Below are 72,089 nucleotides of genomic sequence, written 5' to 3'. Positions count from 1 at the left end.
GAGCGTATTGGTTTGGGAGTTAGAAGTCTTAGGATCAAATCTATTTTTTTGTTGTTGTTTTTGTTTTTGTTTTTACGTATAACCTAGGGACAGCTACGTGGCACTGTTAATAGAGCACCAATCCTGAAGGTAGGAGGAACTGAGTTCAAATCCGGCATCAGACACTTAACTCTTAACTAGCTGTGTGACCTTTGGCAAGTCACTTAACCCCAATTGCCCTGCCCTCCCCCCTCCAAAAAGCAAAAAAAAATGTATAACCTTTACCAATTTCCTTAAATTTACCAATATCTGGTTTTGGTGCCATTTCTAAGGTTTATTGGCTTCATAAAATATAATAAGTAGACATAAATAAAATATGTATGATTAAAAAGGAACCACTTATATTAAAAAAGTTATTAATTTTTTTTTCAAAGGAACTAGTTCAAGCACTCCAGTTTAAGATTAGTCCCTTGGTCCTTGATGATCTCTAAACTATCTTCATAAATTCTAAGATCTTACATAGTATGTATCTTGAATAAGGGTATGTTTGTTGATCTTTGAAACGATGCTATTAAATGTATTTCCTTTTACAACATGGATACAGATTTATAAGATCTGGGGTTAATTTAGGGAGGTTAGGTGGCACAGTGAATAGAGCACTGGCCCTGGAATCAGGAGGATCTGATTTCAAATACAGCCTCAGACACTTAACACAAAACTAGATGTGTGACCTTGGGCAAGTCACTTAACCCCAATTGCCCTACCTTCTCCCCTCCAAAAAGAAAAAAAAAAGATCTGGGCTTATAGCAGCATGCACCCTAGCATACCCAGGATGGCTGTTAGTACAGGTTCTTTGATCTGCTTTTCTAAAGGAAAGCAACTCAAAAGGGGGGTTAACAATCTTCGTTTAATCAAACAAATATAATTTACCTAATTCAGGAGAAAAAAGTCAGCACCCTGAACTTCAGAGAATACAAACAGAATTTATAAGTAGACAAACAACACAGATGGAGAAAATAACATAATTCAGCAAACCAACAGACAGGCCTTCTAGCTGTCTGACCCTTACAAACATACAGTGCTAGTTAACAGAGAGGGAAGCACCAACATCTGGGTTTTCAAAGCCAGGGGGCTCAGTGGCTGCCCAGAATCTCATCTGTCCAAATCACACAACTCTTCCCATGAGTGAGCCCCAAAGCAAAACCTCACATCAGGGTATATATAGCCTTCTCCAGGGTCAGAGAAAATCACAACCCTGGTGACCCACTGCCCAATCACAAAGTAACAGGGTGTGGGCATTCCTGAAAAAGAAGCCTACCACCCCAGGATCCATGTGACCACATTCAGCCTATTAGGGGGCAGAGTATATTTTCAAATCAGGGAAGGACCTCAGATTCACTTAAGCCTATTAAGGGGCAGGGAAGATCTTCAAAATCCCATTATCATTACACCTCTTTGAAACTCAATTTTTTTCATCTATAAAATGAGAACATTAATAATAGCACTGCTTATCTCACATAGGTTTTGCAGGACCAAAGGAATAATGCATTCTAATCTATTTTCCAAATTTAGAATTCCAGACAAATCTAAGTTATTAACATTAACAGGAATCCACTTTGGAGATGGACTGATGAATTAGAATAAATGGTCATCGAGCCTAATGATTAGGTACCAATTAAAAACCAGGATCGAGAAATATGAGTCATGCTTATAATTCACATGTATTTAATAATATTAATATTTATTTTGGGGTTCCTTTACACAGAGAAATATTTAATCACATAATAAATTTTTGGAAGTATGATTAACAATTTAATTAAAAGCATAATTAATCTGCAGAGGCCTTTGCAAAATCTCTAAATTCCCCAGCACACACATTGTAATATAAAGTTTACTTCAATTTCTACATTTATTATAATGATATTGACAGAGAATTAATGATATGCTTAATAGAATGCTGATTAAAAACTTGTTATAAAGAATTCTAGGGCAATTCATAACTATGTGAATATCAGGCTCCTCCATGAGGAATGACTAAGAGCATATATATATTGCAATTTATCTCTTATTTTAAAAGCATCAAATTAGAATCATTGTTACTTGTTTAAAAATTGAGTCCATTGTTATAGATCAGTTTAATAAAAGTAATATTTGTAAAATAACAGTCTTAATAAAGCATATTTTCCAAGATAACAATAACTTTAGTGGATGTATATGCACACATAGAAAGCTTTAGAAATTTCTGTCACATTAAATTGCCTCAAAAGATCATTTAAAACAAATGTAATCAACAAGTGAATTGACCTCATTCCATCTCTCTGTCTCTCTCTCTGTCTCTGTCTGTCTGTCTGTCTGTCTCTCTCTCTGTCTCTCCATTTTTCTACTTTTTTCTTTTGTCTTTTTTTTTTTCTAGAGTACATCAGTTACGGTTTTTTAATACATTATTTACTCTAGGCAAGCAGTGAGTTTTGATGTTGTTATTGTTGTTGTTTTGAGTTTTTTTTCCCTACACAGAGATTTTATATTTGTAATCCAAGTAAGCCCAGGAAAAATTTTTAATTTCTTTTTTTTTTTAAAGCCATCGGGGTTAAGTAACTTGCTCAAGGTTACACAGCCAGTTATTTCTGGGTGTGGTGCTGAGTATCTGAGCCCGGACCTCATCCAGGTCATCCCGACACTGGAGCCAGTGCTCTTACTCGCTGAGCCACCTGGCCACCCCTAAGCAATTGGTGTTAAGTAACTTGCTCAAAGTTACAGGGCCAGGTGTTTCTGGGTGGGTGCTAAGTGCCTGAGCCTGAGATTCGATCTCCAGGTCTTCTCAACACTGGAGCCGGTGCTCTTACTCGCTGTGCTACCTGGCCGCCCCAAAATGTTTAATTTCTTGCAATTAAAAGCACACAATCATTGTAGATATTACCTTTTTTTTTTTACTATATGTATGTATGTATATATATATATATATATGTATATATATATTTATATTACATATCTAATTTTCCTGTAGAAATGCTTGAATTGGACATGATAAAAATCATCTAGTTCAATTTCCTCAGTCAGAGAGATTTGCACAATAGCTTAGCAGCAAAGCTCTAACCAGAACCCAGATCTACTGGCTCTGAAATCATAGGTATTTACATTATGCCATATTGATTCTCTCTTTTGCCAAACATAATGTTGGTACCATTTTCCTTAGACCCCTATGCTTCAGAAAGGCTACTTATCAGTGAAGGAATTAACTTCCAAATACGTTTATAAATACAAAATATGTTATTTTGTGGTCCCTTGAGTTACCTGTAATTTATTTTATTTCAAACACCCCTAATTTTAATTTAATTTAATTTGATTAAATTTTAATCATGATTAAAATTACAATATGTAACAGTATATTAAATGAAAAAAAAGACAACAGTGGAACCATTGAAGTGAATTGAAAAAAATAATAAATTCATTATTATGTATATTATGTAAGTTTTTAGATCGGGGAGATAATTGATCCTCCACACAAATATTCAGTCCAAGTAATATAATAACAGAAAGTAAGGGCATATAAGAGAGAAAATCAAGTGTCCACATGTTAACAAGGGGAATCTGGTATTCCTTTATGAAGTATAGAGTTCTTATTAATAGAATTAGAAGAGCAGTATCCATAGCTCTAGTAGTCTTTAAAAGGCTAAGCTTACCAGTTTTGCTTTTATTCTAGGTAGGGAGCACATTTTGTGGAATATTATTCTTTTGCCTTTACTAGAACAACAGAGAAGGTATGCCTAGTGGAGATAAGCATGAGAACTCCAAGAGAAGAGAAAGAACATCAGGTCCTCGTAGTACCCAAAGTGTAAGTTGCTTTTGCAGCATGGACTCGTTATATTGGCATCATATTACCAGCGTACTTGATTTGTGACCACTCTTCCCACTGATCTTGGCATATTTGTGGGAGGGTACACTTCAAGTTTTGTGATGGTTGAATATTTTTTGAGCTAAAGTTCTCCCTATGCTATCTTAGTAAATGTCTTTGCTTTGAGCTCATTGCTTTTACTGCTAACTAATAAATGTATGCTTGTTGTTGGGGTGAGTTAACTATAGTCACAGAACTGCAGATACACAGAGAACTTTGAACTTGAGGAACCAGCTTCCCTTTAGGAGATCCAAAGCATCAGCGCAAATAAGAGTTGAAGAAAAAGCTCTCAAATGGGCTGCTACCTACATGGATAACCAAAATGGTTGAAGGAAGATGGAAAATTGGGTATTCATATTTATAGTCTGAGGAGGGTTCTTTCTTGATAGGTCAAAGATAGATAAAGCAGCAGCCAAGACACTGATTCATATCAGGAGCCAGATTTCCCCCATCTCCCTTCCTTACTCTTCCTGGAAATCTAGTTTTGATCTAAAAAAAGAAATACATGGTTACCATATATCAATTAAGAGATCTAACTCAGATTCCAGAACTCTAAGACTCAGAGCGGATAAAGCTTAGAATAAAGATGAAATCTTACAAAATAGCATTTTGGGTTTAACACCAGATTAACACTCAAAAGACTATCCTTGCAGTGACTTTTACTATTTGTGTTATAGTGTGGAAATCATTTTATCTTTAAAAGCCTGTTTCTTCATCCATAAAATAATAGGGTTGTATATCCTAACAGTTTAAATGTCTTCCATCTGTTAACTCATATAATAGCAAAAAGTGCTTACAAATTTGGCTATATTCATTCATTCAGCAAGAAGATTAAGTACCTTTAGTTTACAGTCACTGTGCTTTATAAAGAGACCTAGAACCAATGTTTTCAATGATGATAATTATCTCTCCTAAAACTATGAGCAAAAGGGCTATTTTTATAGCATCATCTAGTGAATGTGAGTCACTGATGCAATAATTTCTTTGTGGTCAGAATAAAACAAATAATGAACTATATGATCTCATAGCTTCAGACAATCTGTGGCATTTTTTTAACTTTGGTTAAAATAGTTTAAAAAAATGTGGAAACTAAAAAAAAAGGTAGATCAAGTATATTGTAATTTTAATTGGTTCTCAGAAATTCTCTCAAATAGGCACTAAAATTAAACCAATGCTGTGGAAGTACACTAGTAAATTTTGAAAATTTCTATGTGAAATAACCTGGGTAGACACAGGTTGGTTAAAGAGAAAATACATTAATCTCAATGCTATAGCAACTCAAAGAATTAATTTTCAAGTCAATGCACACCAAAAACTGGAATTGCAGTCAGGGAGACCTAGGTTCAAATTCTACCTTAAGACTCTTGGTATTTATCTCTGGACAAATCATTTAACTTAAGCCTCTGTTTCCTCATCTGTAAGATGAGGAAATTTCTATAATCTCTAAGTTTCCTTCTAGCTCTAATTTTATGATTCAGTGATTTGGCCTTTAAAAATCAATATAAGCCATAACTACAAATAAATTTTTTTAGAATGAATTATATTAATGTTGCAAATGACTAAAAGTTACTTCTACCTTTACTGAAATATTTTATTTCCAGGTTATCTTTTTTGTCAATGGTATGGAAAGAATTAATGATAGGAAAGATATTTTATGTTGTGAATTTTTAAATAATTGATTTCTTGATTGTTGTTCTATGAAATGATAGACAAAGATAAAAAATAATACAGTTCTTTCCCTGATATTCATGCATGTAAGTGTGTGTCTGTATGTATATATAGATATATATGTACATAAATTCCTAGAAGCTAAAGTTATAATCTAGAAAGGAAAGTTATATTAAATTTAGTCAACTATCAGCTAAGTCAACACTTTAACAACTGTAATTAATAGTAAAAAATGGGAAATACTACTTTTTTTTGTTCTTTTTGGAGGGGAAAGGAGGGACAATTGGGATTAAGTGATTTGGCCAAGTTCATACAGCCAGTAAGTGTTAAGCGTCTGAGGTCGGACTTGAACTCAGGTCCTCCTAACTCCAGGGCAAGTGCTGTATTCACTGCACCACCTGGCTGCCCAATAGTATTATATTTAGATAAGATTTTTTCATTGTTATTCTTTTTTGAAACCCTTGCTTTGGCTTTCCTATTTGCTTTGTAGTTTAGGTCACAGTGTAGATGAAACTGGATGGTAAACAAGAAATAAATGCTAAATGGAACAGATTTACCAATATTTCTATAGCTATCTATGCTCATAATGAATGACAATGGAACTACAATATTGGGAGCACCTTAGTATTCAGTTAAGAGACAAAATTTAGGTAGCTAGTAAATGTCTAAGGCCAGATTTAAACTCGGGTCTTCCTGCCTCTAGGGTCAGCACTTTCTATACAGAGCTTACATTTTGAGAACCCAAGGTCATTTTTGTGGCATGATGATTAGAAGCAATTGGGAAGTATTATAGTACATTTGCTCCATGATTCAAAAGACACACACACACACACACTCCTTTTTTTACACTAATATTTTCCTGGTGGTGTTATATGACTATGAATCATGAAGCATGATCTCCCACAGAAAGCAGACCTTTAGGGATTTATACTAGCAGTGCAAGTGAAAACTGTTATTCTTTTTATCCTTTCATAATGTTCTCTGGGAGTAGATGTCAGGGCTACAAAAAATCATAGAAAGATATAAAATTTCTCAGATCTTGAATTAAATAGACAACAGCCCATGCTGTTGTTACTTACATATTTCAGCTACTCTTTACATATGTGGGGGGAATAAATAACCTAGAACATATTTAGAAACAATATTCAAACAACCACTTTAAAAGACCTTATAGTTTTGAACAAGACAATGACAACCATATATAGGACACGAATAACATTATACTGGGCGAATCAGTAAGGAATTTTGAAAAAAAAAATTTTAAATAACGAGAAAGAGAAAATTTCTGCCTTGAAGGCACTAATCATGTAGAAGAGAAGATAAGAAAAGATGAATACACACATAATCAGGATAAATGATGAGTCATTATAAACATAGTTGGTAATATAAAACTATGTTCCAATGTGCTTAAGCAAGGGCTCATATCCACCTGAGGGATATTTGATTAAGAAAGTGATATTTAAGACAAAATTCTCAAGTCTGGGTAGGATTATGGAAAGAACAGGTGATAGGATGAAGAAAAGAAATGAAAAGTGGAGATATTGGCATGAGCAAAAATATAGAAATAAAAATGATCTGTGCAATCTCATGAAACAGTCTATTGTAGATCTGACCTTTATTAGAGTATAAGTAGGAGAAAGAGGATGCATGAGATTTATGGAGGGCTATCAATGTAGGACTGAAGAGTTTGAATTAAATTGGATGTGTAATAGAGAATCATTAGAGCTTTCTAAATAGGGGAAGGACATAATAAGTCCATAAATGAAAAGTTCAGTTTATGCATTGATGTCTATTAAATCATAAAACAATCATAAGAAATCATTTTAAATGAGCTTCTGAGTTTAATTATTTTTCAAAAATAATATATTATTCAGACATTCAATCAGATGAAAAGTTAATGCTGACTACCTGATCTATATTTTCATTCTTTAATGTTATACACTTGATAGGAAATATTTTATAAATAGAAACTCCAATAAAATCCTTCTTGCTATAAAGGAAAACAGAAGACGTTAAAATCTTGCAGTCAAATTGAAGGATGAAACAAAAGTTTTCCTCTGTAATCTCTATTAGCATTAAAAGTAGATTAATAATGACAGACAATGAAATTATAGATTCTGTTTTATTGCAAATCTAAAAATAAAGAAAAATAGCTTCATGGGACACTTGATCATCTTACCTAACAGAGCATGATAAACACAAGCAAAATTACCCCTGTAAAAATAAGCATAGATTATGTGTCTCTATTACACAGGATGAAAAAGTAGAGAAATTCTATGAAGACTTTCAAATGATATCGACATTTACCTTGACAATCCCATTTTAAGGTAAAGATGTGTATAAGTCAAAACTTGTATGTTGGAATAAGTGGTTTAATACAATAAAGGAAAGAGATCAAAGTTTTTTAATTATACAGAAATCCTGTACTTCTGAATAGTCTCTTCAAGAAGTATATTGGAAATCACTGGATTATGGCAAGCACAAAATATCACTAAATATGAAATTTGCTTATGTTTTGATAGATGGGAAAAGACAAGTTACTGATATAGGAGTCCTTTCAGAGTCAACAGTGTACATGAAGTCATGTCACTGATCATCAAGGATCAAAATGAATACCATATATGCAAAAAAGAAAATAATTAAAATAAGAAACTCTAATATGACCTTATTTAAGCTGTAAACTCTCTGAAATATAAAATAGATGACACTGACTCACACAATTTCTTAGAGATATCTGAATGGTTAAAAATTCACTGTAAAACAAGGAAATAAAAAAGGTCCTCTGCTAGACAATATTTAATATTTTTACTTCATAAGAATACAAAACAGGGGAGGCCAGGTAGCAGTGAGTAAGAGTGCTGGCCCCAGAGCTGGGAGACCTGGGTTCAGTCCCAGGCTCAGATAATTAACACCCACACAAAATAACTGGCTGTATAACCTTGAGCAACTTACTTAACCCCAATTGCTTAGGGGCGGCCAGGTGGCGCAGGAAGAGTGCCGGCCCCAGTGTCAGGAAACCTGGAATCAGTTCCAGCCTCTGATACACGCCACCCACACAAAAATAATAACTGGCCGTGTAACCTTGAGCAAGTTACTTAACCCCAATTGGTTAAAAAAAATAATAAAATAAGAATACAAAACAGTCAAAGGAAACACTACTTTATGAAGTTCTTTTAGGGAAAAAAAGTATTACAGAAAGCAATTAAGGAATGCTATTATTATGTTAGGAAACAAAAGAAAATTATATAAGAACATGAAACATATGAATTTGGTAGGAAATTCAGCAAATTAAGATTATTCCAAGAACACATATAAATTAAACTAGAAATAGGATAATAATAAGATGAAAATCAATATGACAGAGTTCTCTAATCTTTCTATTGTGATAATTCCTCGTCATTTATAGTAGTGTCACTACCACTTTTGAAGACTATCACCCTTCTGTACCCAATGTACTAGGAAGGGTTAATAACACTAATGTAGTTGGGAAGAGTGGCTATATCTGACAAAATCCACGATAAAATTAATAATAAGCATTCTCTTCATGTGGTAAATATTACAATGTTTCTGTAATATTTCATCCTGTGCCATTCTTGTTGACATTCTGCCATAAATCTTCTATTTATGATCTGCCTAATACAATGGAGAAGTTTTTCTAACTCATTTAGCATTCAAAGAGTACTAATGAAACACTAGATCCATCCCTCTGCTCTTTCTACAGGTAAGTACTAAGTACTAAGGTACTAAGAGTACTAAGTACTAACATACTAAGAGTACCTTACTTCTATTTATGTAACTCATTACCACCTTGTGTTTCTCCATTGACCTTGAATAAAAATAGTCCTTCCCCCTCCTTGGACATTGTGGTGTTCCATGATTTATAGTCACATGGAATCACTGGGACAATACTGAGGATAAAGAGAGTCCTTACAGATGGTGAGGTCCTCGTTATGCTTCTTTTTAAATGGCATTATATTAAATACAGAAAGATATGGAATGACAAGGGTTTCTTCACTAAGTTCAATTTCCTCTTAAAATAAATTAATCTAACAATTGTTATGAGGTGTAAGGTGTGTATAGAGAAGACTAGTACCTGTTATGCAGACTGAGGAGCCCTTTTCAGGGTTGCTTTGGTACCCTTGGTACCTTTGGTACCCACCTCACTCACAGAACTATTACCTATGGCTACAAGAAACTGTAGCATGTGCAGTAGCCACACCCTGTTAAAACATTTTGGTACATGGGCTAACCCAGGTTGAGGGTAACTGGTGGATCTCAAACCCACTGGTGAGTTAACAGGGGTATCTACCCCAAGCATATGAAGACTTCCCCTAGTGAATGAGCAGATGAGAACAATTTGTTCCAATGGTCATGGAAATGGTTGAAGCAGGTGCTATGGAGCTCTTAGAGGTTGGTCAGACTTTGAAGGCACTGGCACCATCCACTGCAACCCAAACCATCACCAATTGCTTTGACTTTGCCTTGCCACTGTGCTTTGATGCTTCTGGAAGAAAAAATAAGGCTTAAAACTAGCATTGTGACATTGGGCAAGTCACTTAACTCCAACTTCCCTACCATCCCCCATCCAAAAAGAAAAGAAAGAATAAGGCTGACAACTTCAAGCCATGCTGCCTCATTTAAACCCAATTTTTCCACAATCAAGTCAAAAGAACTCTCACACACCATTTTGCCATCTTTACTTTTCTTAAAGTTCTGTAGCAAAAAGCAAGAGACAAACCAGTTGGCATGAATATACTGGGAGTTGTAGTCACAACTCTGCACACAGGCAGACCAGGTCTTAGGGTGATCTTCTCCCTAGAAGCAGCAAGGGTATTTTGCAGCTCCCTGGATACCTGAGCAGCATTTGTAAAGTACTACACTGCTCATCTCCTTCTGTGAGGAAAGGACTAGAAAATGTACCCTAAAAAGTATTTGTTTCACGCAATATTAGCTGGCTTAGTGTGACAGGTGGGAGTCCCACCTTGCATTCAAAGAACAAAAAATTGTACAAAAACTTCAGCAAAGATTGTCCTATTCACTGTCAGCACATGGAATGTGTACATACTTATGAACACTAGTAGAACTGGAAGACAAACAGCTCTTCTTGCAAGAGAATGCAGCAAGTATTGCATCCAAATATCAGACCTAAGTGAAAAAAGATTGGCAAATGAAGGCCAGCTAAAGAAGATGGAGCTGGTATGGAGTCAAGATGGTAAAGTAGAAGCAGGACCTTCCTGCTGCTCCAGCTTCCACCTTCCCCAATCCATGTAAAAAGGGGACTATGAACAAACTTTGGAGTTGCAGAACCCACAAAATGACACAGAGAAGCTAACCTCCCACTGATGACAGCCAAGCAGGCCAGCAGGAATCAGCCAATGCAGGTCTCTGGGAGCCAAGCCCAGCCCCACACCAAGGCTTTAGCCCCAGGGTAGGTCTGACCAGCCAACGGCCAAAGGGACTCCAGATCAGCAATAGCCGTGTCCGTTTCCAGATTTATCAACACATAGATGTGAAGGACAAAGTGACAGGTCAGTGCAGTCTGGACTTTGGGACCCAGTAAGTGGGAGTGATTGGCTTTTGACCCCAGGGCAAGAAGCCCCTGAGATGTGGGCAAAGCCAACCAGTGCCATATGGCAGCTTCAGCTCCTGTCCTGCAGAGTGTAGGGGGACCAAGCACCAGTATGAGGGGTAATCACTCTTGCTTTAACCTTCCTGGATCTGGATTGCAGTCTAGGGTCGAGGTCCTGGGGTGTGTGTCCAGCTTGACAGAGCATGTGGAGACCTCAGAGAGGGCACCCAGCTAATACCTCCGGCAGCTGAGAAAACCCCAGCATTTGGGACAAAAGCTCCCCTGTCTGGTCGCAGAGAGCTACTGTGGCAAAAAGCCCAGGGGTCAAGTAACTGAAGGGTGACATGACAAGGCAAAAGAAAACAAAGCAGACAAAAGATTCCAACATTAGATTCCTATTTTGGGGGTAAAAAGGAGCAAAGCATGGAAAAGGAGGAAGACAGTGAAGTCAGAACTCCTGCACCAAAAGCTTCAAAGGAAAATATAAGTTGTTAACAGGCCATAAAAGACCTTAAGAAGCAGATACGAGAAGTGGAGGAAAAATTGGGAAGAGAAATGAGAGCAATGCAAGAAAATTACCAAATGAGGGTCAACAGCCTGACTGAGGAGAATAACACCTTAAAAAAATAAACTAACTCAAATGGCAAAGGAGGCCCAAAAATGCAAGGAGGAGAAGAATGCCTTAAAAAGCTGAATTTGCCAGATAGAAAAAGAATCTCAAAAGCTCAATCAGGAGAATCATTGCTTCAGAATTAGAATCGAGCAAATGGAAGCTAATGACTTTATGAGGAATCAAGATGGTGTTAAACAGATCTAAACAAATGAAAGAATAGAAGGCAATGTGAAATATCTCATGGGAAAAGCCAATGACCTGGAAAATAGATCCAGGAGAGATAATTTAAAAATTATTGGACTACCTGAAAGCCATGACAAAAGTAAGAACCTAGAAATCCTTCTCCAGGAAGTTCTCAAAGAAAACTGCCCTGATGTTTTAGAACCAGAAGGCAAAATATAGTTTGAAAGAATCTACCAATTACCTCCTGAAAAAGATACCCAAAAGAAAACTCCTAGGAATATAACAGCCAGGTTCCAGAATTCCCAGATTAAGGACAGAATATTACAAGAAGCCAGGAAGAAACAATTTGAATATTGTAGAAACACAATCAGGATAACCCAGGATCTGGCAACTTCTACACTGAGGGATTGAAGGGCTTGGAATATGATATTCCAGAGGTCAAAGGAGTTGGGATTAAAACCAAGAGTCACCTACCCAGCAAAACCGAGTATCATGTTTCAGGGAAAAATATGGTCATTCAGTGGAATACATGACTTTCAAGCACTGTTGTTGAAGAAACCAGAATTGAATAGAAAATTTTACATTCAGATACAAGAAGCAACAGAAGCATGAGAAGGTAAACAGGGAAAAGAAATCATAAGGAACTTATCAAAGTTGAACTATTAACATCCCTACATGGAAAAACAATAATTGTAACTTATGAAACTTTTCTCAGTAGTTGAAGGGAATAGAAATATATGTATGTGTGTGTATCTATATATGATGGTATATGGGCATATGAATACATATGTGAATGTGTATATATATGTTTACAGGTATACATAAATAGAGGGCACAGTACCAATTTAACAGGAAGGGATGATACTTAAAAGGTGAAATTAAGAGATGAGAGAGGAATATAATGAGAGGAGATAGGGAGAGACAGAATGGGGTAAACTATCTCATATGGAAGAGGCAAGGGAAAATGGTTACAATGGAGAGGAAGAATAAGAAGGCAAAAGGAAATGGGTCAACCTTATTCCCATTAAATTTGGCTTGAGGAGGGAATGAAATACACACTAAGTAGGGGATCTCACCCTCCAGGAGAGTAGGGGGGAAGGGGATGAGAGGGGGGATGATGGAAGGCAGGGCAGGCTGCGGGGAGGGAAGTTGGGAGCACCCTCTTTTGAAAAGGGATGGGATAAAAGTAGAGAAGAGAACAAGTGGGAAGTGGGATAGGAGGGAGGGAAATATAGTCAGTCTTTTCAATACATGTACTATGTTATTGTTTTGCATTAGCCACACATGCACAACCTATACTGAACTGCTTATCTTCCCTGTAAGGGTGGGTGACAAGGGAGGAAGGGAATGAATCTGGAATTCAAAATTTTAAAAATCAAATATTCAAATATATATACTATTATTAATACTATTTTACATGTAATTGGGAAATAAGGTATACAGGCACTGGGGCATAGAGATCCACTGGAAAAGTCGAAAGATGTATGGCAGAAAATATGGGATAGATCAGATTGGAGGAGGGTATATCCTGTGGGACTGCTATTTTGGGGTGGTGGGTAGGTGAAAAACGGGGAGAAAATTTGTAACTCAAAATCTTGCAGAAATGAATGATGTAAATCAGAAGTTAATAAAACATTTGAAAAAAAAGATGGAGCTGGATAGATCTTTTTTTTTCTCAATTGGCTGCAGTGAAAAGGAGCAGTGTGAAGTTGGAGCAGGTTTTGCAAGCACCAAACATGCATGCCTACTGAAGGGAGTAAATGACAGGTTCATGTCACTGTGATTGCCACCTGCAGGGAAATGCTACACAACCATCATCAGCACACATGTCCACACCATGACAAACCCTGATGAGGTCAAAAAATATTGTCTGAAGACCTGGATATCCTCATCATCAATGTGCCCTACAATTTCATGCCAGAGTAAGCATGAAATAACAGGCATGGCAGAAAGTCCTTAGGACAACAACAGCAATGATCACTTACTCCTGAAGACTTGCACATCTCATGACCTCATCATCAACACTGTCTTGTGTTTACCTAAATACAATAAAACTTTGAGGATGCACCCTCGCAGCAAACACTGGCGTTTAATTGTTTGTGACATTGTAAAGAAAAGGGACAGACAGGATGTGAGAGTGATGAAAGCCATGTAGGATACAGAGTACTGGGAGTGATCAAGACTCAGTCTCTTCAAGGGAAATGTTCACATTCAACAAAAGTTATGGCCTAAAAGCAAAATGACTACCAGAAAACTTAATGTCAACAGATTAGATGGTTTCTCCAATCTGGAATACCTTGTTACTAATTTGGAGGGAAAGCTTAGCTTACAGTTGGCAACAGTGAATCGAAAAAAAAAAAGAGTGGAAGCTTTCAGAGATTGGGTGTGTAGTACTGCATTTATTCATCTGGGACAGAACACTCACACACAATGACTTGATGAAAATTATGGGGAAATTCAGAATCTGATAAACGAAAAATGAGAGCTCCACAGGATTTACCAGCCAGATAGTTAGTTCATCTATCTCTAAGAAGGTAACATTTAATTCCATCAAAAGTAAAGTGTAAGCAAAGCTTGAAGAAATGCAGGAGTCTTGCCTCAGTAAGAAGGCAGGTGAAATTTGATTTTCTGCTGACAATAACAACAAAAATACTTTTATGATGCCCTAAAGGCTATTTTTGGGTCAAAGACCTATGGAGCATCTCAGTTACTCAGTGCTGATGGAGCCACATTGATGAGTGATAAGTATGTGATCCTGGAGAGATGGGCTTCTGTGGTGTTCACACTTCTGTGGTGTTCTCAACAGACTGTCATGAATTAATGCTGAAGCCACTGACTGTATATCTCAGATTGAAGCCTAATCCCTCTCAACTGGACCTTCTTACTGAAGAAGAGGTTTTGAATGCCATCTGGCTCTGCTTGTGTGGCAAAGCATCTGGTGCTTTTTTCTATTCCAGTTGAGATTTACAAGGCAGGGTGTTCACTTCTTATACAAAAACACTTTTCTGGGTTATATGGCAAGAGGTTATCCCATAGGAGTTCAAGGATGCCTCCGTTGTCTATCATAAAAGTAAAGGAAATAGATTATGACAAAAAAATGGGACAATCATGGGGGGGGTCCTCTCTCAGTCACTGATGACAAGCGTCTTGCCAAAATCCTCCTTAACAGGTTGATCCTTCACCTGAAAGACTGTCATCTACCTGAGAGCCAGTGTGGCTTCAGAAAGGGCTGAGTAATTATTGTTGTGGTGTTTGCTGCTTAACAACTCTAGGAGAATTGCCAGGAGCAACATAGAGGTCTGTACAAAATGTTTGTCTATCTAACCAAAGCTTTCGATGCTGTCAGTTGTGAGGACTTGTGGAAAAAAATGACAAAATTTGGGTGCCTGAAGAAGTTCATCAGTATTGTGCATCAGTTTCATGACAGTATGATTGCCAGGTTCTGGATAATGAATGATATTCTTGTGCTTTCCCAATCACCAATTTAGTGAAGCAAGGTTGTGTGTTTATACTCCCATATTTTTATCATGATGCTTTCAGTAATATTGTTAGACACCTTCAAGAAGGATGAAAATGGCATCAAGATCAACTACCACAATGGTGGTAAATTATTCAACTTGAAAAGGCTACATGCCAAGACTAAGTGGAGGGAGAGTTGGTACACCTATTTTTTTGTTCAGAAATGATTGTGTACTCAATGCAGCCTCTGAAACTGAGATGCAACAAAGTATGGATTGATTTTCTGCATCTTATGCTAATTTCGGCCTAACAAATAAAACCAAGAAAACAGAGGTCCTCCACCAGCCACCATCACACCATTCATACATTGAAGGATCCATTATAGCAAATGAAGAATTTTTGAATATTGTGGATAAGTTCACTTACTTTTCCACCATACATTCCAGGGATGTCCACATAGGTGATGAGGTTGATGCACACACACACCCTTGACATAACTATCTCTATATTTGGGAGGCTCCAAAGGAATATGTGGGGGAGAAGTTAAACTGACTACCAAACTTCAAGTCTAACTAAGGTGTTAACTTCATTGTTGTACACCTGGACAGTATACCAGTGCCGTACCAGGAATATGAATCACTTCCATCGGAAATTTCTTAAGAAGATTCAGAAGACCACCGAGAAAGATAAGGTACCAGACACTGAGGTCCTTTCTTGAGCTAAGTTGTCAAGAATTTAAACTCTCCTGCAGAGAATACAACTGTAATGGGTTGGTCACATTCAAATGTCAAATGTACATTTACCTAAAGGACTATTTTATGGAGAACTTATGCAAGTGGCTTACAAGGTAGTCAGAAGAAGTGACACAGGGGTGGAGCCAAGATGGTGGAGTAGAAGCAGGACCTCCCTGCTGCTCCGGCTTCCACCCTCCCCAATCCATATAAAAAGGGGACTCTAAACAAACTTTGGAGCTGCAGAACCCACAAAATGATGCAGAGAAGCTAACCTCCCACTGAGGACAGCCCGGCAGGTAGGCAGGAATCCAGTGCAGGGCTCTGGGAGCCCAGCCCAGCCCCAAGTTGAGGCTTTAGCCCCAGGGCAGACCTGACCAGCTGCGGCCAGAGGGACTCTAGATCAGCAGCAGCTATGGCCTTTACAGATTTATCAACACATAGACACAAAGGAAAAAGAGAGAAGTCAGTACATTCCAGACTTTGGGACCAGTAAGTCAGAGTGCTTGGCTTTTACCCCCAGGGTGAGAAGCCTCTGAGACCAGGGCACAGCCAGCCAGCACCATGTGGCGGCTTCAGCTTCTGGCTTGTAGAGTATAGGGGGACCAAGCACAAGTCTGAGGGGTAGTCACTCTTGCTTTAACCTTCCTGGATCTGAATTGCAGTCTAGGGTGGAGGTTCTGGGGTGTGGGTCCAGCTTGCCAGAGCATGTGGACAACTCGGAGAGGTCACCCATCCATAATGTAATGCCAAGGAAAGGCAACTTCCCAAGGTTCAAAATACCAGCATAGGTGCTCTCCATTTTATTCAGTGACCAACCAAGAACAGAGAAGATCAAAACATGACATCATTCAAAATACAGCATTTACTAAGTGCAATTAAATAATCTCCAAGTACTACCCCACCCCAGGACCTTCCATTCATTCAATCAATTACAAAGTCCCTATTGTAAATACTACTCCACCCCTAGGCTGTACCTTCATTTAGTCCACCACAAAGCCCCTCTTCTCAAATGGAGATTAGTTTCCAAACATAAGTAAAGTACATTCATTTGTTCAACCATAGAACACAAAAAGGTCAAAAGTTCCCCACCCCTGGATCACAATTGAATCTACCCCAGAGTTACATCAAGTTTAAGCACAGCCCTTAATACCCAAATGGAGGTCTTTTCTTCATCTTGACTTGAGGCAAGTTCTCAGCAATCTTAGTTCCTGGGGAGACAAGGCTTAGCAAGGTCACAAGATACATTGCCAGTCTCTTCATTAATTCATCCTCTGTCTGCAGAACAGTCCTAGGACCCCTGAAAACATTAGCAAAACCCTCTCCCAGGATTTCTGTAAACATACAACAAGAAAATCCTTCTTCAGGGCTTCTGAACCAACAGAAAGGTTCCCAGATCCCTGCAACAACAGCACTGCCCTTCACCAGTGGACAGTATTCACTCTGTCTGCAGGACAGTCTCCAGACCCCTGCAACAACAGCACTGTCCTTCACCAGTGGACAGTATTCACTCTCTGTCTGCAGGACAGTCTCAGGGCTTCTTAGACAACAGCCAGGTTCCAGGACTTCTTCAACAAAAGGATTGTCTTTCAACAGTGGACAAATCTGGCAAAACAATATCAAAACAGACAGACAAAGTACCAGCAAAACAGCCATGTCTCCTCAGTCCTTGGCAGCTCAGGGGGTAGGTCTCAAAAGTCCAGGGAGATTCAAAGTGGCCCCCTTCAATTCTCTCAGTCTTTCTCTCTCTGCCTCCACGAGGGTGCTGCTTCCAAAAAAGATCTTCCGCCTCTCTCTAGTGTCTCTCCAAATCTACATCACCAGCTCCTCCCACTTCAGGACTTTCTTTTCACATCAACAAGCCCATCCCACAGGTGGGATTAACAAACTCTGGGTTTTAATACAATCAATTTGAAAACCAAGCCAATACAGGGGAATCTTTAATTGCCATTACTATCACAGATATTTACTTCTGACTGTGATGTAAGAAGAGGAGGAAAACAGAAAAGGATTAGAAACTGGTAAGGGATATCAGTCAGTCAATTAGTTTTTTTTAAGCACTTTCTATGTGCCAGTATATTATTATATTATGTGCCTGCTTTCATGGAGCTCACAGTCTAAAAAAGGGAAAACGACATGAAAACTATGTATAAACCATAGAAATAGATAGATAGACGATAAACTGGGGTTAAACTCAGAGAAAAGACACTTAGAGTAAAGAGTGAAAATTCCAAATTAAATACTGTCATAGATACTATTATGTAATCCTGTGAAGTCACCTAACATCTCAGTCTGTTTTCTCATTTGTAAAATGGTATAAAATAGGACCAAACTCACAAGGTTTTTGTAAGAATCCAACAAAATATTATATATGAAACACTTTGTAAACCTTTAAGTGTATAGACCTAATAGTGATTATGATGGCGATGATGATGGTAATGATGACAATGATAGTAACAATCACTTTACTTCTCTGGTCCTACTTTCTACACCTGTAAAATATGGAAATTGAACAACTTCTGTGATTTTTTTTCAATCTATAAATCAATACCCTATTTTGACTATCTACATCATTTTCCTTTACATTGAAATAAATTTAAAATAACATGCCCATTTCTGTTTAACTCTCTGATATGATATAATATCATATATGGTAGGCTGATTTCATTAGGGTTTGCTATAATTGGTTTATGGTGATGCTCAGACTCTTCTGAACCTTCCAAATTCCCACTACCCACAGAAGGACAGAGGAGGGACAGCTAGGTGGTGCAGTGGATAGAGTGCTGGGTCTGGAGTCAGTAGAACTTTTCTTAGTGAGCTCAAATCTGGTCTCAGACACTAGCTAGCTGTATGACCTTAGACAAGCCACTTAACTTTTTCTTTTTCCTCAGTTTTTCATCTGTAAAATGGTTGGAGAAGGAAATGGGAAACCACACCAATATCTTTGCCAAGAAAACCCTAAATGGGGTCTTAAAGAGTTGGACACGACTGAAAAAGGACTGGACAATAACAAAAGAAGGTCAGACAAGAAGAGAAGTTTTCAAAGTAAAATTTTGTAACAAGCAAATATACCTGAAGATATGTTTCTATTGTTATGTCAAACATAGTAGATGGCCTTATAATCTAATTTCAGCATCTTGTATTCAATATGATTTTTAATACAATAAAAGTAATTTTCCTAACATTTTATCAGTGCCTATTTTAATAGATATTTAGAGAGATTTTATATAATTTATATCATTCATAATAATCTCAAGGTCTTTCTTTAGTATCCGAAAGAATTTCTATGTGTACTCTTCAATACTTAAAGGAGAAAATTCTCCTGACTCACATACCTTCTTAATTGAATGTAGGTTGAAGTTACTATTAAAATATCAGTCATTATTACAGATAGCTAATGAATGAAAAGTGTGCTTTATATGTGGTTGCCCTTCCTACTATAGGATTCTGTTATCTTTTTTTTTAGGCAAAGATAGAGAAACCAATGTATTTTCTTTAGTAAAATGCCAGAGATTAATGTCATACAAGTATAATAAATTCTGTCACTTTTTGGACATTAATTATTTTTTTAAACTGAAATTGTTAATTTCACAAAATAGTGACCTATCTGCCACTGCAAATATTCAAGATTAGATACTTATCCACCAAAATTTTACAGAATAGATTTTAATCTCTAAATGTGATTGTATTGTTTTAAATTATTCACCTTATGTACTCTTCACTGCCCATATCCTCTCACTTCCCAAATCATCCTATATTATAAATTTTCCCATCAATATCAGTGACTCCACTATCTTCCCAACATCCTAGACTTACAATTTTAGAATCATCTGTTACTCCTAGGCATTCATAAAGTTTTGCTCATTTTCCTTAAAAATAGATCTCCTTCTTATCTTCCACTGCAGTCTCAGCCCCTTTCTGGACCCTAATCTTTTAATATAAAGACTTCTACAGCCAAAAATTTAATCTTCTTTTCTATTAAATTCCCAATATTTTGACCATTGACATGCAATCTAACAGTGATCTAAGTCTAGAATAGCTTTTATCATGTCACTTCCTATTCCTCAAACTCAGAACTGCCTCCCATTTACTTTCTGATAGGACTAAGGTTTATCTAGAAGGATAATCAGTATGGATGTTTTGATTGATTTTATTTCTTAGGTCTGTTTATCCCTAAAGTAATCAATTAAATAAGCATAGAAATGCTAAATAACCCAGGCAGCAATATACACTTATACCTCTTATTACATTTCCAGAATGTATTAGTAGTTTTATGGGGGATGGGGGAGCGCTGGGGGTATGTGTATAAACAATGCAATTTTCACAATGCCTATGGTAACTATAAATATGCTGATATGATTATTAATCACAAAATATACCAGGCTCTATACGTGGTGGATAATGCTAGAATATTTATTCAAATATCAGAAAACTGAGTCCCCAAACCAGAAAGTCAAAGCCATCACAGAAATTATGAAGTTGGCACATGTAGTGAATGTAGTAAACACCCATATTCTCAAGCCTTCAAAACAGAACAGACTACCTCAGGCAAAGATCCTCCTCCACCAATATTATTAAATATTGTTTTAGAAATGCAAGCAATCCCAATAAGGGAAGAAAAAGAAATTGAAGGAATCAGAATGGGTCATAAGGTAATAAACTGGTCTTTTGTTGCAAAGGATATGAGTGATATATTTGGAAAATCCTGGTGATTTAGCTATAGTTAGGTGAAACAATTAATAATTTCAGCAAAGTAGCATGATGTAAAATAAACCCATGTAAATCATCAGCATTTTTATATGTCACCAACAAAACCCTGCAAGAAGAGAGACTAAGAGAAACTCAAGTTAAAGTAATTGTAGACAGTGTAGCATACTTGAGAGCATACCTGTCAAAATATATCCAGAACTAAATGAATATAATTATAAAACAGTATTTATACTGTTTAAGTAACTGGAGAAATATTTTAAGTAATTTATACAGATTTAAGTAATTGGAGAAATATTCATTGTTCATGGGTAGACAAAGCAAATATGATAAAAATTAAAATTTTATCCAGCTAATCTATTTAATGCAATGCCCTCCTAATTAAATTGATAAAAATATAATCATTTTACTAAGTTAGAAAAAATAACAAAATTCATTTGGAAGAACAAAAGACCAAGATTTCAAAGAAATTAATTTTTAAAAAATGCAAAGGAAGTTTATCAGTACCAGATTCTAAACTATTTTATATGGAAGTAAATATCAAAACTGTTATTGGCTAAGAAATGGAAAGGTTAGTCAGTGGAACAGAGTAGACATATGATACACAGGAGTAAAATGATTATATTAACCTTGTGTTTAATGAATGTAAAGATTTACATTTTTAGGATAAGAATTCATTATTTGGTTAAAATTGTTGGGAAAACTGGAAAGCAGCAAGGCAGAAACTGGGCATATGCATATATCTTAAACCATTCATCAAGACAAGGTTAACATGGCTACATGACATAGCTATAAAGGGAGATATCACAAGAAAATTAGAACATGGAACATATTACTTATCATACTTATGGATAGAAGAACCACTTACAAATAAACAAGAGACAGAGCATTGTGAGATGTAAAATGGATGATTTTAATTTTTTTAATTTAAAAAGATTTTGTAAAAAATAAAACCAATGTAACCAAGATGAAAAGGAAAGCAGAAAATTTGAGGAAAATTTTTCATAATCAGTTTCTCAGAAAAAAGTCTTAATTCTCAATATATAAAGAATTCTGTCAAACTGATAAGAATACAAGTCATTTCTCAATTGATAAATGGTCAGAGAATAAGAAGAGTTTTTCAGTGAAGAAATCAAAACTATACATAGTCATATAAAAATGCTCTAAATCATTATTTAGTTTTAGTTTTCAACATTCACTTTTATAATAGTTTGAGTTCTAAAGACTGCATGAAGCATGATATAGATCACACGTACAATCATATTAAAAATATTTCCAAATTAGTCATATTGTGAAAGAAGAATCAAAACTAAAGGGGAAAACCATAAGAAATAAAGAAAAAAAAAGCAGAGAGAGAAAATTGCATGCTCCAGTGTGCCTTCGGACTTCATAGTTCTTTCTCTGGAGGTGAATAACGTTTTCCATCACAAGTCTTTTGGAACTGACTTAGATCATTGCATTGCTGAGAAAAGTTAAGTGCATCAAAGTTGGTCATCACACAATGTTGCTGTTACTATGTACGAGGTTCTCTTGGTTCTGCTCAGTTCACTCAGTATCAGTTTATGCAAGTCTTCCCAGGTTTTTCTGAAATCGGTCTGCTCATCATTTCTTTATTATTTCATTACATTCATATACCACAACTTGTTCAGTCATTCCCCAAATGATGGGCATCCTCTCAATTTCCAATTCTTTGCCACCACAAAAAATGCTGTTATAAGGAAAAGATGGTGCTGTGAGAGGCCAGAAGTGTGCCCTCGCCCCTGTGGGCAGCGGCTAGGGCTGAGACCCCTGAGTCTCTGGACTCACTCTGAGCCTCTGCCACCACTGCCCCACCCCTGTGCCACCCCCCACCTTCTTTACTTCCCTTCCCCCCTGCCTCCATGCCTGTGCCAGCCTAGGCTCCCATCCCTTCCTAATAGCAGCCTACTCCCAGGGCCTCTGCACCAGTGCCCTGGGACTTGCTGGTTGAAAATTCACCCACAAGCATGAGTGGATATCAACTGAAAATGGTATTGGAACAGTGGGAATCAGCAATTTTGCACAGGAAGCATTGGGAGATGTAGTTTACTGTAGTCTTCCAGAAGTTGGAACAAAATTGTCTTTTTTTGGGGGGTGGGAGGGGAGAAGGCAGGGCAATTGTGGTTAAGTGACTTGCCCACAGTCACACAGCTAGTTAAGTGTCAAGTGTCTGAGGTCGAATTTGAACTCGGGTCCTCCTGACTCCAAGACCAGTGCTCTATTCACTGTACCATATAGCTGCCCCAGTTGAAACAAAATTGAAGAAACAAGATGAGTTTGGAGCTTTGGAAAGTGTGAAAGCTGCCAGTGAACTCTATTTTACACTAACAGGAGAAGTAACTGAAATTCATGTAGCTCTTGCAGAAGACCCAGGTCTTGTCAACAAATCTTATTATGAAGAGGGTTAGCTAATCAAGATGACTCTGAGCAACCCTTCGGAAGCTGAACTGATGAGTAAGGATGCACATGAGAGATACATAAAATATATTGAGGATTGAAAGCTGGATCCCCAAATAAACTAGCATAAGAGTACAGCCCAATATAGTTTGTCCTAAATTAGTGATATATGGAAGGTTAGCAACTTTAACACTTCTGAAACAACACCATGGCTTGAAAAAAAATCTAATCACTCAAAAATTACTAGATAAAAATGCTTTTTACTATTTGCACCTTTTGCACAATGTTTTCTTAGTAATTTCAAGGTAGTGTCTTTCTAATTCTGAATTTATTACATCATATGTGGTAAAAATGAACTCTTAGTCCATGTACTTCAAAGTTAGAATTTTATCTGTAAAAAGCTTTAAATCAATAATGTTATAATGGTCATTCAACTCCATCCATCACTAGTTTTGTTCAAAATACATTTGGTTTTTCATCCATAGGAATAATTTACTGAGATTGGTTAGATGACTGGTACCAGATGCAGTACAATACCAACTTAAATTTTTAATAAATCCCTGTGGGGCTATAAAAATTTGCTGCATCAATTCACAACTCTACAAATGATGCAGTAGTGTTCTAATTTTCCCACATCTTCTCCAATATTTATAATTTTCCTATTTTGTCATGTTAGTCAATCTAATAGGTATGATGTGATAACTCAAAATTCTTTGTATTTCTCTAATCAATAGTGATTTAGAGCATTTTTTTTTTATTTGACTAGAGATAGCTTTAATTTCTTCATCTGAAAACTACCTGATCATTTATCAACTGAGAATCTAAATCATTATTGAGTAGAGAAATACAAATTAAAACAACTGTGAGATATCATCTTACACCTATGAGATTGGCTAAAATGATAGATGCCCTTCATTTAGGGAATAGCTAAACAAGGTGTGGTATATGATTATGACAGAATACTGCTGTGGTATAAGAAATAATTAGCTGGGTTTGGAGCCAAGATGGCAGAGTAGAAGCACAAACTTGGTATGGGCTCCAGCACCAATTACTTCCAATAAATGTAAAAAAATTACGTGAAACGAATTTTAGACTTACAGAACCCCCAAAATGAAAGAGAGAAACATATCACAGTGTTCTGGAAGCTGAGGGCAATCCCAGCAAACCGCAGCAATCCCCACAGTTCCAGTCCCAGGGCAGCCCCAACCAGCAGCAGCTGGAGCAAACTTCAGGAGAGCGAATCACCAGCAGCAGTGGTGGTTTCCAGACCTCTCAACCCATAAACACCAAAGAGAAAAAGAAGGTCAGTGTAAAACTCTGCTGGAACCAGGGGACCTAAGACCGTGTTCTGGCCCTTTCACCTCGGGTGAGAGTTGGCAGAGGAGATGCAACCGCAGCTGCTGTCATGTGGCTGCTTCCAGAGTTCCTGGACTACAGATCATAGGGGGACCAAGCAACCCTTCAGAGGGTAATCACTTTTGCTTTAACCTGCTTGGGTCTGGTTTGCTGTCCTGGGCAGTGGTCCTGGGGTGAAAAATGCCACTGTGCCTGAGCTTGTGCTGGCTGTAAAGAGGGTACCCTCCTCAGATCTCTGACAACATTTGTAAAAAAAAAACCCAGTGATTTGGGACAAAGCTCTCTCCACTCTGGAAGCAGAGTTCTACGATGGAAAAGAGATCAAAAGTCAAGTAATTGGTTGGCAAGATGAGCAAGCAGAGGAAGCACAATCAGACCATAGAATACTTTTGGGGGGACAAAAAGGATCAAAACATGGAACCAGAAGAAGTCAACAAAAGAAAAACCCCTGCATCAAAAGCTTCCAAGAAAAATATAAACTGCTTACAGGACATGGAGGAGCTCAAGAATGATTTTGAAAATCAAGAGAAGTAGAGGAAAAATTGGGAAGAGAAATGAGAATGATGCAAGAAAATCATATAAAGCAAGTCAACAGCCTGCTAAAGGAGACCCCCCCAAAATACTGAAGAAAATACACCTTAAAAATAGACTTGGGGAAGCTAGGTGGCACAGTCAATACAATACCAGCCCTGGAGTCAGGAGGACCTGAGTTCAAATCAGACTCAGACACTTAACACTTAACTGGCCACGTGACTTTGGGCAAGTCACTTAATCCCAATTGACCCTGCAAAAAAAAAATCTTACTCAAATGGCAAAAGAGGCCCAAAAAGCTAATGAGGAGAAGAATGCCTTAAGAAGCCAAATTTGCTAGATGCAAAAGTAATTTCAAACACTCAATGAAGAGAATAATTCCTTCAAAATTAGACTAGAGCAAATGGAAGCTAATGACTTTATGAGAAATCAAGATACAAACATGAGAAAACAAGATACAACAGATCCAAACAAATGAAAAAAAAAATAGAATGCAATGTGAAATATATCATTTGAAAAAACATTGACCTGAAAAATAGATCCAGGAGAGAAAATTTAAAAATTATTGGACTACCTGAAATCCATGATCCAAAAAAGAATCTAGAAATCATCCAGGAAATTCTCAAGGAAAATTTTCCTGATGTTCTAGAACCAGAGGGCAAAATTGGAGTTGAAAGAATTCACCAAATGTCTCTTGAAAAAGATCACCAAAAGAAAACTCCTAGGAATTTTATACCAAATTCCAGAATTCCCAGGTCAAGGATAGAATATTACAGGCAGTCAGGAAAAGTCATTTTGAGTATCATGGAAATTCAATCAGGATAACAGAAGATCTAGCAGCTTCTACACTGAGGGATCAAAGGTCTTGGAATATGATATTCTGGAGGTTAAAGAAGCTAGCACTAAACTAAGAATCACCTACCCAGCAAAACTGAATATAATATTTTGGGGGAAAATACAGTCATTGAATGAAAGAGGCCTTTCAAGCATTCTTGATGAAAAAAGCAGAACTGAACAGAAAATTTACTTTCAAATACAAGACAGAAAAGAAGCATGAGAAGGTAAACAGGAAAAAGAAACCATAAGGAACTTGTTAAAGTTGCACTATTTACATTCCTTGATGGAAAAAGAATAATTGTAACTCATGAGACTTATCTCAGTATAAGGATAGTTGAAGGGAATACATGTATGTGTGTGTTATACATACATTATACATATAATACATGTATACACACATACATGTATTCCCTCCAACTATCCTCATATATGTATAAATATCTTTATATGTATATATACAAACATGAATACATAGATTTATATGTATACATGCATTTATATGCGTATATAGGAGGGTGTATATGTGTATAAATACATATGTGAGTGTGTACATAAATGTGTACATGTACATATAGAGGGCACAGGATCAGTTGAATAGGAAGGAATGAAACATAAAAAATAAAATTAAGAGGTGAGAGAGGAACATAATGAGAGGAGATAAAGAGAGATAGAATAGGGTAAATTATCTCATATAAAAGAGGTAAAAGAAAATTATTTGAATGGAGGGGAAGAACAGGGAGGTAAAAGGGAATGGATCAGCCTTATTCTCATTGAAACTGGCTTAAGGAGAGCATAATATAAATGCTCAATTGGGTATCTTACCCTACAGGAAAGTAGCATAGAAGGTGATAAGATTGGGGATGATAGAAGGGAAGTCAGATTGAGGGGGGAGGATAGTTAGAAACACACGATTTTGAAAAGGGACAGGGTCAAAGTAGAAAATATAATAAGTGGGAGGTAGGATAGGATGGAGGGAAATATAGTTAGTCTTTCATAATATATCTACTATGGAAACGTTTTGTGTAGCTACACATGTACAACCTATATTGAATCTCTTATCTTCCCAGTAGGGGTGGATGACAAGGGAAGAAGGGAAAGAATCTGGAAATCAAAGTTTTACAAACAAATTTTTAAAAATTAATTTTTTTACATGCAACTGGGAAATAAGATATACAGTCACTGGTTATGGAAATCCATCTTGCTCTACTAGAAAGTTAGAGGGGGTAATGGGGGAGAATATAAGAGAGGAGATTAGGGAAGGGGTATTCAGTAGGATTGCTATTTAGGAGTGGGGGGTTAGGGGGGAAAATGGGGAGAAAATTTATAACTCAAAATCTTGTGGAAATGAATGTTGAAAACTAAAAAAAAAAGAAATGATGAGCTTGTTGATTTTAGAAAATATATAGAAGGAATGGCATGAAATAATGAAAAGAGAAAGAGCAGCACCAAGAGAATGTTGTGCATAGTAACAGAAATTTTGTTCTAAGAACAACTCTGAATGACTAATTCATCCTGAATATCAAACCAACTACAAAGGACCCATGCAGGAAAATGCTGCCAAGCTTCAGAGAAGTATTCATAGTATGGTTTTACATGTTTGCGCACACACATATATACAGGTATGTACATATATATATATATGTATATATGCACACATACATATATTTCTCTAGAGTGGGGGAGGGAGAAAAAAGTGCAAAGCAGAGACCAAAAGAAAACTTGGAAGGAAGCACAGAAAAGCAGATTACCTTTGAAAACGATGGATAGTCTTTATTAATTTTCTTTTGCTTTTTGGAGGGGGGAAGGCAGGGTAATTAAGTGTCTGAGGCTGGATTTGAACTCAGATCCTCCTAACTCCGGGGCTGGTGTGCTATTCATGGTGCCACCTAGCCACTACCTTATTAACATTTTTTTAAAGGTAAATAGTCTTCACAAGGAAATTCAGTTTTATGTTAAATCCAATTTTTATGTTCTGCTGTACACATGGAAATGTTCTTTTTCCTTTTTTGTATTTAAGTTCAAAATGAATTTTTTTAAAAGGAATTACAAAGAAGTGGAGAAAATAGTCATCATAGAAGTATGTTAATTAAAAAAAAACTGCTCTGGTCACATGGTGCAAGAGAAGGACAACCAGTGTATCGTATGTGTCATTGGTATTCTCACAAAATCAAGAGAGAGTGAAGAAGATCCTAAGCAATTTGGTAATTAAGAAGAAAATGTATTTATATTATGCTCACTATTTACCACCAGTATGCTAAGAACTGGGAATGCAAATGTAAAAGTGAGACAGTTCCTGCATTCAGATATGATACGTAAAGGAGAAATGATGCCTTAAGAAAGGAAATTTTATCCTTTTTTTTTTAAGTTTCAACTGCATTTTTTAAAAAATTTATTTGTTTCCTTGTAGTTTACAGTATTCAATTCCACAATTCCTTGAGTTTCACATTTTGTCCCCCTTCCACCCTTCCCCTCCATGGTGGCATATAGTCAAGTATAGGGTGTGTAAATACTTCTACAGTATGCATTAGTCAGGTTATAAAGACGGATTATATCAGCTGGAATGAAAAATAGTAAACAGGACATAAAACTAAATAAGAGAAAGAAAAAGATCAGGTTTTTGCTTCTACCTGGATATAAACTTAGTTCTTTCTAGTTCTTTCTCTGGATGCACATATTTCTCTCCATCATGAGTCTTTTGGGATTGACTTATATCACTGCATTGCTGAGAAGAATCCAGTCTATCAAAGTTGGTCATCACACATAACGTTGTGTACAAATTTCTCCTGGTTCTACTCTTCTCACTCAGCATTAGTTCTTGTAAGCCTCTCCAGGTAAATATGAAGACCGTCTGCTCCTCGTTTCTTACAGCACAATAGTATTCCATAACATGCATATACCACAACTTGTTCAGCCATTCCCCAATTGATGGGCACCCCTTTAATTCCAATTCTTTGCTGCCACAAAAAGCTGCTATAAACATTTTTGTACATCTTTCTCCCATTTCTGTGATCTCTTTGAGATATAAACCTAGAAAGTGTATTGCTGGATCTAAGTCTATGAAAGTATTTATAGCTCTTTGGGCATAATTCCAGATTGCTCTCCAGAAAGGCTGGATCAGTTCACAACTCCACCAGCAATGCATTAGTCTTCCAATTTGCCCACTTCCTCTCCAGCATTTATTATTTTCCTGTTTTGCCATCTTACCCAATCTGATTGGTGAGATATGGTACCTCAGAGATATTTTGATTTGTATTTCTCTACTTGTAATGTAATGCCAAGGAAAGGCAACTTCCCAAGGTTCAAAGTACCAGCATAGGTGCTCTCCATTTTATTCAATGACAAACCAAGAACAGAGAAGATCAAAACATGACATCATTCAAAATACAGCATTTGCTAAGTGTGATTAAATAATCTCCAAGTACTACCCCACCCCAGGACCTTCCATTCATTCAATCAATTACAAAGTCCCTGGTCTAAATACTACTCCACACCTAGACTGTACCTTCATTTAGTCCATCACAAAACCCCTCTTCTCAAATGGAGATTACTTTCCAAACATAACTAAAGTACATTCATTTGTTCAACCATAGAAGACAAAAAGGTCAAAAGTTCCCCACCCCTGGATCACAATTGAATCTACCCCAGAGTTACATCAAGTTTAAGGACAGCACTTTTATACCCAAATGGAGGTCTTTTCTTCATCTTGACAAGAGGCAAGTTCTCAGCAATCTTAGTTCCTGGGGAGACAAAGCTTAGCAAGGCCACGAGATACATTGCCAGTCTCTTCATTAATTCATCCTCTCTCTGCAGAACAGTCCTAGAACCCCAGAAAACATTAGCAAAACCCTCTCCCAGGATTTCTGTAAACATACAACAAGAAAAATCCTTCTTCAGAGCTTCAGAACCAACAGCAAGGTTCCCAGACCCCTGCAATAACAGCACTGCCCTTCACCAGTGGACAGCATTCACTTTCTGTCTGCAGCACAGTCTCAGTAGCTCTGAACCAACAGAAAGGTTCCAGGACTTCTTCAACAGAACTGTCTTTCACCAATGGACAAATCTGGCAAAACAACATCAAAACAGACAGACAAAGTACCAGCAAAACAGCCATGTCTCCTCAGTCCTTGGCAGCTCAGGGGACAGGTCTCAAAAGTCCAGGGCGATTCAAAGTGGCCCTCAATAATCCTCTCAGTCTCTCTCTCTCTTCCTCCACGAGGGTGCTGCTTCCAAAAAGTTCTTCTGCCTCTCTCTTGTGTCTCTCCAAATCTACGTCACCAGCTCCTCCCATTTCAGGACTCTCTTTTCACATCAACAAGTCCATCCCACAGGTGGGATTAACAAGCTCTGGGTTTTAACACAATCAATTTGAAAACCAAGCCAATACAGGGGGATCTTTATATTCCATTACTATCACACTAATGAATAGTGAATTAGAGCATTTTTTCATGTGCTTATAGATATCTTTAATTTCTTTCTCTGGAAAAAAGCCTGTTCACATCATTTGACCATTTATCAATTGGGGAAGGACTTGTATTCTTATAAATTTGACTCAAATCTCTGTATACTTTAGAAATGAGTCCTTTGTCAGAGACATAGGTTGTAAAGATTCCCAATTTCCCACCTCTGTCTTAATATTGGTTATATTGCCATTGTTTGTACAGAAGCTTTTCAATTTCATGTTGTTAAAATTACCCATTTTACATTTTATAATGTTCTCTAATTCTTGTTTAGTCATAAAATCTTTCCCTCTCCACAAGTCTGATAGGTAAACTATTCCTTGTTTTAGGAGACTGCTTACAGTATCAACCTTTATACCTAGATAATAAACCCATTTAGACTTGATTTTGGTATATGGTGTTAGCTAATGGTCTATGCCCAGTTTCTGCCATGCTCTATTCCAGTTTTCCCAGCAGTTTTTGTAAAATAGTGAGTTCTTATCCCCAAAACCAGGGTCTGGTGGTTTATCAAAAAATAGATTACTATAGTCATTGACTTCTGAATTGCGTGTACCTAATCTATTCCATTGATCCACTCCTCTATTCCTCAGCCAGTCCCAAGTAGTTTTGATGACTGCTGCTTTTTAGCACAGATTCAAATCTGGTAAAGTTAGTCCACCTTCCCTAGCATTTCTTTTCATTAATTCCCTTGATATTCTGGACCATTTATTCTTCCAAATGAATTTTGTTACTATTTTTTCTAACTCTATACAGTAGTTTTTTGGTAAATTAATTGGTATCTCACTAAATGTATAATTTAATTTAGGTAAAATTGTCATTTTTATTATTTTAGCTCGACCCAGCCAATTAGTTAGATCTGACTTTATTTGTGTGAAAAGTAGTTTTGTAGTTATGATCATACATGTCCTGGGTTTGTTTTGGCAGGTAGATTCCCAAATATTTTATAATGTCTACAGTAACTTTAAATGGGATTTCTCTTTCTATTTCTTGCTGTTGAATTTCATTGGAAATATGTAGGAATGCTGAGGATTTATGTGGGTTTATTTTATATCCTGCAACTTTGCCAAATTTATTTATTGTCTCAAGCAGTTTTTTACTTGATTCTCTAGGATTCTCTAAGTATATCATCATATCATCTGCAAAGAGTGATAGCTTGGTCTCTTCTTTGCCTAACTGGATTCCTTTGATTTCTTTTTCTTCTCTAATTGCTACAGCTAACATTTCTAGTACCAGATTGAATAAGAGGGGTAATAGTGGACACCCTGCTTTCACCCCTGATTTTATGGAAAATGCTTCTAGCTTCTCTCCCTTACATATAATACTTGCTGATGGCTTTAAATAGATGCTACCTATTATTTTAAGGAAGGCTCCATTTATTCCTATACTTTCTAATGTTTTTAATAGGAATGGATGTTGTATTTTGTCAAAAGCCTTTTCTGCATCTATTGAGATGATCATGTGGTTTCTGCAAGTTTTATTGTTGATATGATCAATTATACTGATGATTTTCCTAATATTAAACCATCCTTGCATTCCTGGAATAAATCCTACCTGCTCAAAGTGTATTATTCTTGAGATAAGTTGCTGTAGTCTTTTTGCTAGTATTTTATTTAGAATTTTTCATCTATATTCATGAGGGATATTGGTCTATAATTTTCTTTCTCTGTTTCATCTCTTCCTGATTTAGGTATCCGTACCATATTTGTGTCATAAAAAGAATTTGGTAGGACTCCTTCTTCACTAATTTTCCCAAATAATTTGTATAGTATTGGAATCAATTGTTCTTTAAATGTTTGATAGAATTCACTAGTGAATCCATCTGGCCCTGGAGATTATTTCCCAGGGAGTTGACTGATGGCTTGTTCCATTTCTTTTTCTGAGATGGGACTATTTCAGTAATTTACTTCCTCTTCAGTTCACCTGGCCAACTTACATGTTTGTAAATATTCATCAATTTCCCTAAGATTGTCAAATTTTTGCGCATACAATTGGGAAAAATAATTCCTAATTGCTCTTCATTGGAGGTAGATTCACCCTTTTGATTTTTGATACTCATCATTTGTTTTTATTCTTTCTTTTTTTATCATATTGACTAAGGGTCTATTAATTATGTTTGTTTTTTCATAAAAACAGCTCTTGGTTTTATTCATTAATTCAATCGTTTTCTTAATTCCAATTTTATTAATCTCTCCTTTGGTTTTCAATATTTCTAATTTAGTATTTAATTGGGGATTGTGAAATTGTTCTTTTTCTAGGTTTTTTAATTGCATTCCCAATTTGTTGAGCTCCCTTTTCTCTAATTTAATCATGTGTACACTCAAGGATATAAAACTTCCCCTAAGAACTGCCTTTAATGTATCCCACAAATTATGGTATGTTTTCTCATTATTATCATTCTCTTGAATGAAATTACTAATTATTTCTATAATTTCTTGTTTGACCCACTCATTCTTTAGGATTAAATTGTTTAATTTCCAATGAGTTTTTAGTCTGCCTTTCCCTGGGCCTTTATTGCATATAATTTTTATTGCATCATGATCTGAGAAGGATGCATTTAATATTTCTGCCTTACTGCATAGAATTGTGAGGTTTTTATGCCCTAGAACATGGTGAATTTTTGAGTATGTGCCATGAACCACTGAGAAGAAAGTATATTCCTTTTTATCCCCATCAGTTTTCTCCAGAGATCTATCATACCTATCCTCTCTAAAATCCTGTTTACTTCCTTAACTTCTTAGTTGTTTATTTTCAGGTTTTATTTATCATTAATATAGTATAGTTTTGCTATCTATTTCTTCCTCTAATTTCTTTACCTTCTCCTCTAGGAATTTGGATACTACACCACTTGGTGCATATATGTTAAGTGATGATATTGCTTCATTCTCTCGATGGTGCCTTTTAATAGGGTATATTTTCCTTCCTTATCTCTTTTAATTAGGTCAATTTTTGCTTTTGCTTTATCTGAGATAAGGATTGCTACCCCGTTTTTTTTTTTAACTTCAGCTGAGGCATGATATATTTCACTCCAGCCTTTTACCTTTACCTTGTGTGTATTCCTCTGTTTCAGATGTGTTTCTTGTAAACAGCATATTGTAAGATTATTATTTCTAATCCATTCTGCTATCCATCTCCATTTTATGGGAGAGTTCATTCCATTCACATTTACAGTTATTATTGTTATCTTTTTCGTTCCCTCCATCCTATTCCAGCCCCTGTTAATATTCACATCACCCCCTTCTCCCCTCCCTCCTTAATAGTTTTCCTTTTGACAACTGCCTCCCTCAGTGTTCCCTTATCAGCACCCCTCCTTTTTCCTTCCCTTTCCACTTACTTCTTCCATCCCTACAAACCACTCCCACCCCCCTTTTGTAACCCTTTCCCCCTCTTACTGCCTTTAGGATATTTTTATACTTAATGAAGTATGTTATTTCTCTTCACACCAAGAGTGACAGGAACAAATCTCATGCTAAGCAGCTCTCCTTCCCCTCTTTCCCTCTAAAATGATACTTTTTGCAATTCTTCTCCATAGAGTACTATGCATAACTGGTTGTTATTCCATCCTTGTACCAGAACCAATGAGGGAAAAGCTCATATGACTCCCAACTCCCACCCTTCTTTTCCTCTGCTATGCAGTTTTTATGCCTCTATGAGTGGCATAATTTACCCTTTTCCACTTCATCCATTCCCTTTCTTCCATTGCAATACCTTTGTAGCCCTTAATAAGATTTTTTTTAAGTTGCCATTTTGTGTATTTTATACTCATACCCTCTACGTGTCTATAACTGGTTTGCTCTTATCAAATAGAAGGGTGTGTGTGTGTGTGTGTGTGTGTGTGTGTGTGTGTGTATGTGTTTTCCTTTTTTACCTTTCTAAGTCACTGTTGCATTTTGTAATTAGAGGTTGAATTTTCCTTTGAATTTTGGCTTTTTTATCAAAAAGGTCTGGAACTCTGTTATATCATGGAATGACCATATCCTTGCCTGGAAAAATATGCTCATTCTCCCTGGATATGTGATCCTTGGTTGTAACCTGAGCTCCTTTGCTTTCCGGAAAATTTTATTCTACTCTCTCCGATCTTTCATTGTAGAGGCTGCCAAATCCTGTGCAATCCTCACTGTGGACCCTCTGTATTTGAATTGTTTCTTTCTGGACACTTGGAGTAATTTCTCTTTTTTCTGGTAGTTCTGGAATTTGGCCACAACATTTTGAGGTCTTTTCAGTTTGCAATCTCTTTCAACTGGTGTCTGGTAGATTCTCTCTATTTCTCTTTTACCCTCAGGTTCTAGTATCTCAGGGCAGTTTTCCTTAACGAGCTCTTGGAGAATGTCCAGGTTCATTTTTTCTTCATAATTTTCTGGTAAGCCTATGATTCTCAGATTATCTCTCCTGGATCTGTTTTCTAGGTCATTTATATTTTCTTTGAGGTATTTTACCTCTTTTTCTAATTTTTCATTCTTGTTTTGTTTGACTAATTCTTGGTTCCTCATAGAGTTATTTGTTTCCATTTGGTTTATTCTAGTTTTTAGCGAATCATTTTCCTTGGTTATTTTTTGGAGCTCCTTTTCCATATCATACACTTTTCTTTTTAGAGAGGTGTTTTCCTCATTATAATGTTTTTCTAATTCTGCTATTTTGGTTTTGAGAGAATTATTCATTTTGTCTTCTATCTCTCTCATTTTGTTTTCAAAGTTCCTTTTGATCTCATCTAGGAGAGCCTTCTGTGCTTGGGACCCATTCCCTGTTGAAGTTTCAGGTTTGGGTGTGGATTCCACATTGTGTCCTTCTGAGTTTGGTTCCTCTCTCTGAGGATAGTAGGACTCCAGAATCTTTGTCTTTGTAGTCTGCTTTCTACCCATTTTGAGACAGGGTTCAAGCCATGCCCTTCCTCTGGGATTCCAAGCCTTTACTGTAGAGGGTTTTGCCCTGGGGCAAGAGTTACTATGTTTTCAGGGTCAGAGGGGGGGTTTGGAGAAAATGACATTCACTCTGTCATCCTTGTCTTTGGAGGTCCTGAAAGGGGCTTTTCTTTTTAATTTCTGGACTATGAAGTGGTAGCCCCAGGAGTGTTTGCTGTCCAGGACAGGGGCCCCTGTATTTGCTTCTTACCTTGCTCTTTCCAGTCCCAACCCTTTGGTGATAGGCCTGGTAGTGGACCTAGTTAGTGGGAAGACTTGACCACCAAGTTGATCAGGCCCCTTCCGGGCCTGCCTCTGCCGGCCGCCCAGCCTGCCTCTGCCAGGAAATTTTATTCTTGAGAATCACCACAAGAATGGTGAGCATGTACTTAGTGAAATCGATTTATACACACTTTTCAGAAATGATGGTAGTATTGATTTGATTATTGTTCCCAGAGAGTGGTAAGCATGGAGGAGATGGAGGAGTTGAGGGGAGAAGAATACAGATATGGTTCAGGTGAAATGCTGAGGACGCCAGATGGAAAGCTGTATAGAATATGAAGCTTAGTCTTATCTGAGGTTGACTGAATGGCATTACTTCGCATGCCAACTGAAGCAGTTCAGCCCCAGGACTAGAATTCATAAACTGTCTAGATTAACTTTCCCAGAGACTACAGTCTCCCAGAGTCTTGGTTTCTGAAGGTCTAGTCTGGTAGGTACTCTTCTAGGTAGAGAGAAGTGTAGCAAGATGACCTTGGTGGTGGACAGCTGAGTGGGATGATAATCATGGTGAATTTTAGCTTAGATATGAATAACAATAGCACAGGTTGGACAGCTATTAAAAGCTTAAAATCTTCATGTTTGGAGGGAATATCCCCAGGGATGAGATCCCATTCTATTTGTGTGTTTGAACGTTTAAGTATTTTTTTTTTAATTAGTAAAACTCCCATTCACTGAATTTCCTTCGGTTTAAAACTATTTTTCTCTTTGATTTCCCTCTCCCTTCCTTCTCATATCCTATCCATTTGACAAGTCCAATCAATTTTACCCTTACAATTTCTCTTCCCTTCTTAACTTTTCACTCTACTGCTACATCATTAACCATCTTTCTAGGCTGATACCACAGTCTCATCAGTATTTGTCTCAATTCTCTCCCCCTTTCTTTATTCAATCATTCACACTGATGCCAGATTAATCTTCCTTGTGCACAGAGCTTGCCATGTCACTGTTCTGCTAAAGATTTTTCAACCTTTCTCTACATCCCACTGTATAATTTTCAAACTCCTTAGCCTGGCAGGTCCTACTACAGCAGGATACCAACTTGCCTTCATATTTTGACCCATATTACTCTCCTCTGAATATTTAGTAATTGAGACAAGCAAAATCACCCATGCATGCCCTACTTTCCTCACCTCTCATACTTTTGAACATTGTTATTTAAGCCTAGAATAAGTTTTCTCCCTACCTACATACCTGTTGAATAGGCAATTTTTTTTAAAGCATTTGGGGTTAAGTAACTTGCCCAAGGTTACAAGGCCAGTTTTTTTTTTTTTGTGTGTGGGTGTTAAGTGATTCCGGGTCCTCCCAACTCTGGGGGTGCTCTTACTCACTGCGCCACCTAGCCTACCCTGAATAAGCATTTTCAACATGTTTAAAGTCCAACTTATAAAATACCTTATTCTGGAATCTCTCTGTGATCTCTCTTCCTTCACCCTTCCCAACCTCCAGACAAAAAAGACCTTGCTTACAAAGATCTCACAAGGAACTCTGCCCTCCTATTTCCTATGCATTTTCCATTTATAATTTTTGTATTATTGCTATATGCCATATCCCTCTCCTGTAAATAGAGGAGAGCAGAGATATAGGTGTATGCAACTATTTGTATTTCCATCAGCATCTGTACCCCCTTCAGCTCAATAAATTTGTGCTGAATATATTGTTGAATAAATATTGATGACAAAATTTAGATGTTTCAGCTGGTTTTTGTAACATTGTGTATATGCCACTACAAAATACTGAGTTTCTCCTACCAACTACCAACATATTATTTAATTTTCCTCTTTTCTTCCAACAGTTTAGGACTTTCTGTTAGTCAGACTTGCTTCACATGATTTACTCTCCTTGGGAATGGCCATAACATATACCTTTCCTAAGATTCTTCCATTTAAAACATACTTCTCCAGATCCTATAGCATATTGCTTAAGACTTGCTATCTTAGGGAAGTATTCACCTAGTTTCCTGAATCTTCTAAATCCAGTGGCCCTCAGAGAGAGACAGAGAGGGAGAGAGAGACAGACAGACAGAGACAGAGAGAAAAATATCAACAGTTGTAATTCTTAAGTATAAGAGACACAAGCTTAGTTTTTAAAAATTTCAAATATTCCTGCTGCTCTTACAACCCACACTCTCTCCCAAACCATGGCTGTTTTTACTCACTCTGTGGGGTGCATAACTACTGGTAAAGGGTATTTTTTTAAAGGGTAGGTGGGTAGGAGGAGTATGCAGCTGTATGCTACTAAACAATGCCAAGTCCATGTATTTTACTCCCTTTAGGACTAGTGGGGGGCCTTGTAGGAGGAATGAAGAATCTGCTTTCTGGAATAGTCAAGTAGCACTGAAAGGCCCTGGTTTAAAACTCTTCTCTCCCACACATTTCCTTAAGTTGAGATTCTTTGGTTTAAGCAGTTTCTCTTTTGATGTTAAAATATGTTGGTTTTGGGGGAGAGGAGAAAAAGTGCTTGATGGATTAGGTCTACTGACTTATAGACCCATTAAGTACCTTAGAGTTTGTTTTTTGATGCATTTTGACACCTCTCTGGTATCTTCGAAATGATCAAAAATTTTGAATGAGAAAGAGTCATGAGGGAAAAACAATTTCAGAGTGGAACATTTAAGCAAAGGTAGGTGTAATAGGATTATATAATTATGTAGAGTAAGAAAGCAGCAAGAGAAAAAAGAGAGTGAAAGGAGAAAGAAAATCTTTAGATCTTTCCCCAGACTGCCTACTATTGAAAGATATTAAGTCACTTCTGATTTGAGCACATCATTCACCAACTCAATCTACTGCTGTCTTTCTGGATTTCTTACTCTCCCTAACCTCCCATATCCTGTTTGTTGCTGAGTCCTCTTGATTTTACCTACATAAAAATCTCCTGAATATGCCACCTTCTCTCTTCTGACACTGGGACCACCCTGGTTACTGCAGTAGTCTAGTTGGATTCTTTGCCTCAAGTCTCACCCCACTTCACTTTATTCTCCACTCAGTTGTCAAGTTATTTTTTCTAAAGTTCAGGGCTGACCATTCAATAAACTCCAAGGACTCCCTATGACTTCCAGGATCAAATATAACTCCAAACACTATATGACACCTGGCCCCTTCCTTATTTTCCAGTCTCCTTACACTTTATTCACTCTAACATTCACTGTTATCCAGCGACATTGGCCTCTTTGGTTTTCCTTGCTCAAAACACTCCATCATGAAAATTGTTTTATAATAATAGTTACCATTTATATAGCACTTGAAGGTTTTCAGAGTACTTTATGTTGAATTAATCTTTGCAAAACAAAAACAAAACCATGTTAGACAGGTCCTTTTTTTATCTGCATTTTACAGATGAGGAAATTGTGGCTGAGAGAAAATTAGCATAAGGGTTCCTCTGGAAAAAATATCTTTGACTGCAAAAATAATGATTTGTGGGGGGAAAGGAGGAAATATAGAAGAGAGATTGGTTAATGGGGAGAAAGGAGTAGGAATACAGGACTGAAAAGACAAAAAGTTAATCAGTTGTCTCAGTATCGTTTACGTTGTATGCATTACATTGGGTACAAGGATGAAATCCTTACACCAGTCATGCAGGAGCATATATTCTTGATGTAATGTCACTTTTCTCTAACTCCGATGTTTAATCTTCCTCTTACCCAGTGCAGTCCTTCCCAAAACCTCAGTTCCAAGCTTTTATGTATGAAGAAACATCAAATAATGAAACATCTGGGAACAAAGCTCCTTTTAACAAAGTTGGTCACAGAACGGAGGGATTTGGAGAGAGATTCCATGCTCCTCATTATCCAAAGTATGCTTAGGAAAAGAAAGCAATGGTGATGTCTGGTAGATAAGAGCAGGGGCCTAGATAAAGAGGAACTGCATCATGGTACATAGGGAACATCTATGCCTGCAGAGAAGATAATCTCAAGGAAAATGTGAGTCTTTTATCCTCTTTCCCCAACTTAATAAAGCCTGCTAGGGCCAAAAAAACCACAGTCTGCTGCAGGGCATGCTAAATTCAAGAAGGCCACTATATTGTATGGTGTACCAAAGCCCCAAAATTTATGCTTGCTAGTTTACTATGACCCTTTTCTTTATGTAGATAAGAATGGTTTTGCTATTTAGGATTTTGTACCTGGGAGTTCCAATCTACATTTTGGAATATACACAAATTGATTTTTCTTCCTAGCAAATGTCTGGTGAACCCTTCTCAGAATGTTTTTAAACAAATGAAATAAAATAAAATAAAATATTACAAAGAAAGTCAATTATAGATCAAAATACTTTTGTTTTGAAAGTTGGTAGATGCTATGTTAAGAACCTCTCATTTAAACAAAGGCAAAATAATCAGCAAGGCCCATTTCCCCTAAAATTTAAATCTTTGTGGATTTGAATTTTATTTCCTGAAGGTCTAAAAACCTTTCAGAATTTCAGTTAGCATTCATATGTAGAATCTCAAGGGAAAGCTGTTAGCACCTCTATCAAAGGACCTTTATCCTCTTACTAGAGAAAACCACCTGAGGCCAATATCCTTGAAACTGTCCTGGCTGGAATAGAGAAGTCCCAGTGGGGATACTGCTGCCATTGTCAATTACTTAGAATTACCTTTGAAGTTTCTTGCTATATACTTTCTTTGACAATCCACTCCTTAACCCATCTAAGGGGGTCTCCACCCATCTCCAAAATTAAAGCTTATAGTTTGAACCTGTACATGAACAGCCTTACCACCACTTTGAGAAGCAATAAAACCTACAGGCACAAGCACACACACCTCCCCTCCTACACATGGTCAACGATTAAAATTAAAAAAAAAAATCTTCCTGTCCATATATATATATATATATGTATGTATATATATATATATATATATATATATATATATATATATATATATATATATATATAGTGGCACATTTTTTATGACAATAAAAAATTGGAAACAAAGTTCATTTACATTTGGATAATGTCAATCAATAAATATTTATTAAGTGCCTACTATGTGCCAAGTGACACACCTAGGGAGCACAGTGGATAGAGTACCAGGTCTGGAATCAGGAAGACCAGATTTCAAATCTGACCTGAGGAACTTCCTAACTGTGTGACAGTCACTTAATTCTGTTTGCCTCAGTTTCCTCTTTCATAATATGAGTAGGAGAAGGAAATACCAAACCACTCTAGTGTTTTTGCCAAGAAAACTCCAAATGGGGGTAAGAAGAGTTGGACACTACCAAAACGATTCAACAATAGAATGTGCCAGAAACGATGTTAAGTGCTTAGGTTGCAAAAAGGCAAAAGACAGTTTGTCAAGTTCCTAAAGATGTTCACAATCTAATGAGGGAGACAAGAAGTAAACAAATATGTACAAACAAGCTATATACAAGAAAAAGTAATTGAAGAGGGAAGTTTCTAGGAATTGGGAAAGTATTTCTGTAGAAAAAGGAAGTTTAGTTGAGATCTAAAGGAAGTCAGTGAAGTAAGGAACAAGAGATGAGGAGGAAGAGCATTCCAGGCCTGAAGGACACCCCGAGTAAATACCCAGAGCAGAGAGATGGAATGTCTTCTCCCTGTGAAGAGGTTACCGCACTAAGAAGATTAGCGTTGCTCTGTAGACCCCAAAACACCAAGACATGGGTCCTGCCAAATGAATTCGACTCAAGTCTTCTCTCAGCCAAAGAAAAGTAAAATTTATTAAAAGTTCTCATCCACATGACATTCTATGGGCTCTCACAAATATAAAGACAGGATGGGGTCTTATACACAGAAGATTGTGGGAGGAATCTAGGGGTGGCCTAGGGGAAGAGTTTGGTGAGGGTGTTCAGGAGGAGTTAATGAGATCAATGAGTGATTAAGGGTGGGAAGTAGCTCAATACTGCAGACAATGGTGGGCTAGGCCAGTTCAAGGGTGAATTGATAAGTAGGTGAACATGGAGGGCTAGGCTCATAACTAGGCTAGAGTTAATACTTAGTAACTAGGCTAGAGGTCTGGGCCCAGACACAATGTAAGGCTTATTGCCTCATGCAAATGCCTTATCAAATAGGATGATTTAATCAAGACTCCAAGAGAGGTTCCCAGAACCTGTACCTCTAGGACTCAAGGAGAGGTCAAGAGGGCTCCCAGAGCCCATACCTTGTCACCTGGGACAGCAAGAAGACCAGTGTCACTGGATCAAAGTGTACATAAGCACATTAAGGTGTAAGATTAGAAAGTTAGGGTTAAGATATAAAGGGCTTTGAATACCAAACAAGATTATGGATGCAGCTGGTAACCACTACAGTTTGCTGAATAGGGAGGCTAAGTGATCTGGCCTGTACTTTTAGAGAAAGTTTGGGGGCTCATTAGAGAATGGATTGGAGTAAGGAAAGACATGAGGAAAGTACAACCACCAGTAGGCAATTGAAATTATCCAACTGTGAGATGATGAGAACTCCCACCAGGACAGTGATAGAGAAAAAGTTGGCCTATTCAATAGATATTGCAAAGTTGAAATCAACAGGTTTTGACAACATATTGGATAAGGAGAGTGGGAGACAGTGAAGAGTTAAAGACAATTCCAAGATTGTGAGCCTGTGAAACCGAGAAGATAGTATTATCCTTAACAGTAATAGGGAACTTAGAAGGGAAGGAGGGTTTAGGTGGAAAGATAATGAGTTCGGTTTTGGATATGTTGACTTTAAGGTATCTACAACTAAGTAGCTTGCACAATGAATAGGGTGTTGGGCCTGGAGTCAGGAAGACTTTACTTCCTGAGTTCAAAAAGTACCTTAGACATTTACTAGCTGTGTAAACCTGGGCAAGTCATTTAACCCTGTTTGCCTCAGTTTTCTCATCTGTAAAATGAGCTAGAGAAGGAAACGGCAAATCATTCTTGTATCTTTACCAAGAAAGTCCCAAATGGATCACTAAGAGTAAGATAGAACTAAAAGTGACTGAACAACAATTGAATTTGTAATCTGAGATATCTGAAAGGCAGATGGAAATGGTAGATTTAGGGTCAGCAGAGAGGTTAAGGGAGGACAAGTAGATTAAAAAATCCTCAGCATAGAGAAGGTCATTAAATCCATAGGAGCTGATGAGATCACCAAGTGAGGAAGTATAGAAGGAAAAGAATAGACAAAATTTTTTAAAAGATTAAAAATATAAAAATCTCTGACATACCTACAATTAGAGGCCATGATCTGGATGAAGGAGAGAGAGGAACTGTTGGATAGAAGTAGAACCAGGAAAAATTGGTGTCCCAAAAACCTAGAGAGAAGAAAGTAGCAAGAAGAGGCCGATCAACAGTGTCAAAGACTGCAGAGGTCAAGGAGCATGAGGACTGAGAAAAGGCCACTGGATTTAGCAATTAAGAGATTACTGGCATCTTTAGAGAGAATAGTTTCATTGCAATGATCAAGTCAGAAACCAGATTTTAAGAGGTTAAAAAAAAGAGTTAGAGAAGAAAAAGTGAAGGCATCTCTTGTAGAAGTCTTTTTAAGGAGTTTAACAACAAAGGTATAGTACTATAGTTAGCAGAGATGGAAAGATCAAGTGAGAGGGTTTGAGGCTGGGGGAGAGGTGGGAATATTTATAATCGGTAAGGAAGGAGCTATGCAGAGAGACATTGAAATAATGACAGTGGTGGTGATAGATAACTATCTGTTGGACAGTTCCACAGGATGAAGCAGGTTTGTTTATATTGAGCTGGAATGGTTCAACAAATTGTAACATGAATGTAATGGGATATTATTACTCTGTAAGAAATGACAAGCATGAAACTAGTCCAACTGTTCTGAAGAACTATTTGGAACTATACCCATAGGGCTATAAAATCATCAAAAATTTCACTCAGTAATACCTCTACTAGGTCTATATCCTAAACAGGATAAAAAGACAAACAGATCAAAGAAGAGGGAAAATGAATTATTTGTACAAAAATATTTATAGCAGTTCTTTTTGTAGTTGCAAGGAAATGGAAACTGAATTAGGCAATGGCTCACCAAGTTGTGGTATGATTGTGATGAAATACTATTATGCTATAAGAAAAGATGAGTACAATTGTTTCAGGGTAAAAAATGGAAAAACATATGAACTTACACAAAGTGAAGCAAACAGAACCAAGAGAACATTGTCCGTAGTAACAGCAATATTGTAATGATGATCAACTGTGAAAGACTTTGCTGCTTTGATCAATGACAATGATCTAACACAAGTCCAAAGGATCCATAATGCAAAATACTCTCCACCTCCAGAGGGAGACTAATGAACTGAGTGCAAATTGAAGCATACTTTTTAACTTTTTTTAGTGTGTTTGTGTGTGTGTGTGTGCATGTGCATACTCCCCTGAAAAGGCAACATGGATAACATGGAAATATGTTTTGTATTATTTCACATGTATAATGAATATAATATTGCTTGCCCTCTCAAGGGGAGGGGCAGTGGAATGAGGGAGAGAGAGAATTTAGAACTGAAAAATTTTAAGAAAAATTGTTAATTTTTACATGTAATTGTGAAATATTTAATGAAATGCAAATAATATTTAAATAAAAAGGATCTGCCAAGGAAGAAGGGAGCAACTTGAGGACTTGAGAATTTTGTTAAATCACATTCATCATTTGGATATTTTACATTAATATTCTGTGGTGTTGATATTTCTGTGTACTATTAAGTATAACTTGCATTTTTAAGGACAAATTAACCATGTTAGTTAAAAAAATGACAAACAAGAAAAATATAGAAAATCATGGTTAAAAAAAATATGAACCTGTGTGTTATGGGAATGAGAATTTAAGATCTTCCCTGCCCATAGGCCCTTTGATAGGCTTAAATGACTCTGAGAACCTTCCTTGATTTGAAAATATACTATGCCCCCTGATAGGCTGAATGTGGTCACCTGGATCCTGTGGCAGGAGGCTTGTTTTTCAGGAATGCCCACATTTTGATACTTTGTGATTGGGCAGTGGGTGAAGAGGGTTGTGACATTCTCTGAGCCAGGAGAAGGCTATATATACCCTGATGTAAGATTTTGTTTTGGGGCTCACTTTTAGAAGAGTTATATGATTTGACCAGATGAGACTCTGGGTAGCCGTTGAGCCCCCCAGCTTTGAAAACCCAGATGTTGATGCTTCGCTCTCTGGTAACTAACTAGGTATCGATGTAATGGTCAGGCAGCTGTAAGCCTGTCTGCTGATCTGTTGGTTGGTGTTTTTTGTCTGCTTGTAACCTCTGTATTCTCTGAAGTTTGGGGTGCTGACCTTTTTCCCCTGAACTAAGTAAATGATATATGTTTGATTGATTAAAGAAAGATGGTTAACCCATTTTGAGTTGCTTTCCTTTAGAAAAGTAGATCTAAGACCTGGGTATGCTAGGGTGCTTGATGCTACTCCATGCACAATAAAGTAAGCAAAATTAGGGAAAATGCAAATGGGTAGGTTGATATATAGATAGATATAGATGTATGTATGTAAATATACACAATTACTGTAATAGTATAAATGAAAAGCACAAGAGCAAAACAATCTAAACTGAATGTTGTTGAATTATAATGATCAATTTTGGTTCCAATGAAGAGATAAAAAGACACCTAAGGTTTGGAACACTTATTGCATATGTAAGATTTTTTTTAATATGTTGACTGATTTTGCAATTTTTTCCTCTTTATATATATTTTTTAAAAATTATCTGGTCTGAAGGATAGCTCTCTTGGGTGTGGAAGGCATACTGAAGAAAATGCAAGTGATGAAAAGCAAAAGATCTAATAAAATCTCTTTAAAAAAAATAAATTAAGGTGGGTAGGGTCACCCCCATCAGGCAACTTTTGCAAGTAAAGTGCAACATTGGAGCTTCTATATTCTATGTCTGCTAAACTCCTCCCTTCAGTTTTCATGGAGAGATTCAATAGTCAGACATAAGGTGATGAAACTATAGTTATTACTGTACAGATGTAAAAATTGCTGCCATTTATATTTAAATAACTTGTTTAAACACATACATTATTTGCCAGGATATATATATATATATATATATATATATATATATTTGTACTGTTTTTGTGCTCTTTTTTTTGACCCAGGGAATTATGGGGACAAATTTTATTACAACAGTGCAGGTTCCCAGTATGTTCAGTACACAGACTGAGAATCTGACATTTCAGAAAAAAATATGGTTCAATTTTCAGTTCAGTTAGACTCATTTCAGAGTATAGTTAATCTATTCTTACTATTGCTATTTAATAAATGTTTCACTCATACAATAGACTGTGTAGCTTATATTAGAGCTGCACATCTTTTACACAATCTTGTAGATTTATCAGTAGTATGTCCAAGTATATTTTTTTATCTAACAAATAATATATATTTATGTATATACATAGAATATGTATATAAACACATATATCCACATATTCTACTGTTTGAAAAAATTGAACTAAGGTTTAGACAAATGGGATTTCATATTCACATTTCATAGCTTTATTCCAGCTTTGTGATATGTATTAATCTTTTTTCAGGAATCACAATTTCTTATGTTATAAAAACAAAAAAACTTTACCAATGTTTGAGAAAAAATATGCTGCATAATTCACTGTTTTTATGTCTTATACTGCATTGAATGATCAAAAATTATTGTAGATGCACAGTCTAACATAATCACCTTAAATACTTTATTATTTGAAAACAAATCATGTAGAGAATTCCACTATGCATGGCAGGTATCAAAACTATACTTGGTTCCTATCTTGGAAATAAATGAAGGCTCATTCAATTAATAATTAAAATATATATTTTTTTCTAACTTTAAGTTATAACTGTCTAAAAGTAAGCAGGTGTGTTAAAGTTGTATCTAGTGCGGGGCCTTCTGGCCACCACTCCCTTCTAACAGTATATTAAATATTATGGGTAGCCAGGAAAAGGGGCATTAGCAAGAAGTGAGATTACAAAGAGAAACCTGGGAGTTATATACAAAGAGCCCAAAAGATCAAAGGAGCATAGACCAAAAACTGTATCACATATTAACCAAAATTCACATCCTAATAATGTGCCAAATTAAGCCACCTAGGCTTTGCTTGTCAAAATTCTATTCCTATGATACATAAATTCTAGGCAAAACATACAGACCTCCACAGCTCCAGACCAGCAGAACATCAAAAATGTGCTGCTGTGAGATAATTTGGGTATGTTAATGATCTGACTCCAAAGTGGCATAGGTAGGAGTTGGTCTTTTCCCTTCCCACACAAAAACAAACAACTATAAAAATGAGAACTAAAACTTTGGTCTGCCGTGCCCTTTTCCCTCTTTAAGGGTCCATAATGTTTGTTCAAGCACTCCCATCTGCAAACTGTAGTTACATAGGTGCCTTATCCCCTCTTTAGCATCCTTACTCATGTTGCTTACCTTTCACCATCGCTTCACCCCCATCCTCAGGGCTTTGCTTCTGCATCCCATTTTTTGTTGTTGTTGTTGTTGGTTTTTTTTGGTATTTCCTTTGCAGTTCACCATTATACTTGTGGTTGTTATGTAACTGCTGCACTCTTTCCTGATTTCTATTGTTGTCTATCTGGAGAATTACCCAAAGAACAAGACGTGCCTGACCCTGTTTCTTAATTTTATATATTAATGATCAGTTCAATAAATTTATTATTATCAAAGAGGAAATTTTTCTAACAGAATCAATAACCTTTGTTGTATGAAAAGAATTCTGTGAAACATTACCAAATAATTCTAGGAATTTACACTATGTATAAGATTTTAAATGGCTGAATATGGAACACCCACATTCAGTATGGGTGAAGTATTCCAGGGGTATCTAGGTGACACAGTGGATAGAGTGCTGGGCCTGGAGTCAGGAAGACTTATCTTCATGAGTTTAAATCTGACCTTAGATATTTGCTATGTGACCCTGGGCAAGTCATTTAACTGTGCCTAAGTTTTCTAATCTGTAATATGTTCTGGAGAAGGAAATACCAAACCACTTCAATATCCTTGCCAATAAAAGCCCAGTTAGGGTCATCAAATGCCAGATATGACTGCACAACAACATATTCCCAAATGAAGTACAGATCAGAATAATCGGAGGGTTTTTATTGTTTTCCAAACTCCTTGTGAGAATCAGGTTGTTAAGTAAAACAAAAGACTGACTTTATAAGCACAATAGGCAATTTCCCATATATTATGATAGAAGGAACCAATTCATAATTTAAAATATATACCCTAATGGCTTGTCACAATAGCCAATTTTTAAAAATTAGCATCATTTTTTAATGGCATAAAACACATATTACTTTTAAAAAGGTAACAAATTAGCTAGGACTGGAAAAGTGGGCTTTTGAGAAAATGGTATATGGGACAAATATATTTTGATAGTGTATAGAACAGCAGAATATTAGAGATGGAAGTGAATTAATATGCCATCTAGTCAAAGACTATTCAGACAATATATACTTATGATGTGTGTCTTATGTGCTAGGCACTGTGTAATTGTAGAATCACAGTGCTGCAGAATTTGAGAGTTGGAAGGGACCTCAGTAGTAACCTAGTCCAATTTATACTTTAAAGGAATCCCAACTATGATTTATCTAGCAAAGTCTGATGGACAGAAAGAACATACAGGCTTTCTTTTATGGAATGCAGATTGACAGCTCAGTGAATAACGTGGCCTATTGGGTTTTTTTTGTTTGTTTGTTTGAATTTCTTAAAACACATATATTGAAGATATGTTGGGGGTGAAATTACAGCTTCCATAGTTGCTAATGAGGTTTGTCTTGCTCTTGCCAGAATCTGGTTATAAATGCCCATTTTAATTTGTGCCTGTTTTCTGAAATCAGGACAAAGGAAGTCTTGTTTTTCCAATAGCTCTACAGAAGCATCTAGCTATGGGTTCCAGGGAGGAAGCAGAACTTTTTTTTTTGTTTTGCTTTACAACAGGCCAGTGACCTTGGTGTGGTAATTGAGGTGTAAGATTTTTAATAAAATGATCTAATAGCAAACATATGTTATATGTAATAAATGGTTAACTGCCCATAACATATTATTCAAAAATAAAGCATACCAAGAATAGGCTAACAGCTTTCCTACACTCCAGATGTTCTTCTGTATAGAATACAGTCAAATTAATGAACTGAGTGGAGGGCACTGATTAAAACCTGATGTTTAGTCAGTCTTTAGATGTTCAGCTGGCTTAAGATGTTAATGGTTGAGTTTTTAATATTCCAATCACAACTTCATACTGTTCTTTTTCGAGCTTGAAGCTACTCAGTACTATAAAACATCAAAATTACATCAATAGTGTTAATATGAAAGTGCTATATGGAAAATTCAAATTGGGTTTCCTCAGATGTCCCTAGATATTAGAGGGAAAATTCTCTAAAATTCTCTTATTCTGCAAGGTAAATCATAGCAAATAAATAGGTATTTCATTAGAGAGGTTGAAATATTCTTTAAAAGAAACAACAGCAGAGGAATTGTTTCAATGTATGAACAAAGAAAGAAAAGGATTCAAAGAAGTAAAGAGTAATCCTAACGTGTGTCAGAAATCTGGGAGGTGGAAGTAGGATAAAGGGAAAAGGAGAATCTTTAAACATTTGGTGCTAACTTATCAGATATAAGGCATTTTCTCAGGGTGAAGTGAACTGGACATTTAAGGAGAAAATGGCTGTTTGTCCTCCAAGCATTTACATTGTGAATCCCCAGATGCAGTCCGAGTAGAATTTATCCAGGAAAGGTTAGAGGAAAGAGAAATAAATAATGATGGTTGATGATCTCCACTGAGGGATAATGAGTCAGATATTTGTCCATTTGATAATAAAAGTATAAAAATCTATCCTGAACTCTGAAAATATATTTATTATGCAGGACAATGTATTTAGAGTTGGAAGGGGCCTTAGACACAATGGAATATAGGATCCTCATTTTGTAGATGAGCAAACTGAGTCATGGAGGAATTCAATTACTTGTTCATTGTGCAACAACTGCCAAATATATTAGATATGATTTGAATTCAGGCCTTCCCAAGTCCATCCCTTAGCTATAGATCTACTTCACCGCCTCAAATGTTGCCAAACCTCATAACTGGTTCATATTTCAAAAAGTACATGTGATGTACCTGGAAACAAATAGGACTTGCATAAGTAAGTGAGAAAATGTAGCCAAAGATTATGTACTTTGATGTAAAAAATTGAAAATCTTAAGAACAAAAATGCTATTTTCATCACTGCTGTCAATAGAATACAAGGAAATTGGAAGTATAGGACAGGAATGGGAAAGTGAGCAATAGTTAAGAATATTGTACTTGCATATGAGATTTGATTATTTAGATTAGTTTAACATAAAGTACCAGTGAGCATGGTGAGGAATGGAATATACTTAATAAGAGTGAGTAAGAATGTATGTCTGGAGTTATATAAACATACTCAAAAGTATTTTAAAGTAAAAAGGAAAGGAGATTGGAAAGTTGCTGATGAATATGAATGAATAAAGCATTTAATAAGCACTTACTATATGCAAAGCATTGTGCTAAGTTGTGGGGAAGCAAACAGAAAAGACAGTTCTTACAATCAAGAGTTCACATTCATTATAATGGAGATTCACATAGGGGAAGATTTGAGTTTGAAATCAAGATGGAAAGTTCCCATGGTCCTTCCCATAGCAAAACAGATGGTAATTTCTTGTGTTAAGTGCCAATTCCACTGGTAACATGACCTCATTTCTGTTGTTGAAGGACTTTGGTGGTAAGAATTTTATTTTCTTGTTCTTCAACAGATGTAGCTATAGCACCTGTAGTTAGGTAGAAATGATGGCATATTATATCTCCTGAGGTGTTACCTCTTAGGATGGTGGCTGTGAAAAACTGGGTTAGGATAATTGTTTTTCCCAAGGTTCTTGGGTGCAAGATCCTGGTCTAGGTCCATCAAAGTCTGAGGGGGTGTTCAAGGTTGTGGTGATGATTTGACTTGCTTGATACATGCTATGTCCCATCTCTCCTCAAGTTGTCTTACTGCTTCATATCCAACAAGTTAGATAACACTGAACAAGGTTTAGTTTGTTTGTTTGTTTTTATGTTTTTAACCTGAGGTCTACAGACCTCCAAGGTATCTGTAGATCATTTTTAAAGGATCCATGAACTTAAGAAAAAAAACACATCATCATTTTCATTAATCTCTAGCTGAAATTTTTTTTTTTCAATTTCATTAAACAAAACTATTCTGGGAAAGATTCCATAGGCTTTTCCAAACTGCCATATTGATACATAAATGCAAAAAATCTTCAGAATTCCTGAGAAGAATAATGCCAGGCTTACCAAGATATTAATAGGAGACAAATAATAAAAGGAGCCAGAAATTAAATTCATAATCACAGAAATATACATACAAATATACAAAGATTTGGTAAAAAGCAAGGTGAGCTAGTGATTCTAATTCAAGGAAGCAAATTTTTCTCCTAAGACATTATGGAGAAACATGCAACTAGACGTGAGATAGGAAAGGATTTACTTCTTTAAAAAGCAAAAACAAAGTACATGCAAATGGTGGGAAGAATCACAATGGATATATATGGGAGAAAATCTTGGAACCAAAGAAGAGAAGTATGGTAAAGGGCATTTGAACATTAATGAAGTCTTAAACAAAAGTGCTACAGTCCTCAGACCAGTTAATACAGAAATAGGAGCTTGATTATAGGACTGGGAAATACCACAAGGCTGGAATGAACCTTTGATAAAATACTGATAAAGTAATGAAATTATCTGGATATTGGCAAGAATTTTCTTTTTGCCAAAAGGAGAGAAGGTAATAAAGTCTTCATGCCACATGAATATCAATTAAAAAATTGTAGGTGGTTAGTCTTGAATAGAGAAGGAAAGAGGACCATAATAATAGCATTCACTTTTTCAGTTATGAGTAAAGGCTATGAAAGGAGGCAGTGCAGTTTTAATGGAGCCTGAAACAGAAGTATCAAGTCACCTATCTGAAGTGCTACCATGCAGAGGAAATGTTAGAACTGTTCTATTCAGTTCCTGAAATCAGAACTAGGAGGAATAGGTGGAAATTACAAAGAGGAATATTTACTCTCTACAGAAGGAAAAACAAACAGCATCAACTTCCTAAAATTAAGAGCTATTTAAAAGCAGAATAGGCTGGCATAGGATGTAGTAATTTTACCTTCATGAAAGGTTTTTCAGACAAAGCTAGATGACCATTTAATAGGAAGAAATTATTGTTTTAAACTCTTTGAAATACCTCCCAAAGATGAGATCAGTGATTCTCAAGAGGTTTTGCCTGAACTAGACTTTGAAGTAAAATAGGAACTTCTATAGATAAAGCTAAGAGGGTAATCAATTTTATACATGGTGGAAAGTATGCACAGGTGTAGTGAGGCAAGAAAGAGTTGGCTGGCTTTAAGGAATTCTAAGTACTATAGTTTGGTTGGAATGTAGGGTACATGAAAGGAAATTATGTGAAATAATACTGAGAATATTTTTTTTTTGCTTTTTGGAAGGGAAAGGTTGGACAACTAGGGTTAAGTGACTTGCCTAAGGTCACACAGGTAGTTATTTATTTTGTAAATGGTAAGTCTCTGAGGCCATATTTAAACTCAGGTCCTCCTGACTCCAGGGCCTATTCAAGTGCCACCTAGCTGTCCCAATAATGAGAATATTTAGCCTGGAAAAGGGAAGGCTTACCAGAAGCATGGGAGATGTCTTTAAGTATTTGAAAGACTATTATAGGGAAGTGTAGAAGCAAGCACCCTAGCATACCCAGGGTGGCTGCCAACACAGGTTCTTAGATCTGCTTTTCTAAAGGAAAGGAACTCAAAATAGGTTAACAATCTTGCTTTAATCAATCAAACATATATTGTTTACCTAGTTCAGGGGGAAAATGTCAGCACCCCAAACTTCAGAGTATACAGAGGTTACAAGCAGAAGTTACAAGACAGAGAAACATTTCAGCAGACAGGCTTCCAAACTGTCCATCCATCACATACATCCATACCTAATCACAGTTACCAGTGAGGGAAACATCAACATCTGGGTTTTCAAAGCTGGGGGGCTCAACAACGGCTGTCCATAGACTTGTCTGGTCAAGACTCACAACACTTCTCAAAGTGTGCCTCAAAACAATGTCTCATATCAGGGATTATATAACCTTCTCCTGGGTCAAAGAATGTAACAACCCTCTTGACCCACTTCCCAATCACAAAGTATCAAAGTGTGGGCATTCCTGAAAAACAAGCCTTCCACCACAGGCTCCAGGTACACTAACCTAGGGGCAGGAAAGAACTTAAAAATTTACAGTCGTATAACAGAAAGAAGGATTATATTTATTCTGTTTGGCAAAATTTGAAAAACTGGTTAGAGATTAAAGAGAGACAGATTTGGTTGGGTTTAATATAAGGGATAACTTCCTAACAATTAGATATATCTCGAAATGGAATGTCTGTCACTGGAAATAATAGACTCCTTCTCATGCCCTTCTGATAAGAATTCTTGTTGCTGTTTTGTTTTTCCTTCTGTATAGTGTAAATCTTCCTCTTTGTAACTTCCACCTAGACATATAGGACTACCGTGTTTCCCCGATAATAAGACACTGTCTTATTAATTTTTTTGGACAGAAAAACACCAGAGGGCTTATTTTCAGGGGAGGGCTTATTTTAATGAATATTGACAGCAATTTTAATAAACAGGTAAATGTGAACAAAAAATTGTCCCTTTATTCAATAAGCAAATCACTGGGGAAGAACAGGATGACGCGCTCACTGCTGCAGCTCTGATTGGATGCAGCTCGGAGCGCGGCGTGCATTTCACCCGGGGGGGGGAACGGTGCATACAAAGGGTACTGTAATGTAGCGTGTAGCGCAGGGGATCACCTTCACTACGGTAGCAATCTCAATAGGGCTTATTTTCAGGGGAGGGCTTATTTTAGAGGAATCTTACACAGTAAGGGGAGGGCTTATTTTTGGGATAGGTCTTATTATTGGGGAAACACGGTAGGTGATCTCTGATGCTTTTAATAAATTTGAAGCAGTGAATCTTTCATAAAGAAAAAAAAAGAGATTGAAGCATGGAGGATTTTGAAGACCATTTATGACATCAGATCTGTGAATTTCAAAGATTACTTTGGACCAAGACTGGAGACAGGAATATTCATAGGTTATAATATTACTCTACATCAGAGATATTGATGATTACCTCAACTAAGTAGAATGCTAGCAATATGAGGGATAGGATAGATAACTGACTTAGAATCATGGACTTAGAATTAGAAGGAACCTTAGGGTCATCTGGTCCAATAACCTCATTTTACAGATCTGTAAACAGAGACCAAAAGACAAAAGTTAATTGGGATAATACAGTAAAAATTGGCAACATTTGATTTAAAACTTTTGCCTCCAGATCCAGACATCGTTCTGCCATACATCTCTTTTTTTTCCCATAACCATATAAGACAGATACAGTAAATATTTCTGGGATAAAATCAATAATATTTTTTATCTGATTGATTGTGAGATAAAGGAAAGGGGAAAAGCAAATATGGTTCTTATGTTGAATGACTAGGAAAATTATGATTTTATAAATATAAATACTGTATTTAGGAGTAAACATAGGGCTTGCATTTTTCTTTGTCTTTGAGGGAGGGATGTAATAAATTCAATTATAGCTATGTAATATTATAAGCTGGTAGAACACCTTAGTTGAAATTATAGGATAAATTATATTTAAATTGTATTTAATTAAATTATATTTAAATTAAATTAAATTGTATTTAAAGTTGTCTGGCAATTTTAAGTTAGAAATTCAGTATTAATCACCATGACTCCCTCCTTTATATTACTTCAACTACATTAAGCATCTTGTCATTGAGTCTTTTTTTCAGTGTCCAACTATCTGTGATCTTATTTTTTGTTTGTTTGTTTTGTTTTTTAGCAAATATGCTGGAGTGATTTGCCATTTCCTTCTCTTGGTCACTTTACAGATGAGGAAACTAAGGCAAACAGTGTTCAGTGATTTGCCCAAGGTCACAAGGCTAGTAAGTGTCTGAGGTCAAATGTGAACACTGAAAGATGGGTCTTCCCTACTCTAGGCCTGGCACTCTATCCACTGCACCACCAAGCTGCTGTACATTATGGATCTCATCACTAAAGATAAATGTTCAATTTCCCTAATTGCAAACTTGGGCATTGCTTTATATGACCTTAAGCTCCCATGCTCCTGTAATCAATTCTACCTGTGATTCTTCTTTCCTAAACCTCTTCCTTTCCCTCATAGTAACCTCAATACTTTCTTTGTCCATCACCACCTCTCTGACTTCTCTTTCCTCCTTTTCCAACTTCAGTCCCTAAATGAGTAACTTCAGCTTTACTCTAAATCCCTTGCCTCTCTTCTCCTTATTCTTTAAAAAAAAGAACCCTCCTTTAATATATACTGTAACTCTGTAAAGCTACCATCCTGTAACTCTCTTCTCATCACTCCTATTCTTTGAAAAAGCTATTTGTACTTGCAACTTCCATTTCTTCTTAATCACTCCTCAACCCTCTGTAGGTTCAGAATTAGTCTATACATATACACTGATATGCAGATGTGATGATGATGATGATGATGATGATGATGATGATGATAATGACGATAATGATAATGGTAATTATAGCCAGCATTTAAGTTTTGAAAATCACTTTGTAGATACTATACCAATTTATCCTCACAGCAGGTCTGTGTGGTAGGTACAGAAAGGTGGCACAGTGGATAGAGCATCAGCCTGCAATCAGGAAGATCTGAGCTCAAACCAACTTCAGACACTCACAAGTATAATCCTGGGAAGGTCACTTAATCCTGCTTGGTTCAGTTTGCTCATCTGTAAAATGAGCTGGAGAGGAAATGGAAAACTACTCCAATATCTTTGCGAAGAAAATCCAAATAGGCTCATGAAAAATCATATACAACTGAAATAACAACTCCAGGTCTATTATTAGCTCCATTTTACAAATTAAGAAACTGAGCTCCTCAATCCTTTGCTTCTGACCCCATCACTCAAATGGATCTCCTTTCTACAAAAGTTGCCAAAGGTCAGTTAAATGTCAAATCTGATGATATTTTCTAGACTTCCCATCACTTAAAATTGCTGTCCTCTTTCAAGACACCTTCAATTGCAAAACATACTCATTTTGTGAAATAATATACTTGAATAGGAGAAGATAACAGTTCAAAGAATTAACAACTTATACATCCAAATGCTATCAGAAAAAATAGTTAGCCCTAGTTTGTGGCAATTACTGTGTGTGGTCAGCAAATTAGTAAATTTTGTTCATACCGAAAATGCTTTTCCCAACCCAATGACTTATTTATTGATTGAATGAGAGGATCTTTGTTTCACCTATATTTTGCTTGACCCTTGACCTTTTTATTCTGTAGCTATTTAAAGTACTGAGTGATTTTGATATTTAATATAGAGCTTACTACTAAGGTGACAAAGAAATGCTTGCTATCTTGATCATAATTCAATTCTTGATAGCATAAGGCTATCGTGTTGCATCGTGAATATATAAGATGTTATATTTGGAACTAAAGAAGTAAGTTCAAATTCTGTTTAAGACATTATCTAGTTGTATAAGGACAAAAAATAACAGCATAGGTGTTAAGAAATTCATAAGAGACAAAATTGAAAAAAGGAGAGAGGAAAAAAAAACAAAGAACATTGCACAAAAATCATTGCTAAATGATGCTATGATTCATTTCCTTTTCATAATTGTGTATACAAGTATTTCTCAAATCAATAATGGATTAATCATTCTACTGACTAATCCTATGTTATATTAGATATTCAGGGTAACTACTTGTTATTTTGGACACATTGTTTATGGGTGTGTAAAATATCCATGTACTTTGCATATATATATATGTGTGTGCTTTTTTTGTATATTGGACATGTTATTTTGGACACATTGTTTATGGGTGTGTGTAAAATAGCCATGTACTTTGTGTGTGTGTATATATATATATATATATATGCTTTATATATACCCATTTATTTAGAAGTTATCTTGCTAGTGTCAATGTAAACACCTTGAGGACAGGGACTATTTTTACCTTTCATCATGACCAAAAAAGTTATTAAAGTGCCTGACAATTTATTGTTGCATGAAATATGAGTCTCATCTTAATTTTTATACAATTTTCCCAATAGGTTATTCAATAATTTTTATTTTTCTCAGTATTTTGTAACCTTAGCTCATAGAAAATGAATCTAATTCATGTCTTTGGTACTAATTCAAATATTCATTGTTCTATTTTCTTATATTTGGCATAAGATAATTTTGATGATTATTAATATATGATGTAAGATACAGTCAAAAAAATCTTCCTTTCTACAATGATGGTATATTACAATTGTTTAATGGCTCACATTCAGAGTAAACATGGTAGAGAGTAGTTTATTGGAAACAATGCTGGATTTAGAGTAAAGAGATATGTGGGTTTAAATCCTTCCTCTTATACTAGCTATGTTGCCATGGGAAAATTATTTAACCTCTTTGAGTCTTGTTTACCTCATTTGTATTATAAGAATAATAATGACATGTATCTCATAAAGTTGACAGCTCAAAGACAATGATATGTATAAAGGTCTTTTGCAAATGGTAAAGCTGAAGACAATTTTCATGTTCCTCAGCATCTTGCATACAGTCAATTTCAAAAAATTTTATTATTTTATTTTAATTAAATAGATTGAAATCATAGGAAAATGCCAAAGGAAGAGCATATTTTCATACTGTTATAATATTTCAACATATCACACGCAAATATTAGTCTCAATACTATTTATTAAGATGTTTTGCTATTTTTTTTAAGTATATATAATGTGATGCATTTTTCTGCTATGGAATGATACTTTTGTTTGATCTAAGATAATCCATAGGTCTGTGAATAAGATCTGAAAAGTTGTTTTTCTGGTATGTAATCTGAAATAAAATTGTTCATATTTTTATTATTAATTTGATAAAGTAATTAGAAAAGGCAGAGATAGGGAAATTGGAATGTTATATATATATATATATATATATATATTACATATGTATATATATATATGCATATATATACCCCAATTTTTTAAAAATAAAAATTTTAAAAATGAATGAAATGTGTTGTACTTGGGAACTGATTATTATATTCTTGAACCTACAAAGTTTTCAAAACTTAAGCTTCAAAACTACTTCAATCATTCATCTCTTAAATAATAATGTTCAAAATGTCTATTTTGTCTAAAAGTTCAGAATTCATGCAGTATACCACATTAAGAAAAATTACTGGGGGCAGAGCCAAGATGGCAGAATAGAAGCAGGAATATACATAAGCTCCAGCACCAACCACCTCCAATACCTATAAAATAATACTCTAAATAAATTTTAGAGCTACAGAACCCACAAAGTGAGAGATAGAGAGAAACAAATCTCTAGCTAAAGGCAGCCTGGAAGGCAGACAGGAAGGATCTATTGCGTCAGACTAGGAGCCAAGCACAGTGCCGCTTGAGCTGTGTGGGCCGGAATGACCAGTGGCCCAGACCCACCACAGCAGACTTAAGGAGAATGAATCACTGGCAGCAGTGGGGATCCAGACTTCTCAACCCATAAATACCAAAGAGAAAGTAAAAGGTCAGTGGAGAACTCTGTTGGAACTTGGTGATGAAAGAACATAGTCCGGCACCTGCCCCTGGGTCAAGAGGCCCTACACATGTGGTAGCTGCAGCTGCTGCTGCGTGGCTGCCTCTGGAGCTACTGGCCTGCAGATTGTAGGGAGACCAAGAAACCATTCAGAAGGAAATTGCTTTTGCTTTGACCTACTTGGATCTGGGTTGCTGTCTCGGGCCATGGCCCTGGGTTGAAAAAAGCCAGTATTCCAGAGCTTGTGGTGGCTGTAGAGAGGGCGCCCTCCTCAGACCTCTGATAACATTTGCAAAATCCACAGTAATTTGGGACAAAGCTCTCTCCACTCTGGAAACAGAGTTGTACCATGGCAAAGAGCTCAAAAGTCAATTAATTAGCTGGCAAGATGAGTAAGCAGAGAAAGCACAATCAGACCATAGAATCCTTTCTTTGGGGACAAAAAGGATCAAAACATGGAACCAAAAGAAGTCAACAAAGGCAAAATTCCTTCTTCAAAAGCTTCCAAGAAAAATAAGAACTGATTACAGGCCATGGAGGAGCTCAAGAAGAATTTTGAAAATCAAGTAAGAGAAGTGGAGGAAAAATTAGGATGAGAAATTAGAATTATGCAAGAAAATCATGAAAAGTGAGTCAATAGCCTGCAAAAAGAGATCCCTCAAAAATACTGAAGAAAATAACACCTTAAAAATAGACTAACTTAGGGGCAGGCTGGGAAGGCGTGGCGCAACCGGCATATGCAGGGTCAGGCGGGGAAGGTGCAGTGGGTCCAGCAGACCCAGGCCAGGAAGGCGTGGCCAGCAAAGGCAGGCCAGTAAGGGGCCTGATCAACTTAGAGAGCAAGTCTTCCCACCAACCACAAGGTACACTACTAGGCCTATCACCAAAGGGCTGGGACTGGAAAGAGCAAGGTAAGAAGCAAATACAGGGGGTTCTCTCCTGGACAGCAAACACTCCTGGGGCTATCACTTCATAGCCCAGAATTTTTTTTTTAAAGACCCTTTCAACACCTCCAAAGACTAGGATGACAGAGTGAACCTCACTTGCTCCAATTGGACCCCGCCTCTGACCCTGAAAACATAGTAACTCTTGCCCCAGGGCAAAACCCTCTACAGTAAAGGCTTGGGATCCTAGAGGAAGGGCATGGCTAGGACTCTGCCTCAAAATGGGTAGAAAGACAAAGACTCTGGAGTCCTACTATCTTCAGAGGGAGGAACCAACCTCAGAGGGAGACAATGTGGATTCCACACCCAAAGCTGAAACTTCAACAGGGAATGGGTCCCAAACACAGAAGGCTCTCCTAGATGAGATCAAAAGGAACTTTGAAAACAAAATGAGAAAGATAAAAGACAAAATGAATAATTCTCTCAAAACGAAAATAGCAGAATTAGAAAAACATTATAATGAGGAAAACATCTCTCTAAAAAGAAAAGTGTATGATATGGAAAAGGAGCTTCAAAAATTAACCAAGGAAAATGACTTGCTAAAAACCAGAATTAACCAAATGGAAACAACTCTATGAGGAACCAAGAATTAGCCAAGCAAAACAAGAATGAAAAATTAGAAAAAGAGGTAAAATACCTCAAAGAAAAAATAACTGACCAGGAAATCAGATCCAGGAGAGATAATCTGAGGATCTTAGGCCTACCAGAAAATTATGATGAAAAAATGAGCCTGGACAACATTCTCCAAGAGCTCATTAAGGAAAACTGCCCTGAGATACTAGAACCTGAGGGGAAAATAGAAATCGAGAGAATCCACCAGACACCTGCTGTAAGAGATAGCAAACTGAAAAGTCCTCGAAATGTTGTGGCTAAACTCCAGAACTATCAGATAAAAGAGAAAATACTTCAAGCAGCCAGAAAGAAACAATTCAAATATCGAGGGTCCACAGTGAGGATTGCACAGGATTTGGCAGCTTCTACTCTGAAAGATCAGAGGCAGTGGAATACAATTTTCTGGAAGGCAAAAGAGCTCGGGTTACAACCAAGGATTACATACCCAGAAAGACTGAGCATATTCTTCCAGGCAAAGAGATGGTCATTCAATGATATAACAGAGTTCCAGAACATCTTGATAAAAAAGCCAGAACTCAATGGAAAATTCAACCTCCAATTACGAGATGCAACAGTGACTTAGAAAGGTAAACAAGGAGAACACACACACACCCTGCTATTTGATAAGAGCAAACTGGTTATAGACAATTAGAGGGTATGACTATAAAATACACAAAATGACAATTAAAAAAATCTTGTTAAGGGCTACAAAGGGACTGCAATGGAAGAAAGGGAATGGTTGAAGTGGAAAAGGGTAAATTATGCCACGAATGGAGGAATAAAAACTGTATAGCAGAGGAAAAAAAAGGGAGGGAGTTGGGAAGCATATGAGTTTTTCCCTCATTGGTTCTGGTACAAGGAGGGAATAACAACGAGTTAAGCATAGGACTCTATGGAGAAGAAACACAAAAAGTATCATTTTAGAGGGAAAGAGGGGAGGGAGAGGAGATTCGCATGAGATTTGTTCCGGTCATTCTTGATGCAAAGAAGAAATAGCATACTTCATTAGGTATAACAATATACTACAGGCAGTAGGAGGGGGAAAGGGTTACAAAAGGGGAGTGGGAGTGGTTTGTAGGGAGGGAAGTAGTAAGAGGAAAGGGGAGGAAAAGGGAGGGGGGCTGAAAAGGGAGCACTGAAGGAGGTGGTGCTCAAAAGGAAAACTATTAAGGGGGGAAGGGAGAAGGGAGGAAAAATTATGAACATTAACAGGGGCAGGAATAAGATGGGGGAAAGAAACAGAAAAAAATCATAACTGAAAATGTGAATGGAATGAACTCTCCCATAAAACGGAGATGGATAGCAGAATGGATTACAAATCATAATCCTACAATATGCTGTTTACAAGAAACACATCTGAAAGAGAGGGATACACACAAGGTAAAAGTAAAAGGTTGGAATAAATATATCATGCCTCAGCTAAAGTAAAAAAGCAGGGGTAGCAATCCTTCTCTCAGATAAAGCAAAAGCAAAAATTGACCTAATTAAAAGAGATAAGGAAGGAAATTATATCCTGTTAAAAGGCACCATCGAGAATGAAGCAATATCACTACTTAACATACCAAGTGGTGTAGCATCCAAATTCCTAGAGGAGAAGGTAAAGGAATTAGAGGAAGAAATACATAGCAAAACTATACTAGTGGGAGACCATAATCTCCCCCTCTCTGAACTTGATAAATCCAACCTCAAAATAAACAAGAAAGAAGTTAAGGAGGTGATCAGGATTTTAGAGAGTATAGGTATGATAGATCTCTGGAGAAAACTGAATGGGGATAAAAAGGAATATACTTTCTTCTCAGTGGTTCCTGGCACATACTCCAAAATTGACCATGTTCCAGGGCATAAAAACCTCACAATTCTATGCAGTAAGGCATAGATATTAAATGCATCCTTCTCAGATCATGATGCAATAAAAATTATATACAATAAAGGGCCAGGGAAAGACAGACTAAAAACTAACTGGAAATTAAACAATTTGATCCTAAAGAATGAGTGGGGCAAACAAGAAATTATAGAAACAATCAGTAATTTCATTCAAGAGAATGATAATAAGGAGACAACATACCAAAATCTGTGGGATGCATTAAAGGCAGTTCTTAGGGGAAGTTTTATATCCCTGAGTGCATATGTGAGTAAATTAGAGAAAAGGGAGCTCAACAAATTGGGCATGCAATTAAAAAACCTAGAAAAAGAACAAATTAAAAATCCCCAATTAAATACTAAACTAGAAATATCGAAGACAAAAGGAGAGATTAATAAAATTGAAATTAAGAAAGCTATTGAATTAATAAATGAAAACAAGAGCTGGTTTTATGAAAAAACCAACAAAATTGATAGACCCTTAGTCAATATGATAAAGAAAAGAAAGAAGAAAACCAAATTATGAATATCAAAAATGAAAAGGGTGAATCTACCTCCAACGAAGAGGAAATCAAAACGATAATTAGGAGTTATTTTTCCCAATTGTATGCACATAAATTTGACAATGTCAGGGAAATGGATGAATAATTACAAATATATAAGTTGCCCAGATTAACTGAAGAGGAAGTAAATTACTTAAATAATACCATCTCAGAAAAAGAAATTGAACAAGCCATCAGTCAGCTCCCTAGGAAAAAATCTCCAGGGCCAGATGGATTCACTAGTGAATTTTATCAAACATTTAAAGAACAATTGATTCCAATACTCTACAAACTATTTGGGAAAATTAGTAAAGAAGGAGTCCTACCAAATTCTTTTTATGACACAAATATGGTACTGATACCTAAATCAGGAAGAGATAAAACAGAGAAAGAAAATTATAGACCAATATCCCTCATGAATATAGATGAATAATTCTAAATAAAATACTAGCAAAAACTACAGTAACTTATCTCAAGAATAATACACTTTAATCAGGTAGGATTTATTACATGAATGCAAGGATGGTTTAAAATTAGGAAAACCATCAGTACAATTGATCATATCAACAATAAAACTAGCAGAAACCACATGATCATCTCAATAGATGCAGAAAAGGCTTTTGACAAAATACAACGTCCATTCCTATTAAAAACATTAGAAAGTATAGGAATAAATGGAGCCTTCCTTAAAATAATAGGTAGCATCTATTTAAAGCCATCATCAAGTATTATATGTAATGGGGAGAAGCTAGAAGCATTTCCCATAAGATCAGGGGTGAAACAAGGGTGTCCACTGTCACCCCGTTTATTTAATCTGGTACTAGAAATGTTAGCAGTAGCAATTAGAGAAGAAAAAGAAATCAAAGGAATCAATTCAGGCAAAGAAGAGACCAAGCTATCACTCTTTGCAGAGATATGATGATATACTTAGAGAATCCTAGAGAATCAAGTAAAAAACTGCTTGAGACAATAAATGAATTTGGCAAAGTTGCAGTATATAAAATAAACCCACATAAATCCTCAGCATTCCTATATATTTCCAATGAAATTCAACAGCAAGAGATAGAAAGAGAAATCCCATTTAAAGTTACTGTAGACATTATAAAATATTTGGGAATCTACCTGTCAAAGCAAACCCAGAACCTGTATGATCATAACTACAAAACACTTTTCACACAAATAAAGTCAGATCTAACTAATTGGAAAAATATCTAATGCTCGTGTCTGGGTCGAGCTAATATAATAAAAATGACAATTTTACTTAAATTAAATTATATATTTACTGCCATACCAATTAATTTACCAAAAAACTACTTTATAGAACTAGAAAAAAATAGTAACAAAATTCATTTTGAAGAATAAACGGTCCAGAATATCAAGGGAATTAATGAAAAGAAATGCTAGGGAAGGTGGACTAACTTTACCAGATTTCAATCTGTGCTAAAAAGCAGCAGTCATCAAAACTATTTGGTATTGGTCGAGGAATAGAGGAGTGGATCAATGGAATAGATTAGGCACACAAGATTCAGAAGTCAATGGCTATAGTAATGTATTGTTTGATAAATCTCCAGACCCTGGTTTTTGTGATAAGAACTCACTATTTGACAAAAACTGCTGGGAAAACTGGTATATAGTATGGCAGAAATGGGGCATAGACCATTATCTAACACCATATTCCAAAATCAAGTCTAAATGGGTTCATGATCTAGGTATAAAGGTTGATACTGTAAGCAGTCTTCTAAAAAAAGGAATAGTTTACCTATCAGATTTGTGGAGAGGGAAAGACTTTATGACTAAACAAGAATTAGAGATCATTATAAAATGTAAAATGGATAATTTTGACTACATGAAATTGAAAACTTTCTGTACAAACAAAGCCAATGTAACCAAGATTAAGAGGGAGGTGGGAAATTGGGAAAGAATCTTTACAACCTATGTCTCTGACAAAGGACTCATTTCTAAAATAAACAGAATTATGCCAAATTTTTAAGAATACAAGTCCTTCCCCAATTGATAAATTGAACAGTCTGTTTTCAGAGAAAGAAATTAAAGCTATCTATAAGCACATGAAGAAATGCTGTAATTCACTATTGATTAGAGAAATGCAAATCAAAACAACTCTGCGGTACCACATCTCACCAGTCAGATTGGCTAAGATGACAAAACAGGAAAATGACAAATGCTGGAGAGGATGTGGGCAAATTGGAACACTAATGCATTGTTGGTGGAGTTGTGCACTTATCCAGCCTTTCTGGAGAGCAATCTGGAATTATGCCCAAAGTGCTATAAATACTTTCATGCCCTTTGATCCAGCAATACCACTCCTAGGGTAATATTCCAAAGAGATCATAGAAATGGGAGAAAGACCCATATGTACAAAAATGTTTATAGCAGCTCTTTTTGTTGTGGCAAAGAATTGGCAATTAAGGGGGTGCCCATCAATTGGGGAATGGCTGAACAAGTTGTGGTATATGCATGTTATGGAATACTATTGTGCTATAAGAAACGAGGAGGAGGCAGTATTCATATTTACCTGGAGAGGCTTACAAGAACTGATGCTGAGTGAGAAGAGTAGAACCAGGAGAAATTTCTACACAATTACAGACATAAACATAAGATGACCAACTTTGATAGACTGGACTCTTCTCAGCAATGCAGTGATAAAAGTCAATCCCAAAAGACTCATGATGGACTGAAAAATGTGCATCCAGAGAAAGAACTAGAAAGAACTAAGTTTATATCCAGGTGAAAGTAAAATACCTGATCTTTTTCGTTCTCTTATTTGGTTTTATGTACTTTTTTACCATTTTTCATTCCAGCTGGTACAATCCATCCCTATAACCTGACCAATGTATAATGTGAAAGTATTTACAGATCCTATACTTGACCATAAGGGGGGGGGAGGGTAGGGAGGGGGACAAAATGTGAAATTCTAGGAATTGAATCCTGTAAACTAAAAGGAAACAAATTAATAACAAAAAAAAATCAAACAAATAGACTAACTTGGGGGTGGCTAGGTGATGCAGGAAGCAGAGCACTGCCCCTGAAGTCAGGAGGACCTGAGTTCAAATCTGGCCTCAGACACTTAACACAAAATCTAGTCATGTGACCTTGGGGAAGTCACTCAAACCCAATTGCCTGCCAAAAAAAGAGGCAAATATATATATAGAAAGAGAGAATGAGAGAGAGAGACTAACTCAAATGGCAGAAGAGCCCCAAAAAGCCAATGAGAAGAATGACTTAAAAACTCAAATTGTTGGACAAAAACGGAATTTCAAAAATTCAATGAAGAGAGTAATTCCTTCAAAATTAGATTGGAGAAATTGGAAGCTAATGACTTTATAGAAATCAAAATATTATAAAAAAAGATCCAAACAAATGAAAAAAATGTGAAATATCTCATTGGAAAAACAACACTGACCTGAAAAATAGGTCCAGGAGAGATAATTTAAAAATTATTGGACTACCTGAAACCCATGATCAAAAAAAGAGCCCAGAAATTATCCTTCAAGAAATTCTCAAGGAAAATTGCCCCGGTGATCTAGAATCAGAGGGCAAAATAGAAATTGAAAGAATTCACTGATCACCTCTTTAAAAAAATCCCCTCCAAAAAACTCCTAAGAATATCATAGACAAATTCCTGAGCTCCCAAGTGAAGGAGAAAATATTACAAGTTTTCACAAAGAAACAATTTGAATATTGTGGTAATGCAGTGAGGATAACACAAGATCTAGCAGCTTCTACCTCAAGGGATCAAAGGGCTTGGAATATGGTATTATGGAGTTCAAAGGAGCTAGAATTAAAACCATGAATCACCTACCCAGCAAAACTGAGTATAAAGCTTCAGGAGAAAATATAGTCATTCAATGAAATAGAGGACTTTCAAGTATTCTTGATGAAAAAACCAAAGCTGACCAGAAAATTTGACTTTCAAATACAAGAAGTAAGAAGCATGAGAAGGTAAACAGGAAAAAGAAATCATAAGGAACTTGTTAAAGTTGAACTATTTACATTCCAAATGGAAAAATTATAATTGTAAGTCATGAGACTTTTCTTAGTATGAGTATATTTGAAGGGTATGTATATATGTATATACATATATACATATACATAAATATGTATATACAGGAGGGTGTATGTGTGTATAAATACATATGTGAAAGTGTATATATGTGAGTACATGTATACATAGACAAAAGACACAGGATAAATTGAATAGGAAGGTATAATATCTAAAAAAGGGGTGGGAGAGGAATATAATGAGAGAAGGAGAAAAGGAGAGATAGAATAGGGTAAATTATCTCACATAAAAGAGGCAAGAGAAAACTGTTACAAGGGAGGTGAAGAGCCAGAAGGTGAAAGGGAATGGGTCAACATTACTCTCACTGAATTTGGATTAAGGAGGGAATAAGACAAACACTCATTTGCTTATCTTACCTTACAGGAAAGTAGGGAGGAAGGACATACTAGTGGGGATGATAAAAGGGAGGGCAGATTGGGGGAGAGGGTAGTTAGAAGCACACACTTCTGAGAAGGGACAGGGTCAAAGTAGAAAATAGAATAAGTGGGGGGTGGGATAGGATGGAGGGAAATACAGTTAGTCTTTCACAATATATCTACTATGGAAATGTTTGGAGTAACTGCACATGTTCAACCTGTATTGAATTGCCTATCTTCCCAGTGGGGGTGAGTGAGGAGGGAAGAAGGGAAGGAATCTGGAAATCAAAGTTTTAAAAACAAATGTTAAAAATTTTGTTTTTTTTTTACTTGCAACTGGGAAATACAGGCACTGGGGTATAAAAATCCATCTTGCCCTACTAGAAAGTTAGAGGGGGTATGGGGAGGATATAAGAAAGAGCAGATTGGGGAAAAGGGTTTTCAGTAGGCTCTCTATTTTGGGGTGGGGGTAGGGGAAAGATGGGGAGAAAATTTGTAACTCAAAATCTTGTGGAAATGAATGTTAAAAACCAAAAAGAAACAAATAAAATATTTTTTAAAAAGAGAAATCACCAAGACCTGTAAACATTAACTGAGCATGATCTTTACTTCATCCTTCTATGTCACATATTTGTATTTTATGTTAGCATTATGAAAATACACCAATGAATCTGGCATCTTATTGCTATGGATATTCCTCATAATGATACACATTGCAGACCTACAATGTAAAAAAATCATCCATATCCTCCCAAAGATTAACCATGTAGACCCAACCTATTGAGATCCTGGCCTATGCTCTCTTGACATCATGAAGTTGCCAATGTATCATTTAAGATATTCATTGATTATTGCTCATTCTTTATATATGACTGGCCCTCCTTTCCAACAGTTTGTTCCTCCTGCATGTTTCCCAAGTAGTAGTCTTCTAACCCTTCCCATCCCCCATCAGTTTATTCCTAGTGTTCAAATTCTTGTTTCCATTTCTGACCCTAAGGTTTCGTCCAGCTCTGAGATTCTGTGAGTGTGTGGTATTATTCTGCTTCAATAGTAGTACAATTATGAATGTTGACTCTGTGTGTTTGTATGTGTTTGTATATGTAGGTGAGATTTCCTAGCTCAAATCTGACCACACTTAGGTCATCAGAGGTTAAAATACTATTAAATACTGTTCCTTGAAGGATGAATAAATGTAATAATATTTACCAGGCAGTAGACTTTACAGAACATAGTGAGGCCAGGACAAAGGAAATTTTAATGCTAGATGATGGACTCATTTTGAATGAATGAGATATGGAACTATCCTATATTAGCAATTTAATTGTTCTTTAAAAGGAATTTTTCACCTTTAGCTCACTGTTGTCTAAGTTAATGGCCATAGATTTGAAGTTCATCCTCTTTGGGGTCCTCCATCAACTAACCTATAAAGAAGAGGCTAGTAAGAATTAAATGTCTGAGTAATTTATTTTTTTCCTCATCAGAAGTTAGTATTTACTTATTACATTTATAATAATTAACAATTTTGCCAAATTAGCCTTAAGTGAATAATCTTAAAATACAGTTGTTCTTAGATACAACCCACCAGGTAATCCCTGATAAAGTGAAGAAGTGATGGGGAGGAGGGTAGGGATATGGAAGGGAGTGTGGGAAGTTGTATTCTCTGAGAAATGTAAGTGTAAAATAGACACATGCCCAACCACAGAAGAGAAGTTGGGCCCTATGAAAAGATTAAGTATTCATGTTACAAGCATAGTGGACAATGCCTTGGTAGAAGTGGCAATGGGACAAGATTTTCATGGCAGAAAATATATAGACTCCAAGGTAAAGGTACTTGCAATATGGCCTCCATATTTTTCTCTGTTGTTTATTTTTTTATGAATTTAGAGGATTCATAAATCATTTCTCCTTTACTTATTTCCAGGTCAGTTGTTTCTAATAGCGGTTATATTTTCTTCTTCTTTTTTTAAGCTTCTGATATTGTTCTAGCATTTCTTGACTCACGAAATCATTCAATTCTATTTGTTCTATACTAATTTTTGGAATTAGTCCCTTATTTGGGTAAGATTTTCTACCTTCCGTTTTATGCTATTTATTCTTCTTCTAATTCTTTCATGCAGAAATCTAATCATTAAAATTTTTTCCTTCATTTACTATATGGTATAGAACTTACGGCCAAGGTATTTTTTTCCCCTGAGGTTTTGCTTACAGTAATTATGTAGTTACACTCCTCTTCTGGATTTACCCTTTTATTTTCTCTTGAAAATACTTCTTCATAGTGTCTGGCATTTTTTTCTGTTTATATGCCCAAACTCAGTTCATGATTTGTACTTTTGTACCAGGGACAGGCTCTGTCCCATCCTTTTCTCTTCAATGAAGGTGGTAAAATCCTGAATTTTTCTTTTCTTTTTTTCTTGACCTAGATTTCTTGGGCCCCTGCCACAGACTTACTCATCCCCTGATGTTTTTGTATTCAAAGTGCTGGTGAGTTTCACTGTCCCTGGTCAGAAGTCTGTAGTTAGTTGACCTTGGTCTAGACCCTGCTATGAACTTTTGTCCCTTCCAGGTTTTTCTCGAACATGTGCAGTTTTGGGATCCTGGAGCTGTTACCTGAGGTCAGGATAGTTTTCAGGATGAGAGACATCTTCCAGTGCTCCTGGATTTTAGTTGTCATTTTTATGCAGTTCTTGGCTTGATAGAGTTTACTGATGCTTCTATTTTAATTTCTACAATATTAGATCTGGTGCCTTTTTAAAATACTTGTTGGAGTATAGGTGGGAAAGTTGGTCAACTTTGTGATATCTTATGAGCTTATTTTATCTGCAATAAATCTTCATAACTAAAATTTAACCCTTTCTGGTCATTTACATAGAAATTTTGTTGAGACAGAGTAGGCAAAGCTCATTTTGTTTTTGGAATCTTCTTTAATTATCAAGAAAATGAATTAAAATGATGAAGGCAAGATCATTATAGTCTACCCTTCTGGTCTAATTTCATAGTTTTAGATTTGTGTAATATCTTTCAGGAACAACATCAGCAGTAACAATAATAACAACCAAAAAATATTGGCTTTTGTTTCTGGTTAAAGAAAAATCTTACTGTCTGCTTATAAATGAAGAGAGTTATCATATGTGCTTTACATTTTCCCTTCTTTAGGAAAAATGTCCATAATTTTTTCCACCAATTCTCATTTCCAGTACTCTAACATATTGACCAACTTTCTCTATATTTGCTCCAATCTGACAATGTTCTTACAATTTGATACCACAAACAGAACACAGTATCAAATATATAGTCTGTTCAGGGAAGTCTGCAGTTATACTGTAACCTCCCTCCTTCTATACACTATCCCTCTTTTAATATAGCTTTAGATTCCATTAACTTACACTTTCTCTTAACTTTATTGCCTAAGGTAAACTTAGTACTGGCTAAATGATTCTACAAATCAATAGTGGTACCCATTGTTGCTGCAATGTTACTATAACTCAGTTATAAGGGACCAGGAGACTGCGGATAAGAAATAAACAATGAACTCAGCCTGTAATGAATTGCTTTTGAATGTAATAAACTTGTTACCCAAGCATGGAAACAACTTAAACTACTTTAGGGTCCACGGGAAAAGAATTTCACTCAAAATCCTTTCTATATGGAGGTGGAGGAAACAGTGATAAATTTTTCATCAGTTAGTCAGTAAACTACTAACTAAGGATGTATGTGCCAGGCTTGTCAGTTCACTAAGTGCTAGGGATATTCAAAGAAGCAATAGACAATCACCTCTCTCAAGCAGCTCACAATCTAATAAAGGAGAAAACAGGAAAATAAATATGTAAAAACAAGCTATAGAAGGGATAAATAGGAAATAAAAAAAGAGGGGAGGCACCATATAAGAAGGGAGGGGAAAATTTCATTTTAAAAGATGAGTCTTGGGGTAGCTAGGTGGCACAGTGAATACAGCACTGGCATTAGATTCAGGAGGACTTGAGTTCAAATTCAGCCTTGGATCCATAACAGTTACTAGCCATGTGACCTTGGAGAAGTCACTTAACCCCAATTGCCCTGCCTTCCCTCCCTCCAAAAAAGCAAAGCAAAAAAAAAGATGACTTTTTAGTTGAGACTTAAACGAAATCAAAGAAACCAGAAAGCAGCATGAGGAAGGAGAGCATTCCAAGAAAGGACAAAAGAGAAAGTAATCAGAGCTGAGAGATGGAATGTCTTGTTCATGGGACAAGGAGATATTTATGTCACTGGATTTAAGACTACACAGAGAAGTAAGGTATAAGAAGACTGGAATGTAGGGAGGGCCTATATTTATCAAGGGTTTTGTATGCGAAACAAAAGTTTCTTTGTTTTTGTTTTTTGTATTTTATACAGGAGGCAAAAGAGATCTGTTGGAGTTCATTGAAAAGGACAGCTGAAGAGGAGCTACTTCAGAGCAGGGTAATGTAAGAGTTGAGAAAGAGGCATGAATTGAAAGAATGTTCCAAAAGTGAAGTTGACATGCCTTGACAATAAATTAGATGTAGTGTTTATGAGATAATGAGGACTTAAGGATGACACCCAATTTGAGTCTTTTGGACTGAAAGGATAGTGCTGCCCTCTGTACCCCATCAAACTCTTTGAATCTAGTTGCTCTTCTGAGTCAATACTCCCAAATAATTTAAGGATCAAAAAGTACTCTGGCACTCAATAGGAGAGCAGGCACCCATCTCCTGTGGCTGCTCAAGTCTACCAAGGAGGTGTTAAGACTAAAAAACTTTTGAATATAATTCTGAACTTCAATACTTTGGTTGAAATAATACCTGTTATGAGGGGCACTGCTGTACTTAGAGTCAATAAAACTTAGATTTCAGTTCTTCCTCTGTGTGAATGAACATCTCTAAGCCTCAGATTTATATCTAATCCATAAAAAGGCAGCAATAACAACCTGAAGTAGCCATTTTAAAAAAGTTATGAGGACAAATGAGATAATGTATATATAGCATATGTTCTATACTTAGGATCCCAAACTCCAATTACACTACCAACAGGTTGAGTTTTCAGAAGATAGCTGCTTTATATATACCCTCAAGATCTAGGTATATATAGTTGTGAGAAAAGAATATAGTATATGCTGACATTACCAGACTAAATATTCATATCAATATTCCCAAAACACAGGAAAGCAAGATTCAAAAATAATTTTTAAAATTAAAAATGGAAAGAACATGGGTGTACCTTCAGTATCTCCACTGCTGTCTTCTCTTCCTCTTCTTCCTCACCATCACCACCATCATCTTCCTCCTCGTGCCCCTGCTGCTGCTGGTTCTCCCTCTGTCCCCTCAGAGCAGACCATCCTGGTGACTCTTTTGTGAAGTGGTGACCCCCAGACTTGCCAAGGCCAACAAAAAGTCAAAGGAGTCAAGACTGAAAACAACGATCATGTTAATTTGAAGGTATCAGGGCAAGCTGGTTTGGTGGTGCAATATTAGTTTAAGAGGGACACACCACTTAGTAAACTAATGAAAGTCTATTGTGAACGACAGGGTTT

The 72,089-nt window shown here is 36.4% G+C and overlaps 1 pseudogene; it reads left to right on the top strand.

Annotated features, from left to right (window-relative positions):
- The first annotated feature begins 15,434 nt into the window (after positions 1-15,434).
- On the top strand, positions 15,435-23,317 carry LOC138145700 (glycine cleavage system H protein, mitochondrial-like; annotated as a pseudogene).
- The last annotated feature ends 48,772 nt before the right edge of the window (positions 23,318-72,089 follow it).

The sequence above is a fragment of the Petaurus breviceps genome, unplaced genomic scaffold (assembly GCF_028583685.1).
Source record: "Petaurus breviceps papuanus isolate PSGF00001 unplaced genomic scaffold, PetGlider_PUasm1.0 90743, whole genome shotgun sequence".
NCBI classification, from domain to species: domain Eukaryota; kingdom Metazoa; phylum Chordata; class Mammalia; order Diprotodontia; family Petauridae; genus Petaurus; species Petaurus breviceps.
Note: the sequence above shows the minus strand (reverse complement) of the source record. Positions and strands in the feature narration are given on the sequence as shown.